The 60948-nt window shown below is 38.5% G+C and overlaps 4 protein-coding genes across 4 annotated transcripts in view; 2 read left to right on the forward strand and 2 right to left on the reverse strand.

The window, feature by feature from the left end:
* LOC139719484 (putative ATP-dependent RNA helicase DHX57) overlaps positions 1-3879 on the reverse strand; it is a 20161-nt gene extending 16282 nt beyond the window's left edge. Inside the window, exons 1-4 of the mRNA XM_071630901.1 lie at positions 3700-3879; positions 2063-2407; positions 1505-1681; positions 888-1076 (exon numbers count right to left, since the gene is read on the reverse strand). Of these exons, the coding sequence (XP_071487002.1) occupies positions 888-1076; positions 1505-1681; positions 2063-2388 (692 nt within the window). The 5' untranslated portion in view covers positions 2389-2407; positions 3700-3879. The remainder of the gene's footprint in view (positions 1-887; positions 1077-1504; positions 1682-2062; positions 2408-3699) is intronic.
* A 5213-nt stretch (positions 3880-9092) lies between these two features.
* LOC139719521 (kelch domain-containing protein 2-like) lies at positions 9093-18548 on the forward strand. The gene is made up of 12 exons (XM_071630937.1): positions 9093-9360; positions 10472-10630; positions 11187-11493; positions 12210-12453; positions 13116-13238; positions 13851-14038; positions 14622-14760; positions 15385-15442; positions 15885-15976; positions 16871-16925; positions 17522-17619; positions 18331-18548. The coding sequence occupies exons 1-12, from the start codon at positions 9305-9307 to the stop codon at positions 18546-18548; spliced, it is 1737 nt and encodes a 578-aa protein (XP_071487038.1). The 5' UTR covers positions 9093-9304.
* A 5488-nt stretch (positions 18549-24036) lies between these two features.
* On the forward strand, positions 24037-30704 carry LOC139719485 (exosome complex component RRP46-like). Its single transcript, XM_071630903.1, has 6 exons — positions 24037-24152; positions 26642-26755; positions 27285-27406; positions 28571-28711; positions 29672-29761; positions 30519-30704. The coding sequence occupies exons 1-6, from the start codon at positions 24047-24049 to the stop codon at positions 30621-30623; spliced, it is 678 nt and encodes a 225-aa protein (XP_071487004.1). The 5' UTR covers positions 24037-24046; the 3' UTR covers positions 30624-30704.
* A 4329-nt stretch (positions 30705-35033) lies between these two features.
* LOC139719522 (lactase/phlorizin hydrolase-like) lies at positions 35034-60727 on the reverse strand. Its single transcript, XM_071630938.1, has 15 exons — positions 60131-60727; positions 59540-59829; positions 58709-58937; positions 57442-57664; positions 56701-56933; positions 52709-53311; positions 48262-48551; positions 46730-46958; positions 46185-46407; positions 44914-45096; positions 39664-40163; positions 38751-39040; positions 38323-38551; positions 37457-37679; positions 35034-35296 (listed from the first exon to the last, which is right to left on the reverse strand). The coding sequence occupies exons 1-15, from the start codon at positions 60725-60727 to the stop codon at positions 35034-35036; spliced, it is 4605 nt and encodes a 1534-aa protein (XP_071487039.1).
* Positions 60728-60948: the final 221 nt, after the last annotated feature.

A 60948-nucleotide genomic window follows, 5' to 3' on the forward strand; every position in this document is an offset into this window, starting at 1 on the left:
ATATCACTAATCATAATCAAAGTTTGCAATCAAAGATATCCTTTTATGAAAGAAAATAGACACTTCTGTGAGTTTTACAGCAAAAGCACACTCTTACATAGAAAAGGTAATATGCAAAACTACACACAATTCTGACACAGAAAGAGAACAGATATTGACAGCAGAAACTCTGAACTTTCTAGTCAAGTAGTTTTTCACCTCAGTAATACTCAAAAACAAGAATTTAGGCCACAAAGGCAGACACAATAGTGTTCATTTTGGGCACCTGATATACAAGGTGCCTGTCTATAAAATTGATGCTACCATCTGGTTTTGTTATGGCATGCAACAATTTATTTCCTGTTTGCAATGCTACCAAACTATGTTCACTGTACAGTGTATGTCTCTTTTCCTTAGTCAAATAATGTGAAAAATCACATTTTTATTTCAATTCCCACTACCTACTTCCTATTTGTTTCATTTTAGTTAATGCAGACACTTGCACTTGTAGTTTTACTAGTACACATCTTCAATGATCTGTCAACTCAGACCTCTTTGAAATGAACACATAGTCTACATACTACCGTAAAACGAGGAATCTTCGCGTGCACTTTAATTTCGCGAATTTCGCGAGTGCCAAGATTCGCAAAATTAAAATGCACGCGAAAGTTCTTGTTTACACTATATGCATTGAACGCCAGTGGCACTTCGCGAAAATTTCATGTCACAAAAAAGGCTGTCAGCTCCAATTCGTGAAAATTTCATGCCGCGAATATATCATGTTTTACAGTATATCCCACTCTACTCTATCCTCAGTCCAATATAAATTGGACATGGGCTATGAGCTGTAGCATGTCTTGTTTTGTTCTGTTCTTGGTTCGTCATGATGAGACGTGGAGCACACGTACCTGATCAGCTTCTCAACCGCATACTTGCTGAACTGCTGTTTGTCTTTCTTGGCATTGCCATCACTTCCCTCTGCCTGCCAAGCAACCAGTGGATTGAAAACAGATCCTGCTGCTTCTACTACTAGCGAGTTATCATCTGTCCAAAAATGCCTAGCAGTGTCATAGTCCAGCTCCTCATAATCCTCCTCACTGAAACAAGCACAGGAAAAAAGAAACAAATGATCAATCATAAAACCATTGTACCTGACATCTCAGTTTAAGATCGCCCCCTCAGTGTATCCTAAATAATCACATCCATTTATTGTCAATTGTTCAATTCAACAACACTTTTATATTTACTGACATCAGTCATCTAGCAGACTAAGTACAAACAACAGGACTTTAGTTGATACACCTTCCTGTTTTGTCAGAGTTGGGTTTGCATCACATAAAATTCAAAATTTCCATGATTTTGCTTACAGGTTTGCTGCATATGACATAAGACTATAAAAAAGATCTTTGTTGCAATCTAAATGCAGTATTCAAAGTATTCTAATTTATCTGCTTGCTGAGAATGAATTCTGAAGAGAGGAGGAAGATGAGGAAAGAGCAGTAATCTTGACAATGTCATAACTCACTCAATGTCAAAGTCCATTTCAGTTCCATGCAATTCTCTGAGGACATCCTTGACAAGTTCCTGATTCTCATCACTCATGTGGAGGGACTGCATCTTGACCTTGCTGGAAGGATGGGCTCGTCTTCTGCCTTGATGAGACTGGTTGTAGCCTTGATGAGACTGGTTGTAGCTCCTTCCACTATCACAGAAATGGAATTACACATAATAGATGGTCTTATCATCTGACAGTGTACAATGCTTGACCGATATCCTTGCAACGACCTTTCCATGTGATAGTTATAAATTCATTGATCTTACTACAGTGAGACTGATCCACAGTATTCTCTGGTGAAGGGCAAAGGAAAAAGTGTACCAAATTTGTATCAATCTTCATATCTTCACCCTCTTTGGAACACTTCACAAGGCTAAAAAAAACCACAACACACAAATCAACTGTCTGTAGTATTGAGACTTGCAGCACATTTTAAAAAAACCAAATAAGCACAGTCAAACACAATTTCTTTCTCCTGTATTGTACATTGTTTGACATTGCTGATAAAATAAACAGATATTTAATTACCTTGACGAGCTACCTGAAGAGCTTGTTTTCTCTTGCCGAGGCATCAACACAAAGTCATCATCGTCATACATCATGTCAACGCCTTTGCCTTTCCTCGCACCAGTCTCTGCTCGTGGTCCCTGGGGCCTTGCCCCTCCCTGCTGCCTCTGCTGCTGACCCCCCTGACTGCCAGGGCCACCTCCCCTTCCTCTGCCTCCTCCTCTGCCTCTTTGTGACCCTCTTCCAGCCCCTCTTCCTCCTCCACCTCGACCCCTTGGCTGATTGAAGCGCCCACCACCTCGATTGGGTCTACCCCCTCTCTTCTTCACACCTGTTGGCTGACTCATGATTCTGTCCTCCCTTTCACTGATAGACACCAAAGAGGTTCAAATGAAACAGGAAAATGTGATATGAAATGTAGGTATTTTCAACTATGTCAGAATGTTGGCACGTTTGACACTCTATGAAGTACTATTAGTACTATTAGTAAAATGACATTACTTCCACGATGACATTTTGCAAATAGAATATCATTTGGAAAATGTCACATGAAAGCAATTCTGAAATTGTGTGCAGCTTTGTACCATCACTTTGAGCTGTCACCTGTGAAATGTAACAATTTTTAACCAAGTATTTGTAACATCACAGAGCAATTCTGGCATCGTGCACTGTGTTGTACCATCAATCTGTAAAATGTAGCAATTTCAAGCAAAGCAACTGTCATGTCAAAAACAATTTTGATATTGCGCAATGCTTCATACATTCAATACGAGAAATGTAACAATTTCTAACAAAACAATTGTGATGTCACAAGGCAAGTCTGACATTGCGCATTATTGCTCGTACCGTCACTCTGTGAAACGTACCATTTTCGAACAAAACAATTGTAATATCACAACTAGCAATTCTGACATCGTGTGCTGCTTCTATCTTAGGGTAAGTGTAGGGCTCCCTCACAACATCGCATCACCGATATGACTTCTTGCCTCACATATTTTTCTATTTTCCCCTTCTTTTGTTTACATTTTTTATCCAAAATACACACAAAAAAATATAGATCTTGACAGTCTAGCTATGCCTTATTTGCTTAATTTTGAGTTTCTGGTTAGAACTCTTGTCTATGTAAAGGCCTCTGAGCCAGTAGTTTAACCAGAAACTGTCACGCCCACGGTCACGGCAAAGTATTTGTATGTAGGCCCCTTCTCCACTATTAACCGTTTTGGAACTTTAAACCCCTAAGTTCTAACGTGTTACTGTTTATACTACACCGGTATAGTACCGGCGGCACTTGTACTGATTTTTGTGCCTAGAAATTCTAGTAGAAAGAGAGGGAGAGAGAGGAGAAGTATTAATTGGAAGCGTGGGGAAGAATAAAAGTTTTCAATGAGGTTTATGCTTGAATAATGCTTACAAAAACTACATTAGATGATGAGGAGGTAAAAGCTATGCCAGAAAGTATACCTCTATCATAGACATAGTCTATGTCGATAAACTCTCGCAACGTTGCAGTGCTAGTAGCTAGTGCTAGGGCGAGCGAGTGATAGTGAGCGAGCCGCGCTAGGCTTCGCCTGTCTGCCACGACAGCCCCCGCATGTGCACTAGTTTCTACTCCCTAATCATCCACAGCACAGCATCCATACAAGTCCTAAGTTACAAACCTTTAGATATCTACTAGAAGTCAGTCCGTGTCACTATGCGAACGGTTCTGAAGATATATAGGTGCTAATACATTTCGGGCTTCTTTAGACTCTACTTCGAAAGCTGATGAACACAGCGTGCCAGGCCGGGTAGATAAAAGTGGCTGGTGTCTTCCTGACTGCAGCTAGCGCTGTGCACACTTTCCGTCCATAGCATACATGTACAATGTACGAAGTGTAGATTCCAGTACAATGCAAAAACTATTTTTCTGAGATGTCAAGACGTTGCGCAACATCATGAATGATCATGTTGCATGTTGATTACCTTGTAGGTTAGACGGCAGCGGCAGTGCAGGGGGCTTGTACAACTCATAAATTGGACGCCATGTCGTTACCCAGCGTACAGTGCGCTTATGATTTTAGCGTGTGCGCTTATGGTTTTAGCGTGTGCGCTTGGAGGGTTAAGTGTGTACGCGCAGGCGTCCCAAAGGCACGGTGTTGCTTGACTTTTCTTTCTCTTAGAGAGAGAGAGAGAGAGAGAGAGGGGGGTGGGGGAGAGAAAGGGGGTAGGTTGAGGGAGGGACATTCTTTCATTCCATCCATGTTGAACAAAGCCAACAATCAATCATTTTTACACATTCAAATAGACACAAGCACACAGGTATACCGTATAAATGATAGGTAAGCTGTCTGAAGGACATAATTCCTGAATATATGATGAATTATTACCTATACGAGGTAGTTTGCGAGGCAATTACAGTTGTTATTTTGCAGGGTCGGAAGTTCAGCGGGCGATATTAGAGCATATTACGAGCATCCGGGGTTTTACATATACAGTGGGCTCCCGTTATAACGAAATCCTCGGGACCGGCAGTTATTCTTTCGTCATATCGGAATTTTGTTATAACCGAACAAATAAACGATAGAAATACATAGAGTGGATGACATTGCAGCCCAAATTTTTACTTCGTTATAACCAGAATTTTGTTGTAACCGCGTGTTCGTTATAACGGGAGTGCACTGTAAAACAGGGAGGTGGGAAGAGAGATTCCACTCCTTCTCTTCCCACCTCATGTAAACATTCCGATCGACCACGAAGAGAAAACATTCAAGGACGTCGCTGCGTGTTGCGTGTCGATTACACGCACAGCAGAAGAACGCCGATAAATCAACTCATACAAGGTCGACCACTTCCACTAGTTCCAGCAGCACGACGCGTCAAACAATGACTAACTGCACCAGTGACCATCAGTTATTACAACTCTCCAAATTGAAACAGAAGCAAAAATAAAGTGTAAAAGCGTTCAGATGTTTGAAGTTCGCCTGTTACAACTACATATGTATCTTTGAAGTTGGAGTTGAATGATATACATTGATGAACAATTTTTCAATTATTCGACATGTTGGTGATGATCTACAGGTAGTCAAATGTGGCTTGATCTATATCATAGTGTATTGCTGTATTCACACATTTTCTTAATTTACCTAGGGGATAGGTAATAATTATGATATTGACTGGCCTTGAGGGAGATACCAGATAAATATTGCCCGCACTGAAAGAATATTGCCCTCGTCTTCGACTCGGGCAATATTCTTTCAGTTTGGGCAATATTTTCTGGTATCTCCCTCGAGGCCAGTCAATATTATATAATTATTGCCGTGAAAATAAAAGAAGAATTCACAGTAAGTCGTATCGTCAACTTTCACTAGACTGTATGCTATTTATATTGTATCTAGCAAGTTGCCCAGGGAACAAGAATATTGTATAACAACATTTTTTATATAAATTTACAATTCTAGCTGTGCAGAGGATAGACGAATTCCACAGTTATTACTGTTTCGCACGTAAATACATTGTAATCATCAATTACCATCCTATTTAGTCCCATATATGTATGAAACTGACATGAAGGCCGATTAGTATGTAATTCAAAAGGAATACACCTATGTACAATGTACAACATGAAAAAGTGACGTCACCGATATTAAGGTATGTAAAATGATCTAAAATTGTTTAAAAGTAATATTTTAAAAAGACATGTTGAGCGAAAGCGCAAGTACTTTACCTGGATAACATAAGGAGGGATATCCTCAGTGACATCTGTACCAAATAATAATAATAAAACAAAAAACACAAATAAAGATGTCCTAATGGCGACCGGTATTCCTCCGCCATATTACATTGTTCTCTTAGCAGGTGTAGAGTACGTCTTGACAATGTTACACGACAGTTTCACAAAATTGGCAGACAAAATGGCAAATTTGTCACTAAATTTAATGCGTCGAATATTTACTTTCCTTGAACTAGGTATGAATGGATGTCTTTTATTGTTTAAGAGAGCAAGTATTAAGGAATTTGAGCATTTTTACTTTTGCTTACTTCTTCTCACTACTTTTTACTTACTACTATTTTCATGGCAATACTTTCAACGGTTATTTTAAAAATGTATAGAAAATTCTGTCATTTCAGTATTTTCACCTACCTTTGACCATCATGGCCAAAATCTTTCCCTATCTCGCGTCATTGTGTAGTAATGATGGCATGCAAATACGTGTACCATATTTGGTTTTAAGTTTGTGAATTGGGTAATTTCCAAGGTATTTAGGAACTGCATGGGTAATAGTATTTCAACAATAGAGAGTAGAATTTTAGCATTACATTTTACCTGACATTGATCCTTGACCCTTACCCCCCTCCCATACCCCCGCCCCCCCCCCCCAAAAAAAAAAAAAAAAATTGAAATAAATAAATAAATAAAATCACGAGAAAATCACGGTCAGGCAGTAAGTTTCGTTTGGAAATACCTGTACTTATACCTCCAGATATTGCATATAGATATGGGGGAAATAGTGATATTTTAAGAATTTAACCATTATAAACATGATTTTGACCTTTCACTTCGAGCGTGTTTACACAAAAGTTTAGGCCCTATAAGCTAAAAACAAAACTCACACAAGCATACCCGTCATGTCAAGTTTCATTACCTCAAACGGTGTCCACAATATTGATTGCGATATGAAGGACAGACGGAAGGACGGACGGACGACCAAAACAAATGCCTCAGGCGACACTTTCGTATGTTATGGCGGAGACATACAAATGTGAATCAAAACTTGGATAGTCTGAAAGACACCGCGAGGAATCCAAAGAAAACAAATCAGATATATATTTTCCCGTCGCACTCTGATTTCCCGCTTTTTCCTTTGTTTTGGATCTGTCGGAAAGCGGTGCATCATTACACTAAGAGCGAGGTCGGTTCGCGCAACGCCATGCTGCGCAGGAAGGCATGACGAATCTTCAGTTTATGGCAATAAGATATCAAAATATCTTTCGTGTTGTACCTTCTACTTCAATAAAGTTTACAACCTTACGGCAATGACATATCCCCACTGCACCATGACTGATATTAAGGGGAAGTCCCCAAGGCAAGCAATATTAGCGCGTAGCTGCGCGTAATGAACAATGGGCACTGCGTATGAGCTCTGCTCGCGCCCGCGTGATTGACTTTGGTAACGACATGGCGCCTGTAGGTCACGGGACCAGCTTTTGACCAATCACAGGCTTCAAAACACCTAAGCCGAAAACCGAGTTGGCCAGACTCTCTTAATATACGGCACTGCTTGTACAGTTGCAATTACTGTATTGATCATGCACGCACACGCACACGCGCACGACAGAAACTTACAGGATCAAAGAGATTAGATATAAAATCTCTTTGCACAGGATCCTGACCTCGAGGATCACTTGAAAGTTAGAGTTGAACGTTTATATTATTACTCAACAACCCATATTCTGGGTATTTGAGTCCAATGTAAAATCATAAAGATTTCACGCTATAAATTCGATAATATAGAGTTGCAAATTACTTTAACAATATAAAATACAAAATAACTATATAGTGTATAATAAAGTAAACAAGAGTGAAATTGATGAACAGAAAAAAAAATTACAGAAATAAGATATACACGATATAGTGATCCGAACAAAAAACAAAGGAAGAAACATTTATGACGAGAGGGAGAGAGGGAGAGGGAGGGGGGAGAGCGAGGGGGGGGGGGGGAGGGGGAGAGGAGAGTGGAGGGGAAGTAGGAAGAGTGAAGGATGCACCAAAACTGATTACAAAGTACTTATAAAAATTAACAATAACAAAAGAGACACACGTGACATAATTGAAAAAAAAGAAAAGAAAAGAAAAATGCAAAGATGTATAGAAATAAAAAAGTGAACAAAGAATGTAGGAAATATGGAGAAGAAAACAAGAGGAGATCAGAAATGGAGAGGAAGCGGGGAGATCGAGCTAGAAAAACGAGTTACAAACTGGAAAAACGAGTTACAAATTGATTATAGAGATGAAGATCCCAGGCACAGCCTGTAAATATAGCTTAGGTAGTAACTAAGAAAAGGATGAAATAGATAATCTAAACATGTGTCATATATGTATTTCACAACTCCATCTTCATATATAGTTTCAGGTTTATGTCTTTTTAATTCCAGTATTTGTTTTTGTTGTTCATTAAAGAGGCTGCACTGATATAGGTAATGAAATTCATCATCAATTTCATCTTCATTGCAATGGGTACAAAATCTTTCATTTCTACCAGGAATGTGATTATATCTTCCAGATACAATTGGCAATATGTGATTACCACAGCGGAATAGGCCTATGCATAAAAATTTCACTTGCAAATCAAGTGTTGAAAGTATTTCTCAAAATGAAGCTCCCGCTTGAAAATTTGATAGTTCAAACATTGGGAATTTTGTTTTACAACACTATGCCACTCTTATTTATAAATGCCATGTAATATATTGGTGCTAACTACTAAACTTTTGAAGCCAGCTGTTTTGGATGAAATCTAACTATTTGGAGGGTCTTGCACTGGGGTCTAGAGACGAGTCTAGCTAGTCGTATGGCCAATTTCATGTACTGATTTTATGATAGGTATTATTGTTAATAAATGTATTATAATAAAGTATCAGTATAAAAAAAATATTTTTATACATATAGCATTTATGTATTCTAAGTGGTTTTTAGATATTCTATTATAGCCTATAAATACTTGAAATGAGAGATTTTGTAATAGGATGGTCATCGTCAGTAAACGCGCGACATGTGAAACTGTCGCTGCTAGCTAGCCCGTGAACAACAAGCGGAAAACCATACCCAAGCAGCTGATTGACACCGGTATCGCGCCTTGCCTCCGCTCCGCTCCTCCGCCGGCCTGCCCGGTACTTACAGCTAGCCACCGACGATCGACCGTGCCGTGCAGCCGTGAACACAGGATGAACTGACCAAGCTGACTGTTATGTTGCCTGCCTTTCCTGCCGAGAGCTCTGCCTCTAGAACGCGTTCTAGTTCCCTAAAGAGCAACATTAGTACCCTAGCTACGGCAATAAATAGATATTGACCGCAGTTAAGACCTGACGCGAGGATATTTTCGATAGTGCTCAGACTCAGGTCAGAGACGAGACGAGAGTAGGCCTACGACTAGATCTGTGAAGCAAAATCCTGAAGAGCTGATGCCGAGCTGATCGACACGTTTGTAAAGTAAAACTTTACTTTGCAATAGCAACGAGTATCGAGTTATACAGTGCAGTGTACTCATAGTCGTACCATTGACATGTGACATGGAGTACTACGTCATATTCTCTCCATCTTCCAAGCCCACTGGCATTACTCCTGGGTAAGTTCAGTTCATTTCTTTCCGGACAAAATCATTCATTGACATTGTGTTGATTATGTTTGTATGTCTCCAGAGGAAAGCTATAACGTCAACAAATAAGACTTATCCAGACAGATGGATCTTTCTGTCTATGGTTATGTTTGACCAAAACGAAAGATCAGTCTGTATCTTATGATCTGGTCATCGCCATCGGGGATATGTTCCGCGGAGACTGCGTCTGGCTTCATGGGATCGTCTCTGGAGGAGAGCAATAATGTCAACAAAATAAGCATTAAAAGACTCCTCTGGACAGGCAGATCTTTCTGTCTATGATTAAATGTATGCCATTGCATTGGGTCATCTCATCATCATTGACTAAGTGATTGCTGTTAGCAATTTATTCTAAAACTTTTTATGATAATATGAGTTAATTGGATTCCTAGTTTCGCTTACTGAAATTGCATTAATAATCAATGTGCATTTTTGCTATTGCATCATAGATCATGCCATACCATTGCCTTGGCCCTTGAGAGTTTGTTGAGTTGCAGTTCAGAGTTGAATTGTTGGAAAGACTTTACGAGTTTTCTTTTGACCCCCCCCCCCCCCCCCCCCCCCCCAATTGATAACTCCAAGTCAGTTGGGCCCCCAACCTATGGCAACGTCACTACTATGGACATACGGTACACGGCACTGTTGCTTTGCGACAGTGCTGTCACTGCTGTGTGCTGTGCACAGTGTTTGGTCAGGTTAGACCCAACCATATGTATATTTTATCACCAAATACAATACTTACCTAACCCTAGTCTAGGACTATCTGTCTCTGGACCTTGTTACAGTGAATATAAAGCACAACTATTATGGATGCAGTAAAATCATGCACAAAATACTCTCATTTATGAAATTATGATAAAAAACAAGCTTTGCTGAAATTGGACAGGGAGGTGGGACAGAAGTTTTCACTTGTAGTACTACCGCAATATCATGACATTGATATGTCTCATAGAGTCTTTTTTAGCTGGATTGTGATATGATTGTACAATGTACATGTATGTACGGTTCCTTTGATCTCATATATTATGGTGTAGGGCTAGATCTAAATCTATGCATTTCATGTAAATCTCAACCTCCACAGGCAGAGCTATGTTCTTCCTCGCTCATTTCCTGACATGGTAGTGGTGTTTGCCGTGACATCAAAGCCATGGAAGAGAGACCTCAGGCTGCAGGTTGTCCTTGTGAATCTGAAGAAGAGGTCAGATCATCTGAACATAGGAACCATGCATCAAAGTGAAAGGTCAGTTATTATATGGGGGGAAAACTCATATATTGCAACAAAAATGGCAATAGTGTTTTTATTGTTTACTACAACTACTTAATCACAGTCCAAACAGATAAATCACAGCGGCTTGCTAAACACATCTTCAACTGTCAAAGGCCAAACATTTTATTAGCGTGGTAACACGCACTAAGAGAAAAGATAAAGATTGGTAACTACTATAGTAATATACGGCAATAGACAAAATTGAAATTGTGATCTACATGTATCTAGTGCAATGACAAATTACTATTTTTTGCCAGACTTGGTTTTCTGGAAACCTGTATTTAATGCCTATCTAGGAGGAATTATAGCTGTAAGGATATTGATTTGAGTCAAGTTAAAAGCAAGATAGTCAACAACAAGTTTGAACAATATTAGAGAATTTGGGAGATGAATTACCTGCACTCTACTAATGATGATTGTGAGTCACAAGAGATCAGGGCTACCTTTCAGGTTGTAAGCATTTTTTACCTACCACAAACTCTTTTATGTTTTGTTTTGTTTTGTGTGGCTTGGTTTGTTTTTGTTTCAGAGCAATTTCTTGGCAACCTTGTTATAGCAAAGGTTTTAAAGTCCCAAAAGGAACACACAACTACCACCTTTATATTGGGACTGATGCAGAACTGAAGAAGTTTCTTGAGACTCCAGAGAAAGCTGGGTACCAGTTATCATCTGTGACAAAGAATCAAGAAGAAACAGTCGAAAGTTTACAGACGGAATCTCAGGAACTCATGATGGGTGATTGCCTTCCTGAGGCTGACAGGCTTCTCATGACGTCCACAGCAAGCCCCAGCTCCAAGACACAGGGCAAGGCAGGCATTGATGAGATAACACCACAGGTATATACTATCCTGCATAGTGTACATGACATAGTTGTTTGAAACCATCTTTGCTTATGGAGCAAATAACCATTATAATCATTAGATGGTAGGATTTTGACAGTTAAGAATTCTATCACTTTACACAATGTACTTCAAGAATGTTTGTCCTCTGGTTTGTCATGTAACCTGATGATGCATTAATATCCTTACCAGATGCAGCATGAAAACCTCCATGATTATGTTTCATTTGCTTCTATGTCTTAAAAAAAAAGTTGTGTGCAGTATAGAAGGATTGTTATTACTTTATCAGCTATAGTGCTGATAGGACATTTTGTATGAATCATTCTAACATTGTTACTTTGTTGCTAATCTCAGGGTGGTATAAACGTTGAAGTCAGGAGTATTTTGTTCATGTATACAAAGTTTTTGACTGAGGCAGGCCTCAAAGCCTCACATCAAATATCCTCTGCTTTCAAACTCCAATCTCAAGTATTGCTTGGTCCAGGTCCTCTTGTAGAAAGCATGTTTGCCTATTTGTCCCTGCAACTGCTCTCTTAACCCAATAGGAGTTTCGGTATTTATGCTGCAGCTTTTATGTTTGCAGTACCAGTACGTGTTCTACAATAATGTAAAACTGTATGTAATTGCATGTTTAATTAGTGTTATGGTGGGCTCATAGTTGAGGGACAAACACTTGCCATACCATGTTGACATCATTTTATGTGCTCCTTTAGCTGCAGATACAGACAACGCTCAGTACACCACCACACCTTTCACACTCGGCCAGCAAGAAACGGAAAGCCAGCCTGGGAGAAGGCAACACCTCAACACCTCCCTCCAGAAAGCGGCAGTCGATCAGACAGAAGTCCTCTGTTTCATCGCCCCTGTCTTCAAAGACTGAAAACAGTAGAGGGCAGCAGATTCAGGCCACTGCTGCCCGGCAGGCATCCTCTGCAAAGAGGGACAGTAGTGACTCAGGTAAACTCAAACAAGTACATGGGTACCTACTCGGCAAAGGCAGCCTTTAGTATGGTTAGAGCGATCTTGACCTAGCGGTCAAGATGTACCACTTTCAGGAGAGGAGGTGGTGCATATTACCCAGAGGGCCCACCATCCATCTAGTAGTTAGATATCCAAGTTTGATGTCAGCTTGATAGCATGCCAGGAGCTTACTTTAACAAAAACATATCCATCATCTATTGTAGAACAGAAAATGGCAGCTTCATAAGAAGTCTTTACTGACATTTTGATATTGGCATAGCATGCATCAAATATGATGCAATAACAGTAGCTCAATATACACAATTTGTTATCAAGTGACTATGTTGTTAGTTTGCTGATGGAGTCTTTGCTCAAATAGACCACATCAAGATGGCAGACTACATTGTAATAGGCTGTGTATTTTGACAATTACCTTAGCAGTGTTTTGTTTTCCCTTCCATTTTTTGTTTTGTTTAGTTCTGCTACCTGTGCAGATTATCCTTTGCTGTGATGAATAGCATTTGAAAGAAAGAACTATGAGCTTATAATGATGATAGTAAGTAACTTTTATATAGTGTTTAACACAAAAGTTTCTAAGCACTTAGGAGCCAAGGACTATGGCTTGCAAGCTTCTAATTCATCAGTGCCTGTTTTGACAGGACCTAGTGCCCGCTGGGGTCACACCCTTTGTTCCATTGGAAGCAGCAAGAAGAGTCTCTTGATTGGTGGACAAGGCCATGGGCAGGTCATTAGCAGAGATACCATCTGGATGCTGGACACAGGTATGTACCTCTGCTCTGTTTGCACATTGATATATTTGAAGTAAACTAACTGAGTGTAGATTGATTGGTAGTGAGATTCTCAAAAGCAATTTATTGTTTTCTGGTTACACAGTTGGGTCAAAAGAGCAATGCTAACAATGTTTTCATTCTCCGCTATCAAAGCTTGATTGCCCTCGTAGCTATTGTATCAGCTGCTAGATTCAAATGAAATCTTGTATATAGCCAGTGTGTGTGACTTGACAAATACGTTTTACAAGTGTATTTTCTTCATCCACTAAGATGACTTTTTTTGTTTAATAGCTGCTGTACAGTAGACATATCCATCAACTTTGTGATCGTCAAATGTTACAATGCCTGTAGCGTTTTCTTTGTTAGATTTATGTGTGTTTTGGCTTTTTTGTTTGCTTGTATCATTGATGAAGAGGAGCTGGTCTTAGCTATATCTCCACTGCTTGTTTGGCAACAAAGATCACTGCATACACATTGTTTTGTTGTATGTATCTATAGCAGCATTCCAAACCAAACAGGTGAGTAAACAACACTTGGTATATGCTCCTCAGATGTTTAATGCCTTCATTCCACCAGACTACACTTACTTTTTTTTGTTCGCAGAGAACGGTGACTGGAGCAGTCCACCTACAATGGAGGGGTCTGCCAAATTACCACCACGGATGGGTCACACCGCAACCTTTGACGCACAGGCTAAGCGTGTGTATGTCTATGGAGGTTCCAAGAATCTCCGCTGGTTTAGTGACATGCATGTTCTGGACCTTGAAACTTGGAACTGGTCACATGTGGAGGTAAGCATGTTTAAAGCTTGGAGGTAAGCATGTTTAAAGCTTAGAGTCAATGCTTACCCCACTCCCATCTTCATTCCTACTATTCATTTTATCTCACAGTTTGACTCATATAAAGTCAAACCTGCCTGTAGTGGCCACCCAAGGGAGGCCACCCAAGTGGTCATTATAGACAGGTGGTTGCTATGACAGGGTTTTTGTAACATAGCTTTTTTTCTAGGGGAGATTTTTTTTTTTTTTTTTTTTTTTTTTTTTTGGGGGGGGGGGGGGTGTCATTTATGGCAGAGTCTTTAATATGGCTTTTCTCAGCTGGGGGGGGGGGGGGGGGATTTTCTTTCCTTGCAGTATATAGCAGATGGCCGCTATAGACAAATGGCTGCTAAGGCAGGTTTTGATGAGATATGTTTTGTTGCTTAGAACTTATCATTGTTACTGTAATGAAAATGAAGGTCATTTTATTGTATGCTGCCTCTTATCTGCATCTGTTATATCTTTTAAACATAATACTTACATTCAAAAGCAAATACAGAGAATGTCATTTGTAGCCAGAAGAGTCAACTTACCCTCTGTCTTCTCTTGTCTAAAGGCCTCTGGAATTGCACCAACCCGGGCGTATCACTCGAGTAACATCTTCCGCAATGAGCTGTACATATTTGGTGGTGTCTATCCTAATCCAGACCCCCAGCCAGATGGATGCAGCAATGATGTCATCATTTACAGTCCAGGTAGACTGTCCAGGCTGTAGGGCAACAAACTTACTGTAGTCCAGTTTGACCCAACAAACCTTGGATACCATACTTTGGCACTTTTATGCTGCATGTGTGTTTTTTTAGATATGATTTTTACTATTGTTCCTAGGTATTTTTTGGGGATAAGTAAACAAAAACAAAAAGGAAGAATTATTTATTTGAGCTTCTTTCATCATATATTATGATCGTTTGTTTCTATTGCAGAATTTTCAAGACCTCATAATCACCAATATGATTTAATAACTTATATTATCATTATTATTATTATCATTGTTATTATTGTTATTATTATTACTATTATTCATAACTCATTCTCAAATTGGCAACATGATTTGGCAGATTAAAGTTCCTATTTTTCTCTTGAAATTGCCACATTTTTGTTCATGTCTTTCTCACTTTGTGCCAATTTAATGATGGCAAGATGATAAATCTTTCGGCCAAATCCCCAAGTACTTCAAGGATTCATGGAGTTGTGATTTATCACTGACTGTATCTATTGTATGTACTTGTTCTCTGAAACTTTTGTTGTTATTGTATTAATTCATGTTCTATCTTGCAGTGAAACATTCTAATACAAAACCACTTTGGTCCATTTCACAGATTCTGAAAGTTGGTATCAACCTGTGACCATGGGGATGAAGCCAAAGCCTAGATCTGGGTATGATTTACAAGTAACTTTTTTCCCTTTTTATTAGTGAAACAGCTGATGTCATGAAACTCTAGGAAAAATATATCTGGAATCATGTGTTATCAAAATGCATCATACATATAAGCATAGTAAATTGCTGTATAAGGTTCTAAAAAGTGAAATGTTTATCATTGGCTATCTTTCTGAATTTCCCATTCTTGATATCAAGTTCAGAGTTCAAAGTGTGGGCAATTGACATCTGAAACAAGGAGAAGGCAATTCGTGATGCTCCTGGTGTAACTTAGATTGCATGTGACAGAAAAAATATGTAAGCAAGCAGACTATACTTGAAACCGCTGAATTATGTGTATATTTTGTGGTTGAGTAAAAGGGTAGCTACTCTAGGAGGCATAATAATGTTTTCTGAGCACTCATCTTCCTTTGGTTGAATTCTTTATGGTTGCTATTTCAGGCACTCGGCAACACTGCTTGGAGATAAACTGGTCATTTTTGGTGGCTGGGACGCACCATTCTGCTTTCATGATCTACATATCCTGGATCTGTGTAAGTATGGATATTTCTTGTGAGGCTATTCGTTGATTAACAATAAGCTACCATAAACAGTGAATACTGCAAAGCAGTCAGAGCCATATTCTCAAGTGACCAAAACTGATAAAAGCTGAAGATTTTTGGATTGACCCATGACATTTGTGATGTGTTTGTTCTAGTACAAAAGAGTGTAATGAAGGATAAAATTACAAGGAGTCTACCAACTTATACCCCATTTATACTGAGCAAAAAGGGGGTTCTGAAGCCTCCTATAGCAGCCTCAGCAGCCTTTCAGCTCAGTATAAACAGACAAAAGTAGATCAGATCAGATCAGGTCAGGTTCTGAAACCACCTACAGGGGGTGGTTTCAGAGCCTGCTATAGCAGCCTTTCCTGCAAACGCCAGGGGATTCGAGAAGCTGCTTTTCAGCCGACCTGGAAGTTATCGCTGAAGGTTATTGCCGGCTTACATAAACAACCCAGCCGTCTCAACCAATCCCCACTGAAGAAAGTCTTTCAACTTGCACACTTTTGTGCAAAAGCCCGTGACATGTATCAGAGGGGAGGAGCCGCTTGGGCCTGCTAGGGCCTGCTTTTGGCGAGCAGTATAAACAGACGAGAGGCTGCTTTTTCAGAGTGGGCTTTCGAACCTCCTCGAGGAGGCTCTGAAACCCACTCGCAGTATAAACAGGGTAATAGAAGGCAAGTATATTTCTATGTGCAGTGAACATGCAGGTGCAGTAGGCATTGAAATATGTATTCAGGTATGATCATCATAATATTCAATTCAAGGTGTTTGTTGAATGTGAAACACCAAGCCAACTTTTTAACAGTGTAGTTGAAAGGAATCAATTGTTATAGAAATGAGTTTATTGACATGATTGTTTTATCATTTTCTTTCTTGTATCAGGCCTGATGGAGTTTACTGCTCCCAAAGTAACAGGTACCCCACCATCACCCAGAAGGTAATACAGCAATTTTATGACCCCATGATTTGTTGCAATATTCAACAATGTTTGGACCCACCTGTTTGGACTTAAATTGTGCAGTAGTTTTCATCAATCAAAACAAAATATCTTATGTTTACTGGTATGCAATAACTGACATCAAAGTGTAACTACATGTCATCCTCACATTGGTACTTAGATTGGTACTGAACCAATGAACCAACTTTCACTATTTTAATATTGTGTGATCATTTCTTTTTTATCGCATTGATATTATTACTTCATTATCATTATCGTCAGTGTTATGACTGCTGCAGGTACATGTACTATTATTGTCATTATCATACTATAAATAGCAGTATTAATAATGATATCGACCAGTGGTATATATCATCTATAGATAACGATAAAACATGATTCATGTGAAAAGATGATGTGAAATTAACTCAGTAGAAATGTGTTGAAAAGTTAACTTTGAGCACTCCAATATGATTTAAAAATGCTATCGTGTGTGCATATATATATACATATATGTATATGATTACATGTATCATTAATGCAAGTTTTTTTATTTGGAATAATGTAGTGGCATTCTTTATTCATTTGCTGTGTAGTTGGCATGCATCCATGGCTCTTCCTGGTAACCGAGTTTTGATCCATGGTGGTTACAATGGTAATGATGCTCTTGCAGATGCTTTCATCTTCCATCTTGGTGAGTAAACTTTTGTTGGCATGACCCTTCAGCTTTGGATATGAAATGAGCAGGAATCTCAAAGTACAAATGTATTTAAAATGTGTACCCCAAATTTTACCATTAGATACCAGTATGACTCAGACTCTATCCTGATTTAAGTTTTACTGATTACTTGCATTCCCCCCAAGTTCTTATGTGATTATGTAAAGTATATACACTCATTCCTTCAACTAATTCCTGACAAAATGTTAAGGGTAATGTTACTTTCCCTGTCGTCTGGAAGAGATACAAAGTCAAGTGCACTTTCGTTATGCTAGAAAAATTAAGATATGCTGAATTCTCTTCATCATAACATCATAAACTGTTGTAGTCTTCTTATCCAGCTATGACTGCACATGGATTCAACAAACCTTACAAGTTTTGTATGCATTGTTAATTTTTTTTTCCTTGAATGTCATTGATGTGCAATATTTACTAATATTTCTGTGTTCGCTGAATCCATGGTCTTCTTGTTTGCATGAAGATGGGACATTGATCAAAATACTTTTTCACATTTACAGTAGTAACCTCTAACATTGCTGTTTAAGGATTTGAGAAAATCAAGCTAAGGTCAGATGTGCAAATTGAAGGTAAAACTTTGAAAAGTATACTTACATCAATAACTTAACTGATATTCATCTGTTTTCTACAACATGTCTTCTATCTCTTCTTTTATTTTGTTAACTCAAGACACGTACACCTGGACTCCAGCTGAACTGCACTCAGACACTCCCATAGGCATCAGAGCTGGTCACACTATCATCAGTATCCATGGCAACCGGCAAGTAAAGGACGGAAAGGAAAATACCAGCCATAGCACCACAATGGCAATTTTTGGAGGAGGCGATAACGAGGGCAATTTTTTCCCCGACCTCATTCCTTTCAGGATGGTATCGCATGATGCATGAAACTCTTGTAACAGTCATGAACTAAAGAAGTGCTCTCCAGTAAGAAACTCTACAGCCACAACATTCCAACAACTTTTCACTGATCAGCATTGCTTACTATATTAAAGCCATCCTCTGGCACTTGCATCTGCTGCAGGAGAACTGAAATGAACCCCAATTCAGGAAATAGGACATGGTTTGTCTCACTGCGGGAATTCTGCTTTTCCATTATCTATAGGGATAAAGAGTTCATCCCTTTGAAACTTTAATGAGATGAGTGTCTGATGGGTTAAGGTGTACAGCAGACTCAACTGGATGTGTTCACTTGACATAACCTTTGCATTTACAATGTACCTGTCTTTCTTGAAAATGAATGTGCAGTGATATCATGCATTCCATTAACCACTTAAATTACCACAATTACTACTATTACAACATACGTGACCACAAAATCCCTTCAATGTGTAAGTGGTTTTCAAAACCACAATGTATATGATTTGATTCTTGCGTTTTTCCATGAATAAGGAATCTTGTATTTGATTGTACTTGTACTGTATCAAATCTGCAGCACATTGATCTTCTATCTTGTCTACCTCTTTAAACATTCCATCAAGCCATTTTTCTTTTCTTCATTTTTTTTTTAACATTTTAAACTTTTTTCCTAATTCCTGTGTAGGGCTAATAGTGACAGTCTAATCTATAATTCTTTGTTGCTTTGTACATGTAGCAAGGTTCGCTAAAATCTTTAATTTGCAGCATATGTAAATTTTGTTCAAATATTTTGTTGAAAATATGTGGTACAGTATAAATATAGTTATGTTTACATTTGACAATGTTGGTTGATTTGTATATGAATACCAGTAAGCAGTGAATGACACAGTAGAACCAGAGATGTCAAATATAACAACACCCTCTTGTACATTGTATATGACAATGTGATTATGCATGTCCTAACTCTTTACTTAAAAAAAAAAAAATGTTTTGTACCCCGATATAATGAGAAACCTAATATAAAAAGGTAATTGTCATGGTTTTTAGGTCCTTGTTATAACAACATTCCTTTGTAATTGATAGACTATATCTCATTTTATGTCTATGTTCCTTTTTGCTGGAGTAGTGATTATAAGTTGTTTCAACAGGTAAGGGTCAATGGCTATCCACATTCAAAACACTTACAGTGCACTCCCATTATAATGAACATGGCTCTAACAAATTCTCTTTACAACGAAGTAAAAATTCAGGTCCCAAAATTATATCTTTCTATACTTTGCTGTTTGGTTATAATGAAATTTTGATACATGTGTAACGAAAAAAAGCCGCTGGTCCCGCCAACTTCATTATAACTGGAGTGCACTGTATGTATACATGTAATTGATTTAGATTTAGTTATAGTTCATGTATACAGTAGTACCACATGTGTGACTCAAAACAACTGTAGCTAGCTGCTTCAGCACATGAAATGAATATCAGCCCTAACCTAAAAGTGATTTTTGCACGTAGGAAATACAGTTTGTCATTAATTCGTACATTGGCTGCAGTTTCTTAGAAAGTGATTGGTCGATATGCTTCATTTTAATGTTTGAAAACCTTTGATCTCATTCTTTTTTTTTTAAAGAAAGAAAAATAATAATAAATATAACATAGCAAAATTGCATACACTTTATTTTTGTGGTTTTTTTTTTCAGTCTCAATGCCATATAATGTATGATTCTCTGACTCTACCTAACTTGTCTCAAGCTGGTTGATATCCATCCAGCGCAAGAGAAAACATTTGAACACTTTTTCAGTGAAATTACTACACATAAGGAATATTATGTGATGTTTTGTACTGATAATTTGTTTGTGATTTGCCTTTTGTATTCTTTTGAATGCAAAAACATGTAAAGATTTAAAGACGTGAAATTGAAAATCAAAAACATTCAGTCAGGGAAAATAATAGTACATGAAGTACAGTATGCACAATTTTTGTATGAATATGATAGAAATTGCAGTAAATTTGTAAATACTGTTTGCACTGTCTTGTAAAATACAAGGTGTGCATGTAGCTGGCTTCCTTTTATACATTTGTACATGTATTCATGGTGTGAAGTTAGAGCGAAGTTGGCAATTTCTTGATTAAGAGCTTGCCATCAGAAGTTACCCCTATATTTTTCTTCTTTCCTGATATTCCAAAGGGGAAGATTTCTTTTTCTTTTTTTTTCATAAAACGTGCCCAAAGTAATACAAATTAATCTGAAGTGTATACATGTTTGATGTGGGTTGAATTCACTGTCGGGAATGCCATGTAAAGTAAGTATGATTACCGGTACATTATAATGGAACAAATAAGACTGGATGCATTCATGCAGGACCTTTATTTCTTCCCCTTTTAGCTTTCTTGACTGAATTCTCACATTTTGACTTCTTTGCTATATGTACTGTACTTGTACTTTCTCTTTTTTATTGTGCTACATACATAATGTTTGTTTGTTTGTCTGTCTCCACCTGTATGAACAACTAACTAGTGAACAACTATTACGTGCATGCTTGTTGGTGAATGTGTGTGTGTGTTTATGTGTGTGTGTGCGCAGTGAAACCCCATTGTGATGAGTTTGATGTTATCTCTTTCTTACCCATTCCTTAGAATTTTACACATGAAAAACAAAGAAGGCATAACCACAAAGTCATATACAATGTACCAATTAATCAAACTGATGAACAGTTGTTACACAGGTAAATGGATCAGTTTTACTGAGAAAGAATAAAAAGAACCATTTATGAATTGATAATGATGCGACAAAGAGAAAAAGATGATCTTGGAAATCTCTTTGCATGTTGTATGTATACAGTATAGGAAAACCTTATATGTGTACAAGATGTACATGTACATAATTATAAGACATATGTATATACAATATACATGTACAAGGAAACAGGCAGACATTAAAGTTCATGAGGATTTAGGCCTAGCTTTTCATATTCCATCCAAGGGTGAAATGTGCTAAACTGTGGATGCCATAACTTTACAAAGAAACTTCACATCATGCTCAAATTGACTTGGATTATAAAAGTGATGATTTGAAAGTGGTCTATAAATATTGACTGCTAGTATTGCTGATATATATGTGTGTGTGTGTATATATACATATATATATGTATGTATATATATATATATTCATATATATATGTATGTATATATACACTCAGCGTAAAAAAAAAATTCAAGTTCATATTTCTCATAGAAAATTTGGCTAAACATTAATGTTTTATATACCATGTTAAAAGTGGTTTGATTGGCTATCAACATGGCAGGTCAATAAAAAGGCAAACTTTATGCATGAGTGAACACATTCATCTTTCTCTTCCAAAACACAAAAGTAAAAATTGCAAAAATAGACAAGTTGTCATTCATGCGTATGTGTTCTTCCATGTAACAATGACAAGAAGAGACAATTCAAAACAACAAAAAATACAAATTAGGTTAAAAAAATCATCCTATGTTATCTATGATGACTTTGTAGCCCACAAAGATAAAGAAAGGCAAAAAAGATAATATAGGAAATTAAGAATCTTCTGTCCAATCCAAATTCAAATGGCATGAAAGAGGCAATATTAACAAAAATGGTAGAAATTTCAAATGTTTATTTGAAAATGATATTTGGTTCTTGACTTTGTCTCATGAATTCTTAAATGCCTAAATCAAAAGAATGAAGTAAAGAAAGTCTGTCCATTTTATCACCCTTGCGACTTACTCTGTGTCATTTGAAATTAGATTCAACAGAAAATTCTCATTTTACCCTTTAGTTTCCATACTTTGTTTGCATTGGAGAACATAAAGAGATACAAGGGGATGAAAACTTATTTTCGCTATTTCATTCATGTCTCTCATTGTATCAAATTAGTCTTTTGTTATCATTGCTATCTTAAAGGGCGTTTGCAAATGAATGACAAAATGTCAATTTTTGCAATTTTCACTTTTGTGCGTTAAAGGACAAAAATAAAATTTCCCTTGATATTATAACCTACCAGGTTGGTAGGTATATGACACAATGATTTTGATCAAAATCTTCTATGAAAAATATGTGCTGGAAAAAGTGTTTACATTCTTTTTCTTTTTTTTTTCCTTTTTTTTTGTGCTAAGTATATATATATATATATATATATATATATATATATGTGTGTGTGTGTGTGTGTGTGTGTGTGTGTGTTTGTGTGTGTGTGTGTGTGTATGTCGCAATATTTTGAATTTTTCTATCAAAAACGTGAGAAAACTAAATAAATATTTGGGGAAATACAAAATGGCTACATCGCAGTATCTTTGCACGTCTGCGTCAACTAAGTCTCCCGGCTAAGTCTATGGAGGTGGGGGGGGGGGATGGGGACGCCTAATAGCTCTCCCAGACGACGGAGCTTTTGCATTTTTGGATTTCAAAGAAAACAATCTAATGCACATGCAGTTTTGTGGAATATTCAGAAATTTGTCATTTACTTTAGTGTACTAAATCCGTGGAGGGGTCATACCGGACTGAGCAAGGAGGGTGTGTGTGTTTGTGGAGGGGGGGGGGGGGTTGTATCCCCTTCTGGGACTTTTGCATTTTTAGAATTTAGATTCAACGATCTTTTTGGTGGAATATATGGAAATTCGTCAGTCAGAAAAGTCTCTGGAGAGAGACCAGGGGAAAGATGTGCGAGGAGAACCCTCTTATAACTTCTGTGAAGAGGGGGAGGGAATTGATTGGAAGGGGAGATTAGTGGGTAGTGCATTTTCAGAATTGAAATTCAGCGATCTGGTGCACAGTTTTGTTTGGTGGAATATATGAAAATTTGTCAATTAGAAAAGTCTGTGGAGGGAGACCAGGGGAAAGTTGTGCGAGGAGAACCCCCTTATTTCTGTGAAGGAGGAGAGGGAATAGATTGGAAGGGGAGATTTTGCATTTTCAGAATTGAAATTCAGCGATCTGGTGCACAGTTTTGGTGAAATACAATGTATTTGCTTTTGCTTTTGCACTTTTAGAATGAAAAAGAGATGATGTCTTATAAATCTTAAATATATATATATATATATATATATATATATATATATATATATATATATATATTCTTCTCGGGATTGAAGGGTAACGGGTGGGGGAGTTAAATGGAAGAGGACATAAGGGAAACTAAAGCATTTTTATTAATATTATCATGACTGAAATGACAGATGTGTGGCACATATTGAATTTTGATGAAATAGGCCTATAGTCGAGAATTTGTCCAACTCCCAAATGCACTAAATCCATGGAAAGAACAGAGAAGGGGAGGGGCGGTATCCCCCTCCCACGTGGGGGAGATTTTGCACACTTTAGGAGAAATATTCATTTCATTTTCGTTGCATGTCTCCCACCCCCACCCCCTTTCAGCCGGGCAGCACGGAGGGGGGGGGGGGGGGGGCGTTGCGTGCACGGCACCGCACGCGCACGTGGACGCGGTATGATACGAGAAACTCTAGCTCTCTCGTGTCATATCGAATCGAGGACTGAGCATGCAAGAAGACAGTGATTATGGCATCCACCGGTGGTGATAATTTATCTGCTGTTGAAATACGTTCTTTGGGATCTTCACAAAGCTGTTTGTCTAGACCAGATGGCTCTGCTGTGTTTACCCAGGGTAAGGCAATTTACAAGTTCCGATTAGTTGTGGTAACGGAGTGGACAATGGAATATACCGAACGATTTGTCGCGCCCGTTTTCCTGTCAAACGCCTGTCGCTCGTAGATTCAGCCCCCTAGGTGTGGGGCTGATCTGTGCAAGCACCCGCTGCTAGCAGCTAGTGCTGGCTTTATCGTTGAAACATACTCATGGCCATGGCGTGGCGTGGTCGGCATGCATAAATAACTCAGTTACCCGGTATCGTTTGCATTCAAGCTACAGTAAGCAAGATCCCACAGTAGGCCTATGCATAAGGAAATGTGCATAATATTATAAGACTGACCACGCACGACCGTCGAGCATTACATTGACCATTGTTCGTTCTTGCTTTTGACAACATACTAACGTAAATATGAGTATGTGGGAAAGCATGTTATAAGTGAAATACTTTCGACTTGAGCAGACTCCAACCTGGCTAAGCACCTTCTCCAGAGCTACCAAGTCTCACGCATTCTGCGTGAGACTCAAGCATTTAGAGGCCATCTCACGATCTCACGCATGACGCCATTTTTCTCACGCATCGGGCGAAGTCTGCAACTTGGGCCTAAAATAATGAGCATAGCTCAAAAGATTAAAGTGATAGTTGCAATTGAAGGTATATTTCCCTTTTGTCTTTTAAAATAAGTAAAAAATAGTCACTTAAGTACGCACCTGAATGCACCATTAAGAGCTAAAAATTGAAAAAGCTCCCTACCGTGGGAGGCCACAGGGGGGAAAAACCCCTCCCACATCCTCGCTCGTGCGCACATTCTCATGCCGAGATGCCGAGTCATGAAAATCTCACTCATAATTTTTTTTTGAACTTGGCATCCCTGCTTCTGATCTGGAGATTCTCCCGCCTGAAACCCCTATGCCCTAGCAAACGGGAGACCCCAACTTGATGTGCACGATGATGCGCGAAGTTCCTTGTGGCCGGTGTCCTGGGGGGCATTTCATGAAAGGTCTTGTCGGATAAAATATCTGACAAGTCAGTTATATCCGACAAGTTCAGAGAAATCAGCCAATCAGACTAAAGAATTTCTCAAAACTTGTCGGATATAATTGACTTGTCAGATATTTTATCCGACAAGTTCATGAAATGCCCCCCAGGGGGGCATTTCATGAAGCATTTTGTCCGACAAGTTGTCGGACAAATTGGGCTCTCAGCCAATCAGATGCAAGGATTTCAATAGCTTGTAACAGTTTGTCAGAAAAATATCCGACCAAAATACTTCATGAAATGCCCCCCAGGTCTAGGGTTTTAGATGTTATCTCATGCTATCTAAGCCTAAAGGCTTAATTTTCAACATACAATGACACTAAGTAAGAAATCATTTCAAGAGGGAGAACAGGAGATTTTGCAAAAATGGGCTGTCGGCGGGAGATCTCCCGTTGAAAGCGGGAGAGTTGGAGTCTCTGCTTGAGCTAAGTAAAAACGAAGAATTTCTATTTGTGCCCCCCCCCCCTTAAAATTGGTGATTGTCAGCTTGTAAGCCCTATTGTGTTGTTTGGACTATTTGTAACTGCTTTGAAGCAGCTGTTTTGTAGTTTCATCAGACGAGTGCCCTGAAAAAAAACAAAAAAACTTCTAACGTTAGGGTCTATAGATCTACTCGGTATGTTGCAGTCAATGTAGAAATGGAATTTGTAATTTGACTTATTGAGTTTGGACTCTCCTTTGACTTGTTGTATAATGGTAACCGACGGCGACAAGCACAGCTGTATTAAAGGAGAAGTCCAAGGAAAGAGTTCCTTGTTCAATCAAAGTCAGATTGGGTTTCCAGTGGAGTGTGATTTGACATCTCTTGTCCGTTGGGCTGTGGTCACCTGATATTTGTTTCTATTTTTTTTTTTCAATGAATGTTACTGTTGTTAGGCAATTCATTTTACATAATTTGTGAAAGGAACATTTGACATCTTCATGATTTTGCTGAAGTATAGCAACTTCTCAAAGAGTGTTATGAAAAATTTTATAAGATATGAATACATGTGTGTACCACAGACACTTAATATACACAATACATACTATTATTCACTCACCTCAGCTTAATGAGACCAGTAATAACAGCAGTATGATACAGCCCTGAAGGTAGTGTAAATTTTAAAGGGAACTACAAGTGAGCAATGATTAGAGCTCACATAAATTGTATTATGAGTATCTATAATTGGTGATCAACCATTGATATAATTGGATTCAGCATGGAGCACATTTAGATGACAGTCTGGCTGATGTAAGAGCTAGGAATATGCTGGTTTAATATTACGCAGTGATCAGGGGAACATGATTTGTTTTAACCAAGGTGATGTTCTGGAAAGGTGCCTCATTTTTAAGTATTCTTGTGTCACTAGCATTAAAAGAATAAAAAAAAATAAAAAACGGATCATAAGTAATATAACTGTGCTCCATGATCCACTTGAAATTGTATAATTATCATCTTAGTATTTCTAACTCTTTCTTATTCTTCAAAGGCGATACTTCAGTAATGGCAGCTGTGTATGGTCCTGGGGACGTGAGACCAAGCAAGGCCTTAATGGACAAGGCAACAGTCTCCGTCGTCTACAAGCCTAAAGTTGGACTTGCAGGTAATGTTTTGTGGAGCAGTTCATCATCTATACATATGCTGATATAAAAAAGTTAACTATTACAGTAGAGAAAAGAAGACATTCATGTTGATGTAATTCATTTCTGTCATGGAAAGTTTCATTATCAAATTGCTTTTTACTTTTCAATGTCTTTCATATATCACGTGATATCATAATTTGCACTTGGTTCATTAGATATTTGATATTAAGTAGGCCTACATGCTTTTACAGTATTTAAAGAGAGTAAATAAAACATCAAAATAAGGAGTAATTAATACAATATATGATTGCATGGTCAGCCAATCATGCTAGATGAGTGACTAATTCTCTTCAATGATTTGATAGATTGTAACATTTTTTTAATGCAATAGTTTTTGTTTTATTGTATATTACAAATTAAATGAAGACCTGAAGTATGATGTGCTATGTATATTCAGTATGTCAAAATAAGTGATGATACAGAGTTGTACCAATATCAACAATTATCAGTTATTCTTTTATTGCATCTGGATGATTGTTCTTTCTTCAGGCGTGAGAGAAAAGGCCCTTGAGAGAATGATAAGAAACTCTTGTGAAACCGTGATTTTGACCACCCTCTTTCCTCGATCATCCGTGGACATTATTGTACAAGAGGTGCAAGATGCTGGAGCTGTATCCTTTGAACCAATGCCTTCACTGCAGATTATTGAACTGAAGAAATATTAGGAAGGAATGGATGCATTTCCTCTAACAGTCTCAATCTAATATTTTATTTATTCATTTATTTTTATTTTTTAAGGGAAAAGAGTATTGATGTGATTCTGAGTAACATCATAAAATCTGAATGTTCAGTATCATGCTCTCTGTAAAGATTGAGTGAGCTATTGTCATGAGCTGCCTTTGCTGTGCTATTTTTATCTTTGGGAGACGAAATAATTATTGCGAAACTTGGAAGGGAGGGAAATTTGGTGGCACAGCAATGTGTCACACATCTGACATCAAACAAATCACCACCACCATGACATCGGACTTAAGTAACAAGAAAACTTTATTCTTCCCTCGCCTCAAGTGCCATTGTCCCAGTCTTGCTCCATCCTCTTTCCCAACTTGGGCCGAACAGGCCACACCCACTTTGCACAAATGCATATTCATGACATGATGCAGTAGATTAAAGAATACAAAATTATGATGTTGTTACTTATAGTAATGGCCAAGCAATTAGAAATATGAGCTCTGAATCGTATTTTCTATTATAAGGCCTTCCCTGTCTTTTTCTCAATGTATCAAACTTTATAGCAAGAGACACATTAATGTACCTGGATGGTTGTGTCAGTTGTAATTCTATCTAAATCCAGACTTTTTTCTATGGAGAAAAGTAAGACGATATATAGAAATTAATTTGTATCATATCATACCCAGCGATACAAAGTTATTCCACTTTGTCTACCAGCATCTTATGGTTCAATGTATTTGTTGTTGTTATTATTCTCTTAGAAAGAAAGCTACCAAATACAGTAAACTTCACATAAGTCATCATCCCATAAGTCAGCAAATTGCATAAATTGACCAATGAACAAGACCTAACTTTTCTGTCATTTTCTAATGTTATTCTTATTACATCAACAAAAGACAATCCACTTACATTGTACATGGGGTTTACTGCATCTTTTTTGTTACAGACAATAGTGAATACTGATACATGTATTTATTGGTTTTGTTGAACGGTCCTTCTCCCGGACTGCAAGAAACAGTGATATGATGTTGTGTTGTTTGTGTGCACTCACTCACAAAGTAACAATATCAGAGTGGCCTTTCCTTCACTCTGCCAATCCCCAGCTACTTGCATGTAGCATCAATGCAGCATGTCTAGCCATGATCAATGCAGGCATCCCGATGAAGTGTACTGTGGCTGCATCCTGTTGCATGATGGGTAAAGATGGAGACTTCTTGGCTGACCCCACGAAGCAGCAACTCAAGGTAGCCCATAAGTATCATAATGTTTTCCCCAGTAGGGGAAAATGAATACTGTATTTAACTGATACTACAAATGTATTTGTTCTCTCACTCACTCTTTCCCTTTAGTTTTGTTTTGCTTTGTTTTGCTTTGCTTTTTGGTTCATTTGCTTATTTGTTTGGTCTTTGGTCCAACTTGTTGCTATTCATGTCGTTTCAATCATGTGGTAGAACAGAATGATATTGATTAGAGATTGGGAAATTAAAGTGAAAATAAAGATATCAATTGCCAACCCTGTTATACATCAGTGGTGTTCAGGGTGGTGTTATGTTGCATTTTAAGGTGAAGCTCATATTCAGGTGTCGGTTTATTTTTACTCTCTGAATTATTCTCTTGAAGAGTAACATGGATACTTCATTTTTAAGCAAAAGAGAGAGATACACCTGCAAAGAGAATGTCTACTTCGTTTTGGGCATGCAGATTCCATCATACAGAGCACCACGCATCTTCGCATTAATATGCCCACCCTTTTATTTTCTTTGTGATGTTATAATTATTTAATGAGTGAGATTTATGTCAGAATAGGAAGCATCAGATTTCAGGGCAGTTTATATCACAATAAGTCTGTGTTCGTTAGCACTCTTCATTGAGGTAAATTTGCAAATTGTCAATGATGGCTTCTTTCTTCAGATATCTGTATGGAATGAAATGGTCACAAATCTTCTTAAATTGAGAGGGAAACAATACAGATATTCATTTACCATAAGTGGGAATTCTGCATTCAGATTTTCTAATTTCCTTGCTGTCAATTTTTTTTTTTTCATCTTGCCAAGTGCCAGAGCTGCAAAGCATTTATGACAAAGTTATAAAACTGCAACACCAAGACGAGAAATTGCTTTATATGCTTTGGAAAAAAAATGATAGAATTCTAGAATTAGATGTATTTTTGTAAGATAACTGTCATCACTGTCCTGTTCTTCCAGGATGCCGAATGTGTGCTGACGGCTGCAGTAGATAGTGGGGCTCACAACCTTGTTGCATCTACAATGCAGGGCAGCTGCAGTGTAGAACAGGTAAGTCTTGTTCATCTTATCCTGTCAAGCTTTGAAACGTTTGTTGAGGAAATTTTCATGTTCTTGAAATCCATACCATCTTAATAGAACGCAGAATGTATTGACAGGGACTCTCATTTTCAAGTTCTCACTTCACACATGAATTATGTTTATTTTAGATTTTAGATTTTGATGTGTAGTAAACTTAATGGACCTTCATGTACTTTAATGCTTCAAAAATTAGCAGTGCAGGGAGCAATATATTTGAGGTGTCCATCCACTTGGGTTTGCATGATTATTTGTTTTTTTTAGATGTGCATTTCAGATGTGCATTTTGATGTATAGTAAACTTAATGGATCTTAATGTCCTTTAATGCTTCAAAAATTAGCAGTTCAGGGAGCAACATATTTGAGGCGTCCATCCACTTGTGTTTGCATGATTATTTGTTTTTACGGTAAGCTTGAATTTTTGATGAGATGATCCCAGAAGCAGCTCTTTCCAAATCTGAACTAGGATGAGATGTGCTGTGACAGTAGGTGATGGTGCAGTCAACATTTTGATATTTTTATTTATAATAAATTAGTGATGTGTAAATTTTAAAAAGATACCCTTAAAAGTTTACAGCAACCAGAAGCTTCAAAATGTCAAAGCTTTGAAGCTTCCAACAACCAAAATAATAATAAATATGTACCAAAACTCGTAACTTGTAGTTCTCATCTGACAAAGTGAAATTCTGTGTGGATCACGCAGTTTTTGTCTTGACTCTTGTTTGCTCAGTATCACAAGCTGGTGGGAATGGTGCAGAAGGCCTGTGAGAAGGTGTTTGATTTCTACCGCGAAGCTATGGAGAGGACTTTGTCTAAATCAGGAACAAATAGGTAATGTCATCTCCCTTTTGGACTCTGCTGGAAGAACTTTTGAATGTGAACATTAAAAGGTCCTTGGAGAGGAAAATGGAAAGAGGAGAGGGAAATATTCAAGAGAGCAAGACGCAATCACCTTTGCCTTTTGAGGCAATCAAAGTCATTCCACGGAAAGAGAAGGTGAAAACCATGAGATATGTGTAAAGGCAATGATTAATATTTCTTTTCCTATGTGATTCCATCGACACAACTTCAGACAGGAATGTGTTGCAGGTAGACCAAACCTTCAAGGGATTGCAAGAGAGATATGTCAATATATGGTGGCAAAGGTGAAAGGTCAGACTTCAAGTTGAGTGGTCAATAACCATCGGCTAGATATGCCATCTTTACATTAAGTCAAAGTCGTAAGTGAATGTTGATACTGTGGTTTTGAAGAAGTGCATCATATATATTTGAAAAAAAGAAGATAGTATGTAAAAGTAGGAGGGTCATTGTCAATTACAATCGTTATTGCATTTTGTCTGGAAGTATCATTTCCTTTGAAAAGCGTGCAAGATGAGGTGACCTGAAGTAAGGATAAAGAGACTAGAAGATAACTACCATTGATAGATCAAAGGTTATGAAGTTGTGTGGCTCCAATTTCTTCTCTTTTGAACACTTTAATGATAATGGTGTTACAGGCAGTATTTGCATTCTACAGTAAACCTTGCTGAAGTCACAGTGCACAGTCTGTATTAAGGGTTTGACAAGAAATCGAGAACATCCAATCCATGTCAGTAGACTTTCATGGCAGCCACATTTTTCTTGTTCCAGTGCTGTCGCTCAGCAAATTACAGTAATGTTTAGAATTATAGATGTGTTTTTGTTTTGTTATACCCCCGCCAAACGAAGTTTGAAGGGGGTATATAGGAATCAGCGGACGGTCGGTCGGGCGGTCGGTCGGGCGGTCGGTCCGTTGCAAATCTTGCGTCGCGAACTACTTCCTCAGTTTTCAACCGATTCCCATAAAACTTGGCACAGATGTGTACCTTGGGTTGTAGATGTGCAAGACATATTTTTTGACAGTACCCAAAAGTACGTTGCCATGGTAACGGCATATTATGGGCAAAAATGGGTACAAATCTTGCGTCGCGAACTCCTTCTACAGTTTTTGATCAATTTTTATGAAATTAGGTACAGATGTTCATCTGAATATCTTAATGTGCAAGACACATATTTCCGCAGTGGCAAAAAGTGCGTTGCCATGGTAACGGCATGTTATTGGTAAAATATAGGGCAAAATGCTTCATGGCAAAACTGCTTCATCAGTGGTCTTCCAATTCTCATGGAATTCATATTGAATGTTTGTCTTAGGATATAGGTCAGCATGACACATTTCTTGACAGTGACAAAAAGTATGTTGCCATGGTAACAGCTCACATATTATGAGCCAAAATGATGGAAAATTTTGTGTTACAAACTGCTTCCTCAGTTTTTGCCCAATTTCCATGAAACTTGGCACAGATGTGTGCCTTTGGTTGTAGATGTGCAAGACGCATTTTTTGACAGTACCCGAAAGTACGTTGCCATAGTAACGGCATATTAATGGCAGAAGATTAAGGAAAGATCTTGCGGATTTAACTACTTCCTCAGTTTTTTGACCAAAGCTTATGAAATGTGGCACACACCTTGATCTTGGTGGGAAGATGTGGAAGACATATTTTTCGGACGTGTCGGAAGCTGCGTTGCCATGGTAATGGCATATAAATGGCAGAAGATCAAGGAAAGATCTTGCGGATTGAACTACTTCCTCTGTATTCGACTGAAGCTCATGAAATGTGGCACACACATTGGTCTTGGTGGGAAGATGTGCAAGACATATTTTTTGGATGTGTCGGAAGCTGCGTTGCCATGGTAACGGCATATTAATGGTGGAAGATCAAGGAAAGATCTTGTGGATTGAACTACTTCCTCAGTTTTTGACAAAAGCTTATGAAATGTGGCACACACAATAGTCTTGGTGGGAAGATGTGCAAGACATATTTTTCGGACGTGTCGGAAGCTGCGTTGCCATGGTAACGGCATTTAAATGGCAGAAGATCAAGGAAAGATCATTCCTTGGGTAAGACTGTCGTCACGGGGCGGGGGTATTAATCACCTTAAGTGATATTTCTAGTTTTGTTGTGTTTTGTGTTTTACATTGATACAAAATAGACACATTTCATATATTACTGAAAGGAACATAGTTTCAGTAGACTTTGCTTAGAGGCAAATTTTTCTTCCAAAAAAGCTTCTTCCCCATTCTTGCAAGCTTTTGAACTTATTCAAAACTTAAACAATACATCGGTTTTACTGACAACTTGTCAATGTAGAATTATGCTCCTTTAGAAAAAAAAAATGAGAGAAAAAAAACCCCACAAATATTTGAATGCCTGTCATGAAGTAAATGTGGACCAGCAATCATCCTTGTACAGCGTGTAGCTACCAGAAGTATAGGATATACAATGTACTTATGAAAATGAAGGAGATTGAAACAAGGATGTTACTTTTCTCAGTGCTCATTGTTTGTGTAGTATTTTTGTGATTGTTAAACTATGAGTGTTCAGCATAATGTATTGACATTGATTAGGACACCAGAAATCATTGCATGGGCAAGGACTACATAATTATGTTATTGACGCCATTTATGCGGATATATAGATTCAAAGTCAAAGTACTGTACATTACCTGCAAAGTGTAATTTATACTCGAGTCATGACACTATTTCAAAAGAAGGGAAAGACAAAAAAATAGAGTGGATGCCCTAAAACTTACTCAATAATCCACGGTGATACACTTCAAAGTACTTCAGGTTAGACTGACACTGACCAAGAATTGTGCCATTTCTACTTTATTGAATGTAGCATTATTAAGAGCTGTTGCTTGCTAGTAAATGAAAAAAAAAATTAATTTAACATTTGGTCAGTTATAAATTTAGAATGCAGCCAAACCAGAATGAAGAATGGCGAGAGAAAACACAAACAAATAAACAAAGAGGTACTAGGTGAGACTCGTGTACTATGCGTAGTAATGTGACACTTTTAGACATTCTTCAGACAATAAACTTTGTACTTGAAGTACATGCACACCAATTGATGACTACCTGCCCATATTCATATTTTCTTGTATGCATGGTGAACATGCTGGCACTGTACAGTACAATGCACTCCCATTATTACGAAGTCCTCGGGTCCAGCAGTTTTCTTTCGTTATATCAAAGCTTTGTTACAGTCAAACACTCAAGTATGCAGAGATACACAGATCATAATTTTGAGACCTGAATTTTCACTTCATTGTAACAAGAATTTCATTAACCATGTTCATTATAGAACGGTGTGTAGTAGTATGAGAAATTTGAGCAGCTGTTTCTAGTAGTACATGTCTGCAGGAAGAATAATAGAAAAATGGACGCACAAATTCATCCATAATCAAAGCATCCTTGATCAAAGCATCCTTGATAGACAAATCAGTCGATTTTGCTGTAGGGTGACAGAGCTGTACTCAGTTGTTGGAGATTCAGAAGAGTGACCAAATTAGTGAAAAGACTCAGTTTCATATGCAAGTAGGCTTGGAAAACAAAGATGATATTCTCTTAAACCTGCTTCGTGAATACCATGAAATGTCATACATGTATAGAACAATGGGAATGCACATCTTAATTTCAAATGCTCTCATTGCAAATACAATTGTTTTCATACAATATGGCAGCTTGTTACAGATAGTTACAGAAGGATGATTTACTAAGTACATATACAGTCCAACCTCTGTTATTTGGCCATGTCCAGATAAGCGATATGGACAGATATGGGAGAAACAATGTTTAATCATATATTAACGTGCAAGTAGGCTGTCTACCCAGTGGTAGCTCTGTAGGTAGTGTACACCAGAACAGTAGTTGCAATTTATGCTAGCCTACTTAAAATCAGTCATGAAAATGAAACATTTTAATATGAAATTCATAACATGTTTCTGTAGGAAATATACATATGTAAATTGCGTGAGTTTTGTGGGAGTTCTAATTGTGTTTGAAATCACATTTTGTGTGCCATGTGTGTGTGTGTGTGTGTGTGTGTGTGTTTTCTTTTTCTTTTTCTTCTTCACTGCTGGGAGGCATCTGGATAAGAAAGAAATATACAAAGATATATATATATATATATATATGTATGTATATATGTATATATATGTATGTATATATATATATATATATTTATACACATATATTTATATAATATATATATATATATTTATTTATTTATATATATATATATATATATATATATATATATGATATATATATGTAATTATGTATGATAATTTCGGACCCGAATTTTTACTTTGATATTTGTAGAATTTCGTTATAACCGTGATGGTTATAATTGGAGCGTACTGTATGATAATTGCATCAGTTGGTTTATGCAACCAGCTTATAAATCAACGCAAACAGACACACGGCAAACCATGAGCCATGGGTTCGAGTAGCGTGTGAAAAACCGTTGTCGGCCACGAGGCGAGTCAGCCAGTCTGCCGATTCTTTGCGAGTCCGTGGTCGGTCAGGATCCTCGAAGTCGACGTAGTGTAGTCCGAAGCGCATGGTGTAGCCGGATGCCCACTCAAAGTTATCCAGTAATGTCCAGGCGAAATACCCGACAACGTTCACACCATCATGTTTATAAGCTTTGTATTAAAGGAAGAGCAGAGAAGTTAATAAAACGGAATGAAACGTCTCAAATACAACAACTTATATTTATAATAAAAACATAAAAATGAGCATAATATACTAGTTAAAGGGGGATTCCGGACCAGACAAACTTAGTCAGAAAAGAAAGATTGAAATTTTGCAAGCACATTAGTGAAAATTTGATCAAATCGGATAAAACTCACGAGAGTAATGAAATTGTGAAATATCGCTAATTCTCACTAAACTGATCTTGAACAGTCAATACGCAAACAGTGAATTAATGTCATCGCCTCACGGTTTGCCGTTTAGTTTGACCGTTAACCGTTAATATACACAAGATCTTGAAATATCGTTTTTTATTATTTTTTTTTTTGTTTTGTTTTAGTGTGGTGTGGTTTGGTCTGGTTTAGATTGGTTCTGACAAAATTCCCAAGTCTCAATTGCCATGTTCAACTGATCACTATTTGAGAGTTTTTACCCTTTTATAGCAGAAGAATTAAATTTCTTTAAAATAATTCAAATTTCTTATTTTTTTTCTGTACACGATCATTGGAGAATTGTGAAAATGATGACCCCAGCTCACTAATTTGCATATACATATCAGCTGTTCGAGAACTGTATGCAAAAAATGTATCAATTCAATTTTAATACGATTTTAATCAAATTTTCACTGCTGCGCTGTTGAAGTTTTCTCTTCATTTCCAGACTAACTTTCAATTTGTCCGGATTTCTCCTGTAAAGTTCCTTAACTTTTGCTTTCTTCGTTACTCTCGAAAAATTATTTTTTAGAGCGCAATTGAATCGAGTGATGAAACTATTTATCAAGAGTGAAATCGATACTGCTTTGAATAGGATCATTAGAAGGCTTTGATAAACGATAATTTTTAAAATCATTCAGGTAAAAATGTACTTTTCCCAGTTTAGAACAGCGTTCTACTTTTACTGTTAGGCCATTCGTTGTACCACCTTGCAGCATACTTATTTTCGTTTTGATATACCATTCTCTCATTACATGTACAATAGCACTCCCTTGGCCTGTTTCAAAAACTTTTACTTCACTCGATATTTATATTGATGGTCTCTGTGTGTTATTATAAGGGGAAATCCAGTCCAAATATAAGTTAGTCTGATAAGAAAGAGTAAGATATTAAGAGTTCAACGGTATAAATTTGATCGAAATCTGAGGGAAAATAAGGAAGTGATGACATTTTGACTTTCGGTATTTTGGAAGGAAGCAGTTTTTGAACATTATTAATATGCAAATGGCAAAGTGAGCATGTCATTCCCTCACAACTTACCATACAGTTTGTACATAAAATTTTGAAATTCCCTGTTTTTCATTCAAACGCAATTATGCCCGAGGCTAAACTCCTCATATATCTAACTGATCACTAATATGAATTTATTCAACCAGGAATAACATCATGTTTCAGACTTCAATGACAGAAACATTGAATTTTCGTCATTTTTTTTTTTGTACACGATCAATGGAATATTGTGAGGGTATGACATCGTAAGCTCACTCATTTGCATATTCATACCCACTGTACAAGAACTGTTTTGGAGAAATTATCAAAACTTCAAAATTTCATAACTTCCTCATTTTTCATCCGATTTCAGTCAATTTTTACCGTTGAACTTTTAAAAAAAATTACACTTTTTTATCAGACTAACTTATATTTGGACTGGATTTCCTCTTTAAATGACAATAACCGTCAAATAATGCAAAGGTAGATTTTATTTTCTTTTTCTGTGATGATCTGTTGAACCACGAAAGAAAAATCTGCCGTAACTTATTTTGAAATGGAGAGGAATGCTGAAAACGGCCCCTGTGGATTACATTCCGCAGTTGAAGTAGTACGCTACAAAGCGATAAATCTTTAAACAAACATTATACATGTACAGTGTGACTGAAGAAACGATAAAGCAGACATGAACTCACGCACAGAATAGGATATAAACGAATGGACAACACAATAAAACAAAACGAGGGTAGACAAAATGGTACACACGTAATTATAAGCAGTTCTGTGACCATACTTAATTGTGTAGCGTATATTTATCATGGAATGCTAGGTGATCATGGCAATCCACTGTTCTTCGTTCAGAATGTTGGAAAAAGGAAAGCATACAGTGTAGTTTCCTAATTCATTCACCTTTCAAAACCTCGTTGATGTAGGCGTTGTAGTAGGTGATTCTGCTCTCATCATTGAGATTGTACTCATCTGGAGTAGAGACGCCGTTCTCGGTGATGTAGATGGGTATGTCGTCGTACTCTTCTTTGATCCAGTTGAGGACGTTCCTCAAACCCCAGGGTGCTGGGCGGAGCCATTCTGACCCCGACGTTGGCCAGTTGTCTGGTTGGTATCGGTAAACGTCCTGTAACGGACATAGTTAACATGCAACTTTAAACACCGATTTATCTTTGGCGTACCCCACACAGAATAACGTTGATTTAGCCCAAGGACAATCCAAATCGTTGGGTAAATTGTAGTTTTCTTCCAAATGTTCAAAATGACACATCCTGTGAAGCGGAAGTTATTTCTATCATGAAACCTCGCCCATTGTCATGAAGAGCTAAAGAACTGGGCAACCGGAGAAGAAGAAACCGTTTCGAGAAACCGTATCAAGAACTGAAACAGAGAAAGACGAAGACCCTTAGACGTGCAGAAGGATCTGCCTTGGATAGGGGCCGACCAGAGAAGGGCAAGAAAAGGAAAAAGCATAAGTAGGATGAAGAAGGGCGTGTTGTGTAGCAATCAAGTTAATAAGCACAAGAAAAAGTACAAAAGCAGATGGTAAACACCATGACAGACAATGTCATTATTATTTACCTTCAAAAGGCAAAAACCCTTGATACGAGGTAAACCCGTCTGGTAGTGGCAGTGTTGTTAATATCTCTGACAGACTGTCCATATAGCCTAACGGAATAAAATGATCCTCTCATAAATCCCAACCACTGTTACCCTTTGCTTTCTCAATTCCTGTCCGTCTTGACTGGTAAGAATGTTGTTGCACTCACTTGATCTTCCTCGAAATTCGGTTCTCCAGTATTGATCTGCTCCTTGCACAGACCAGCAGAATACGAGTTGAGACCGAAGAAGTCACCAGTTCCCCTGTTGAACTCCTTCTCTTCCTCGGTGAACTCCGGCAGACGAGACTCGTTAAGGCCCTGAGCCAAACTTTTGTTACCAATCTGCCACTTCATCACATCCGGGTAGTCACCGTTCTTGTAAATCACGTGAGCGAACCTGCGGCAAGTATGGCAGTGTCCACAAAAATCGAAAGTAAGAAATTACTAATAGATTTGATCTTTGTTTGAGATAGTTAGTAGCTACGATCATTGTGGACCTGAACAGGATCTGTCGACATACCGACATACGCCAAAACCGTGTCTGCCCATTGGTGGATTGTTTTTCTTTACTTTATCCTAACTCCATTCAAACTTACCACCCTGTGGAAAACTGCATGTATCTGTTGGCGGCGGCTACGTCGGACGGGTTGTTCCGGTCTTCCGGCTCTCCCCAGTCTGAGCTGAGAGTGATGGACACCTTGCCCCCGTACCTAGGGTAGTAGTTGTCCCGATACGTGTGGTAAGCTTTAGCGTGAGCTTTTAGGATTACGTGAGCCGCTCTGTAGGGAGCGAATCCGGGATCGTTGATACCTGGGGCCAGAATCGTAGTGCCATATCCAAGGCATGCCATCATGTAGGGTTCGTTGATCGTAATCCAAAGCTTGACCTTTATGTGTAAAAATGTACTCCTATGTATGTTAACAGTTGATGAAATTTAAATTTCGTCTCTCTTCCGACCTGGTCTTTGTAACTGTTGAAGTGATTATGATGCAAAGGTAACAAACACTACGAACAATAATTTGGTTTGGTGTAAATGTTTTGAGAAATCTACATGCCACTATGAAATAATCTTTTAAGTTTTCCATAATTATAGTGTAAAATCTCACAGTCTTGGATATGCTATTCAAAAATCTACGAAATGATTGCGGCTGGTCAGTTCGTCATTGTTGTGTTTATTTTTCTTTTATCAAGAGAGATGTAAGGACAGACCTGTTTCATCAATTGTGCTCAGTTTGGAGGTTTTTTTTTTATAACTTATCACAGAATAGAGTAGACAAATATCACAGTAATTTGTGAAAATGGTTCTTTGTCGTAACATCATCGACAACAATATCCCCCATGTTTTGTTTTGGTCAGGTATGATTTTGCCATCTTGACGGGAGACCTCTTAGCGATAACTACAAGTATGCCTATATGTAACATAAAACTAACTACGGAATCTTGCTACTAGTATTTCAACAATGAAGTGGACAACTGTGCCCCCGCTTTAAACTTTGTCTTTTCTTTTACCCGTGATCCATACGTCTGAAAACAGAGATCAGCGTAGTCGTTGAAGAGATCAACCATCGTTTCATTCTCCCAGCCACCATAGTCTTGTAGAGCTTGAGGCAAGTCCCAGTGATACAGCGTCACTACCGGTTGGATGTCGTTGTCTATCAGCTCGTCGATCAGGTCTGAGTAGTAATCAAGACCGGCCTGGTTGATGTTGGAGATCGTCCCGTCGGGAAGAATACGCGGCCAGGAGATGGAGAAGCGGTAGTGCGACAGACCGATGGCTTTGACGAGCTGGACATCCTCTGCATATTTGTGGTAACTGTCGCAGGCCACGTCTCCAGTATCTTCGTTGATGATATTACCAGGGGTGTGGACAAACGTGTCCCAAATACTCTCTCCTTTACCGTCCTCGTCCCATCCACCTTCTATCTGGTAGGCAGAGGTAGAAGAACCCCAGGCAAAATCCGAAGGAAATGTACCGGTGATTAGGGTGTCACGCTCAGGGTCGTTGAAGACTGAGGGGTAGGAATATTGACCACTTGCTGAGTGCAGGTATAGGGCAAGGAGGACAGGAAAATGTTGGATCGAGAGCTTGCCGAGAGCAGCCATACTTCAGGGTGAAGGGGAGAGAGTGAGACTTATCTTGCAATTGCTGTGTGATATCCCTTTCAAAACTGGTCGACAGTGATTTAGGAGGGAGCATTATCGTGAAATGTCAAGGTGCTTGTGTTGGTTAAGCTGCTGATGTTTGTGGTGTCAAGAAAGTTAGCTTCGTAAAAATTCTGTGCAAAATGAACTTTACAGTGGGTGTGTCTATGTCAAACAATACCAGCCTTCATGGTAGACAAAGATAACCCCTAATAATTAACTTGCTGGTAATTGTGGTGGGATTTTTTTTTCACTGTTATTCTCTTTCGAGGACCTCGCCTGGTACCACCAAGACTCCTGAGAGCAAAGTTCAATGTTCATATTGTCAAGAGGCCGAGCAAGCAAAGACCATGATTGCTATCTTGTAACATGATCATGTTTTTGGCTCATGAATGAGAATTTATGTAATGATGCGGTCCAGGCGAGTGGATGTGATGGGAATCCTCTCAACGCTTGATGGGCACCACTTCAAAGTTAGCAGCCCATAAAAATTTTGCGAGACCGTCAGTTTAGACTGAGAAAGAGAACGTATTGAGGAACTTTGTGTGACGTAATAAACAAAAGAAGAAAAAATGGCTTTGCAAACGTTGCCGTACAATCTGTGTAACCTGTCCACATTGAGCTCACACGGCTATGAGCTACTTTCACTATTTTTTTAATGCAAAGACCACCATAAATACGGGCAACCCAAATTTACTGACAGCAAAAATAAGTAAGTTAATACAATTGTATCGTAATAATCATTTCCCCCTTCTACTAAGGTACAAATTATTTGAATTTGTGCGGCATGCATTTGACGTGGAGTAAATCCACTTCTTCATTATACCAGGCGCACGAGTGTTAATGATAATGCCATTAGCTGCTATTGTCCCAGGTTCTTAGTTTCTTTAGGTCCGATTTTAATACCACGTTCACCAGTCTGCTCGTTTCATTTCATAGTACTCTGCTCAAGTAAACGAACACGAATAATGAAACAGTGTACATGTGACCAATAGCTGGCGGTTTCGTTCCCTTCAGTAGCTTTTCGTTCAGAGAACGGTTGTTTATTACCTGAAACATAGTCCTTGCTAATGTCCCCCGCAGATCGCATAACATATGCCGATACTTTATTTACCCAGCAGCAGAAAAGTACATCTAAGGTTATTTCTATTCCCATCACCTTTTACTTAAAAAAAAAAAGAAATAATAACTAAACGTGCCATTAGGATGACGTGATATAGGAAGAAGAAGAAAAAAAAAATACTCTTATTCTTCTCTCAAAGTACCGTTTCTAGCTTGGTCGCCTCGGTCCCTCGGGGCTGATCGCAGGGCCTGCGGTGCGTTTTTAAAAGTGCAGGTGTATGTGTGTGGGAGGGGTGGGGGGCAGTTTAGATTTTTGGTGCCATTTCCGGGGTATAAAAAAAGAAAAAAGTGGGGCCAAGAGGTTGGATCATATTTCTGTGTATAATGAAAAAAAAGAGCGCCCCCCCCCCCCCCCCCCAGTTGCGTCGCCCCTGCGACTAGATGTACAATCCACAATTTTTCATGTGAAGATGGACAAATGTTGTGGGCTTTTTTTTCATAATTCTTTCTTATCTCCAGCTCCGATGCACTTTGTGCTTGGTTTTAGGTCCAATGGTCCATCTGATAGTGCAAAATAATTGTTCCATATCACCCCACAACACTTTGTAGACCACCTCGATCAGTTAAGACAGGTTCTCTATGTACACATGTTTAATATCACATTTACACATTATTTCCTCGCAATGATTAGAAACTTGTATCAACCTGTATTTTTCCCTTACCCTGAAATCACTTACCACAGATGAAACAGTCGAAACAGCGTGTAAAGCATTCGACAAAATACGATTTAAAGCAACATATGTAATTCCACAATTGTATACTTTGTCCTCATAATACAGAGCATGAACGTTCACGATCCATGTATCTTTTCAGCTTCGTTCTGATTACCTTTACATTATGGTGTAGTCATTCATCTTGTTATGATATCAACGTATCAAACAGCATATCACAAATCGATCCCACTTTTGAAATGATGAAGTCGACTGTAAATTTTCAGATGAAGATTGTTTGTTTTATTCCGTCCTTAGTTTATCGTTATTTTCCTGAGACTCTATCATCGATGATTAAAAAAAAATTATCATTACAATAATGTTACTTAAAATCAAAAAAGAAAAATAAGCAGATTGATCTACGGTTGATGTCTTTCTCAGTGTTCTCTGTGTCTGCGGTATGTTCATGAATAGATTATGTTATTTTGATTAGTTGAATGTGACTCATAATTGAACATATTCTTGAATATTGGTATTGAATTTATGAGAAAAGTTTAAATGACATGCATAATAGAGAGTGATTCAAGTATTGACAATATGATTTATGAACCATTGCATAGAATTGAAAATGATTTGTTCATTTTGTATTTTGATACACATGTCATAATACACTACCACACACATTGTATCATTGTACTCATGCCTCTACTTTATTACACAGCTTTTAAAGTTCAATAACATGGACACGTGAATAAGTATATAGCGAAACAAATAAACGCAATCATAATTGTACCAATTATGCTTTGTTGAATGTGGTATATGTTATAAAAACTATTGTTCACTAGTAAGTGATAGATGAAAGTTTAAAACTTGTAGTGATTTCCATATGCTTGTATGAACGCAGCCAACGCAATATCTATATAATAATGGCAAATGTCAAACAAGATACAACGAGAGAAAGACACGGAGAGAGTAATAAAATGGATTTGAGTAGCTATCTATAGAATTTAGAGAGAACAACGCGTAAAAAGAGAGTAAGAGTAAAGTAAAATGGATTTAAGGAGTCAGATTCTAGAGAGAATGCGACATATTGAGGTATAGCACATTGTATTCTTGTCGATACAATAAACTATGTGTCATTTACTATACTAAAAGTCTGAACATTAATACATCGTATCATAGACAGTGGTATTTACAATGATCTTAGAAAAGGGAGGAATTGTTTCATGCCATTGAATTTTAGTAATTATATATATGAAATCTGTATTAGGTCACAAAAGATCTCATATCAGGATGATTCAACTGATTTTGATCTGCAGTAAAGAGAGGGATGAAAAATCTCATTCCCAGCAAGATAATGAAATTCAGCCGAGACTTCAGTACACTTCAGGGATCTTAAGTGATTTCCCTGAAATCCCTTCATGAGTAGTAATGCACTCCAATAAGAATCAATGCACTCAGTGGAAAATACAAAAATGTCGCTTGAAATCACAGTTGTTATATAGATTAAAGTATATGAAATACAGTGCATGCGTTTTTGCTAACTTGAGTAATTGGTGGAGACAAAGACCTTCTACCCCTGCAGCAGGAGCCGACAAACAAAGCAGTACATCAAAACGTTTCTCAAAAGAAAAAGATAACTGCTTGACTGGGTTGAGAGGAAATATGAAATCATTATAGGACAGACATTTACAGAAGAAACTACTGAATAAAAACATCATGGAGTGTTGTTACTCTATAAAGACTTAGTAAGCTCAGGTAGGGCAATGTCTTCAGCTTGACTGTATAATTTGATATTTCAAACCGACAGACGGCAAGCCATAAGACTACACGAAACGAAAACAGTGCAATTACATCGATCATTTACATCTCATTTCAATCAGCGAAATACCAAAACCACAATATTAAACGAGACCCTTCATAAATACCTTCAACAGTCGAAACAGCGTGTAAAGCATGCAACAAAATACGATTTAAAGCAACATACAGTATGTAATTCCACGTTTGTCTTTTTTTGTCCTCATAATTCAAAACATGAACGTTCACGATTCATGGATCTTTTCAGCTTCATTCTGATTACCTTTACATATAATGTTGTCGGTGGTCACGATATCAAATCTCAAACGGCATATCACAAATCAATCCCACTTTTGAAGTGATGAAGTCGACTGTATATTGTCAGATTAAGATTGTTCGCTTTGTTCCGTCCTTAGTTTGTCTTTTTTTTTCTTTCCTCTGACTCCATCATTGATAAGTTGAAAATCATCATTATGATTACTTGAAATTGAAAAGAAAAAATAAGCAGATTGATGTACGGTTAATTTCTTCTTTTTTTTTCAGTGTCCTTTGTGTTTGCGGTATTTTCATGAATAGAATAGTTATTTCAATTAGCTGAGCATGACTTTTTGATGGAATTCGCAGGAGAATATTTATACAACTACTGTATATATTAAAACATCATGGAGTGTTGTTAGTTTATACAGACCTTATCTGTCCAAGTAGGGTAATCTCAGCTTGACTGTATTATTATTTGAAACCGACAGACGGCAAGCCAAAAGACAACACAAAACGAAAACGGTGCAATTACATTAATCATTTGCATGTCATTGAATGAGGTAATACCAGAAAAGGTCTCATACGTATGAGTGTCGAACATGGAGACAGACTGACATGTAAACTGTAGCAGAAGAATGTGTATTCTTATGACAATAAAACTCAAATAAAGAGTATTGATACCATAATTATGTACCCATTTTAATTCTTTATGCTACCAACTTGTATATCAGCGCAAACAGACACACGGCAAGCCATGTGCCATGGGTTCTAGTAGCGTGTGATGTAAAACCGTTGTCGGCCACGAGGCGAGTCAGCCAGTCTGCCGACTCTTTGCGAGTCCGTGGTCGGTCAGGATCCTCGAAGTCGACGTAATGTAGTCCGAAGCGTTGGGTGTAGCCGGATGCCCACTCAAAGTTATCCATCAGGGACCAGGCGAAATAACCGACCACATCCACGTCATCATACATATATGCTTTGACAAGAAAAATTGAGAAGTTGATCATGAGGAAAGATTCAGCTGATAGAAGATAACTTGGTTATACACTTTTAGCGAAGTACCAAAACCACAATGTTACACGAGACCCTCCATAACCTTCAACTTTAGAAAAGACATAAGACCGTACTTGATGCTGCGCATTCTTTCATCTATACAAAGTTTCAATATTGTCAATACCCTTTTGAATGAACACGTTAAGGAGCCTTCGAGCTGTTCTTAAGAAACATATATATTCATGAAATCCGAAGATCAGATTAGAGTAAAAAATGATGTGTTGCATATTCATCATAATTTCTTCTCTCTTTTTTTCCCCTTCATTTTGGCACATTCACTTCGTGACTATCTTGTCATATCTATTCTATAATGTCAATTTGTTAATTAGTCTCTCATTTCTTCGGCCTTTAACCAAAATAAATGCATGATTTATGTGCATTATGTTTTGAATTATGACAGAAAAATTATATTGGGGCCTACAACCAATCTTAAGTGATGTATTACAATGAGGATATACAGTACAGTGATATTTCATACCCCTTTCGAAACTGATCGATGAGGACTAGAGCTATATTAACTTGAAAGAATATGGCAAGGAACTCTAAAAACAATGTCCATACTGTGTTAATCTCTTAAATGGCACAGAGTAAAGAACAATAATGTTAAATATGATTTATATGATATATATGTATATATATATATATATATATATAATTATTCACACAGACATATATATATATATATATATATATATATGAAGAGCTTGCTTCCAAAAGGCCCTAAATCCATTGAAAATGATGGATTTAGCGCCTTTTGGGAGCAAGCTCTCCATGATAGCCTGATAACTCCAACAGTTTGTTGAATAAAGACAAAAGCAGTCGGTATCCCCAGATAGAAGAGACAGCTGAAAAGATTAAATCATGCGTGGGCAGAAATGAGCAGTTCTACGGGCACTGTTTGTTTTCGAATAGCACCCGTATCTACTGACTGTTTGTCAATACAATCTCAGTTTAGTTTGTCAGATTTAAAAAAAAAAAAAGAGCACGAATAGACCTAGTGCTTTTACTCACCTTTCAAAACCTCATTGATGTAGGCTTTATAGAAGGTGACTCTCCCCTGGTCATCGAGATTGTATTCATCAGGTGTTGAGAAGCCATTCTCGGTGATGTAGATGGGAAGATCGCCATACTCATCTTTGACCCAGTTGAGAAGATTCCTTAGACCCCAGGGTACAGGACGGAGCCATTCTGAACCCGACGTCGGCCAGTTATCTGGTTGGTATCTGGACACGTCCTGGAATGAGGGGAAATTTTTGTTTTGACAAACTTCGTGTTAACTCAGGCAAATATGTTCTGGAGGGGGTGGTGGAGGTGTTTTGTAATATAACCCCAAGGCAGATAGATTTTGTTTAAATGGCTGAAGTCGGTTGTCAGATTAACGGTGGTTGATAGACTTTAAATCGTTTGTTTCTTTTCTGTAGTGTTTGTCAGCTGGCCGAAGTGACAACACTCTATCTTATAACGGAGCAAGTGGAACTGATGGTCCCTTAACAAATCTTTAGCACAAATGCCCTGCATGTCTTTCCCTTCCTGGCGGATAGCGCTGTTGTATTTACCTGATCTCCCTCGTAATTTGGGTCTCCGTTGTTAATCTCGTGCCTGCACACGGTGGTAGTGTAAGCGTTGAGACCGAAGAAGTCACCAGTTCCCCTGTTGAGCTCCTTCTCCTCCTCGGTGAACTCGGGCAGACGAGACTCGTTAAGGCCCTGAGCCAGACTTTTGTTACCGACCTGCCATTTCATCACATCCGGGTAGTCACCGTTCTTGAAGATGGGGTGAGCGTACCTGTGAGGTGTAGGTACAGAAGTCACCGTTACTTCAGGGAGGCAGAAGGGGAACTCCGCCTTCTTGCATGGCTACTGTAAAAAAGTCATGTCTTGTGCTCATCTCGCGCTTATGGGGTTATTTCATTGTATTGTATTTCAAACCGCTTTTCACCTTGACTTTCACTCTTATTGCTGTACGATTCAATTCTTCACTAGTAAAATATTGTCAGGGTTGTCACTGCACGACATGGGGTTGCATGTGATGTTTTCGTTGCATAGGGGTTAATTCGGTCATCTAGCGGGTTGCTTGCCTTGACATTCCGGTCCCTTCACTTAAATATAATGTATTATAATATGATATAAGTTTGATTATACACAACGTGTGCTATCTTAAACAGATTCTCTTTAATGTTTTGATATAAGTTTGTTTATTAAAATAATTGATATACATTTATGATTAGATTATGAGTGATGACAGAGTCTCAGAGAGTAATAGCTTATCTTGGCTATCTCGTAATGATCTTGAACTTCGGATACGGCTCATTCAATGCACACCCACACCCACACCCACACACACACACACACACACGCACTTGCTTGAAAATATGATATACAATGTACTAGTACTTCAAATTACAGAAGACACCAATAATTATGTTTGAAAAGAACACGGTCAAGCGCCGCTGATTAAATGGGTAGCTTATAGGCTTATAGGCCTAATATACCGTATAGAGAGATCGTACTTTCAGACAAGCTTAGTATGCATAAGCATGCACAAGGTTTTCAGGACAAACAATGATTACAAGGAACAGTGAAATTTCACTAAGCAGTTGTAGATCATTATCAGAAGATCCTACAAGTTAAGGCAGTATGGATTTGCTGCGAAGGGTATATCTTCAAGCCAAACATAAAATTCTTATCAGTTTTGTCTGTATGCCATAGATGACAATAATAATGTAAACTTCGATAATTAATTTTGGTTTTGCCATTGCTGTGAACGTCATTTCTCTAAATGACTTTCATTATAATTTGTAATCACTGCAATCTCCTTCGCGACATAGCCGAAGTGAAGAAAGTCACACTGGAATACAACAGGCCTTTGTACTTTAATTAAGTTGATCTGTAGAAACGCGATTCCCTCTGCTATTAACAGAGAGCATAAGAATTCCGTTTCATTTGCTTATTGTCCTTCACCTCTTCCACCACCCCTACTGTATTTGAGACGATTTACTATTCTTTACCTTACAGAATAAAGAATTGCCCATCTATGTGGACATTGAGCAGTGTATGCCTCTCGTTTTAATGTCATCTTATCTACTGACCATCCTGCAGTAAACTGCATGTATCTGCTGGCAGCGGCCTGGTCTTGGGGGTCGTCAGGGTCATCCGGCTCTCCCCAGTCTGTGCTAAGAGTGATGGACACCTTGCCCCCTTGCAAAGGATAGTATTTGTCCCGATACGTGTGGTAAGCTTTGGCATGAGCTTTGATGATAGTGTGAGCCGCTCTGTAAGGGGCGTATCCAGGATCGTTGATACCGGGGGCGAAAACTGCGACGCCGTATCCAAGCCACGTCACAACGTACGGTTCGTTGAACGTTATCCAAAGGTTGACCTTAAACATGGCACATATTTTGGAATAAAAATCATGCAGCAACAAGTTGAAGTCGTCGTTTTGTTTGTTTGTTTTTTGTTCGTTTGTTGCTGTTGTTGTTGGGTTTTTTAAGGGAGGAGTATCAAGACAGATGATTATGCATCTCTATTTGTCTCATCATTGTGTACCACGAACTTACTGCGGGCACCAAAGTTAATGCCTAAATGCTATACTGCGTGTCCCAGAAAAAACGAAACCGAGTTTCAATGCAATTCTTTGCGATCATAATCATATATTTGCTTAATGAGATGTGCATGAATGGAAAGGTATACATCTCTTCTTTCATTTGATGCACAACTCATTGTTCATAATTCATGCATGACTGAGTTAGAACACTATAGACAGTAATACTACTAAATTTTCATTTGCACGAGCAAGTGGCAACTTTGAATGAGTTTTTCAGGCTGTTTCGGCAATCTTTTGCAAAAAAAAAAAAAGATAAAATCATAGCCTTAGTATCCATTCTTTTTCCTTTCATATGACATCTCATGTGTAAAAAATGATCTACGCCTGCTCGAGAAAACTTCATTTGAAAATATGCTTCCATTTTACCCAGAAAGATGGATCATATAGGAGCCAGTTAGCTTTCCCAGCACCTGCCCGACTTGGCAGATAACAATGGCCTTCATGCTTCAATGAATTTACACAAACATGAAGGGTGGGGGTAAAAGGGAATGTTACAGACAGTTTGGAATAGGGTCGTAAATTAGCACATGATCGTGAGCTTGCCTGACCATAAAACAAACCACAGAGCAAAGGGTGTTCATCAGCGGAATGTTGAAGGGGAGGGGAATAACCGACCGAAAAATCCTTCCGAGCCCCCCCCCCCCCTCCCCAAAAAACAAACAAAAAAACAAACAAACCAACAACAACAACAACAACCCAGAAGACGACTTTGTGCCCTGCACTTGTACCTTTGAAATGTTAGAAGCGCAAGTTCAGTGATAGATAAAGTGACCTACCTCTCTTTCTGCTTCACCTCCCCTTTCAAAAACTTAAAAACCCTGTCAGTGAAGAAGGATGAACCACGAGTGAGGAAAATGTAGAGAGGAATGAAAACAGTGAGATAAGATTGATGTATGCACATCATCGAAAGGTGCGTTTATCAACTCCTTTTCTCGGCAGGAACAGGTTTTCCAAACAGCTTTCCAGGAATTTTTACGAGTTGATAAACGCACAGCTGTTTTGAAAGCCCTTTCGGAAAGCCTTTTCGAAAGCCGCAAATTTGTGGCTTTCCAAACAGGTTTCCCAAACAGGTTTTCAGAAACCTGTTTGTAAAAGCCTTTTGAAGTTGATAAACGCAAAGCTGTTTTGAAACGGCTTTGTAGTATTGTACTGCAGTTACGAACAATGCACGCCTTATATGACCAGTCCTCTTCTCCTCGGGTCAAATTGCGCAATTCAGCTGTTCAGCGACAGGCCAGTTATTGTGTTCGCGAAGAGAGTTGATAAACGCAACTATATTTTGGAAGCCGTTTCTACAGGGCTTTGGAAAGGGCTTTGGAAAGGGCTTTGGAAAGGGCTTTTGAAAGCCGTTTAAACAGGGGAAAGTTGATAAACGCAGCCAAAGTCTCATGCCGCCACTCAGAAATATTTGAAGTATGTGCTAAACTGGAGCTGCCTCACAAATAGGAAGACAATTGATTCATGTGGCATTGCATCATGACTCGTCACTCTCAAAGGAAGATATGTCTTTATGATGGTAATTGCTTTTCGCCGTCCCTTCTTAGAAAACAAGCGGCACATTAATATTACAGGGCTTTGGAAAGGGCTTTGGAAAGGACTTTAATTGGAAAGGGCTTTGGAAAGGGCTTTGGAAAGGGCTTTCGAAAGCCGTTTAAACAGGGGAAAGTTGATAAACGCAGCTTATGAAAACAAGCGGCACATTAATAGTAGGTCCTACAGGGCTTTGGAAAGGGCTTTGGAAAGGGCTATGGAAAGGGCTTTGGAAAGGGCTTTGGAAAGGGCTTTGGAAAGGGCTTTGGAAAGCCGTTTAAACAGGGGAAAGTTGATAAACGCAGCCAAAATGTGTACAGTACCATTGTTGTAACGTTGATTTCCCATAGCCAATGGACTGCATGCAGCGTGAGAATACACACGATATTAGTCTTCAATTATTGCTTAAGTCTCATAGCTTATTCTAAATAAATGACAACAAAGGGCTTTCCGTCTCATACAGCATTCTCTGTAAATACCTCCCCCTCCCCCGAACAACATTCACTGTAGCACTGCCATTGTTTTCAATTGCGCTGGTGAGCCCATTGTCTAATGATATATCGGGAGAGCTGAATGCTTGTTTTTCGACTATCCGTAGAATCGGTAGAAATGAAGCATGTTTTCATGCCCATTTTTCTCAAGCATGCTTTATTCATATTTGACGCATAAGGTCTTATTAGACTGAAGAAAACATGGATATTTTGGTTATGAACTTTGTTTTTCGAAAACGTAACGTTAAAAGTCCGAAAAATTCACTTAAAGTCACCATTTGCGCGTGCAAATGAAATTTTAATAGCACCACTGTTCGTTGTTCTCACTCAGTCATGCATGAACGATGAACATTAAGATGTACATCAAATGAAAGAAGAAAAGTTCATCTTTCCATTGATGTATATCTCAAAAGAAAATTTACGATTTCGATAGTAAAAAATTGCAAGGAAACTCGGTTTCGTTTTTTTTTCTGGGACACGCTGTATAGCACACCGTGATTTGTTACCTGCTGTGTGTTACAAGTTGATTGAGCGTATGATATTAAATTCAGTACTTATCAAATTAATGTTTCGCGTAATCCTAGGAGCATTTTTACAAAAAGAGGTCATAATATCTTTACAAAATACAAACATGGCAGCAAATCATGAATGAAACGTGTTTGCTACAAAGTAATTGCTCTTATTGTCGATAACATTTTGATGATAACCCAGTTCATGATGTTGATTCTTGTTCCTCTTCTGTAGCCCGAGAAGACAGCTTACAGAATCAATATTTTAGAGAACTCACACCTTTTTCTAGCGCCTCGTGGTGGTTGCTATAAACAGCCAACAAGCGTGATAAGGAATACAAAGTGTAATAAACGATTTTATATCATCTTTCCAGAAATCTCAAAATTCCCCCATCTTTACTCAACGAAGTAAGAAGTTTTTTTTTTTGTTTTTTTTTTTTAAATTCAAGTTCCATATTCCACATTCCATATTCAGGCTTCATATTCCATTTGATTTCGGAGTAAAATATGTATAACACAACATTCAATTTTAGACATAATTTCACAAATGTATAAGGACATGTGATAAAATGATGTGTAAATATGAGGAACCTACTAAAAAGCAATGCTTGTAGAATGTAGGTTCCAAAGAAACAATATAAGCGTTTAGTACAACATGCTAATTACGAAAGATGACGAAACACAAGCGAAAATCGGTATGTCGAGATAATAATAAACTCTACAGAATGTACGAAATAGTTTATGATGGTCAAGGTAAAACTCAGGGATTCAATGCTCCATAAAATTGCACTATTAGTCAAAGAAATGTGATCAAATGAAGTCAAATAAAGACACCCGAGCGAGACATCATTGAGAATAAGAACAGATATATCAAAATGGTCACAGCAAGTAACTATACATAAGATTTTAAAAAATTGGCTTTTAGATTTTGCTTAAAGGAACTTAGAGAACTTGATTGCAGCCGAACAGAATCTAACTCATATTAATATCAAAATCAATATCAAGTTAATATCAAAATGGAAACGATTCGTCATTCCATGGGAATACTTTTCTTTGTTCGTGTTTCTGTTCATTTTCTCACGCGTTTGCTAACAATATTGTGTCTACGAACTTTAATGATGAACGAGATTGGAGGGGAATCATTTATTACGGCTGATACAAGCACAATGTTTGAAAATGATACCAAAGAAAAGGAAATGTCGTCATTTCTTTTAGATTGGTATTCACTCCTCACATTAAATTATTTTATTCGATTTACAGGCAATCTGCCATCCCTGATGCAGAGGCCATCATAGTCTTTCATCTCGACCCAGTTATTATGTCATATATTGTTCTATTCACTATATTGTAAGTGCCAATCTTTGAGTTAATGCTGGAACGTGACTTTATAGATAATGTTTACCCGAGAACCATAGGTCTCAAAGCAGAGATCGGCGTAGTCGTTGAAGAGATCAGCCAGCGTATCATTCTCCCAGCCACCGTATTCTTGTAGAGCTTGAGGCAAATCCCAGTGATACAGCGTCACTACCGGTTGGATGCCGTTGTCTAGCAGCTCGTCGATCAGGTCTGAGTAGTAATCAAGACCGGCCTGGTTGATGTTTGAGATCGTCCCGTCGGGAAGAATACGCGGCCAGGAGATGGAGAAGCGGTAGTGCGACAGACCGATGGCTTTGACGAGCTGGACATCCTCGGCATATTTGTGGTAACTGTCGCAGGCCACGTCTCCAGTTTGGTCATTGGCGATTTTACCAGGAGTATGGGCAAACGTGTCCCAAATACTCTCTCCTTTACCGTCCTCGTTCCATCCACCTTCTATCTGGTAGGCAGAGGTAGCGGAACCCCAGGCAAAATCCGAAGGAAATGTACCGGTGATTAGGGTGTCACGATCAGGGTCGTTGAAGACTGAAGGATAGGAATACTGACCACACGCCAAGTGCAAGCTTACAGCAGCTAGAAGAATGAAGGGATACTGAAATGATAGTTTACCCATGTCCCTGGATAAAGTATAAGAGTTTTAGAATTTTCTGTGTGATTTCTCTGTGAGATTCCTCTCCCAAACTAATGGTCGACAGTTGCTTAGGTGGAAGATTTTTCGTAAATAATGTCGAGGGGCGCGAATGGGTCGGGTTATGCCATGACGTTTGTGGTGACAAGACAAGAGCGCCGCTTCCAAGCAAACTGAACTTTAAGTGGGTGTATCAAAGTCAAACAATACCAATCAGATTGATAGGGGAGGGTGATTTGCACAAGCCCCATATAACTCAAATGCATGCAATTGATGGAGGCTACTTCGAGAGGGCAGTCCATTACAGGTACCACCTATAGACATGATAGAACCCCCGATAAGTAAAGTTCAAGGTATAGTGCCGAAGGCGTGTAAACAGAAGCGACAATAGATTGTGATATTATGATCAAATTTGTCTTCGCTAATTCACGAGTGTTTGTAAAATGAAATGAGTTTGCAAGATGACAATCATCCTTCCATTTGTCTCCAGCTACTGAAAAGGAAGAAGCCCGTCAATATTTGTCGGACTGATTTGTTAGGCATGGAACATATTTTGAAATGCGATGTATATATCTGTAAAAAAACATCTTAAATAACTGAAAGAAATTCTTCCTAACTGATTTACTTGGTGAACTTTAACATCCAACAAGTAGCCGCAGTTAACATCTTGTAAATACGTTTATAGAGGATGTAAACTTACTGATTATTTTATAGAGTGGGCAAGATGATAATGACAATAAAGCGGTCTCATTTAGCTAGGTAAATCTCGATCGTATCAGCTCTCTCCCATACAGAGGTTGTTGTTATTACTGTGGCACCTGCGCTACACATCCAGTGTTGGTCAAGAGAGCGTTGTAAGAGTGCACATGGATGTAACATCTTGTCCGTAAGGGTGCTCTAATAATATACATGGGCAGGGTTCTCATCCTTGAGTACAGATAGATTGAAACCCTTTGTGGGCTACTTCTTTGACTCTTGATATCCAAAATGCTGTTTCGGACAGCCTTGTCTTACTTTAAACGAAAAACTCCCTCACACTTTTAATCTATAGTGTTTTATAGCTGTTCTGTACTTTTCACGCATTCTTTTGGTTTCTGTCTCCCTCTCTGTCTTTCTCCCTCTCTATTCTCTGTTGTGCAAGCTCTATACGTATCCAAGTGAAAACATGTTTCTGTCTTTTGATTTCTGTCTCTCGACGTGTCTCATTTCAATTTCTTTCCTATTGCTCTCGGGTCGCTTCTTAGCCATTTATTTTGTCAAAGCCTCTTGGTTTAGATATTATGACATCTGGTTCTTCGGTGCGACTCTACCCATGTTTAACGAGGAGGCCGATACTGCTGGACAAGGGCCCGCAATGTTAACACAGCTAAGATTAATGATTCACACGATAGGTAGCTTCCTTGCCTTGCAGGCACATGTTGTCATTTCTTACAATTTGGCCACTACTCGTTCCAAAGTAGGATGTGACAACACTCAGTTTAAAGGAGGATACCTCCTTTTCACTTATCCAGCCTCCTCCCGGAACAACGTCGCTCTTTTTTGTAGCTGTTTAAGACCAGTATTTAATTGTTTTTAGATATGAGTATAAAGTTCGATGATCATAATCATGGAGAGAAATCAAACAATGTCGTATTATGTACCCTTTTCCCTCTCTAGCCTAGTCATTTCGCGCCTCTAAGGCGATGCAGTGATGTAATCTTTTTTTTTTAAAGAACTGTATACAGCGTGCTATTTTCAGTACCTCCTCCATGCACAAAGTTTACTCGCTCGTTGTAATTATACATGTACATGCTCAACATGAACTTTGACAAGAGTATTTATGTCTTACGTGAACACAACTTCCCTTGTTTAGTTTTTCTCCATGAAACCATTTGTTATAGATTATAATTTCCTATAGGCCTACATAAACAAAGTGTTATTATTCCCTCTTTTAGAAGACCGTCAGAAATGTTTGATCTGCTGACGAAGTTTGTCAAAATTCTAATGGTAGCTCAACAATAGGTTAACATCCATGCGTGATATTATATAGGTGTTCCTTTCCGATACTGATACTGATACTTCACTATGTTTAAACTTCTCGCAATGACCTGCAGACACACCCACTACCACAAACCTAAACGCTGATATACACATACATATACGCACAGACACACTCACACATTCAAACTATCGAACAAAGGGGGAACTTATTTCACCGGAGACAAAATACACCACGTGACTAATTACACTTCTCTCTCACGCATCACTAGAAATCCGAGTGTAAACCAAGTAACAAAGTGATTGGAAGTCATATGTCACAATTTATAACAAAATTCTACAATAAAGAACTCGACACTGTTCTTACGAATATGTTACACTGCACTCCAAGGAAATGTATCAAAGAAACGTAAAGGGATTCTGCGAGAAATTATATGCTTGAGAGTTTTAACATTTTAGGCCTAATTGTCCTCTGTCTGCGCAGACTTGTGTTCTGGCCTGGAACACACTTGCACATGTTTGTCCCTCTCACTTTCAAAATTTATGAGATGCTTGTACATGAACCAACAAGATGATCAACAAAAATCAAATCGAAATTCTTCTTGCAATCCCTCATTGCATTGAATCCCATGCTCTCTGTTTTGATCGAACAATGCATATAAAATCTTTATTTGAACACCAAAAAAAAAAAATGCAAAAAATGCATACAAGTAGTTGTATAAGTATGGAAGTAAGTTCGTCAAATAGAGTTCTCTATTGAAATCGACATTGTACTTTAAGGCAGCAAATATGATAAGCACACAGCTACAAGAATTGATATTTGTCATCACTATTTCCCAGGGAGCTTGTTTAAATCAAACATTTAAATTTGCTTTTTAGATTTTGGTATGCGTCTTCAATTAATCACATTCAGTCAGCGATACGAACTCACGCATGAGATCTACTTGATATACGCAAACATGATTGATGGCATTTAAGACATAAATAAAAGGACATGATCCTTCATAAGTTTTTAATAGAAATATGACAAGGTGAATGGACGTTTTTCTTTAAATTTTGTTTTAAATTGAAATTAGAAATTGGACGGTTCATGAAAACGAAATGAAAAAGAATTGGGTGTCGTGTAAAAACGTCACGAAAGTTATACGAAAGTTATTGCTGTCAAGAAAACACGAGATAAAGTAGTTAAGAGACATACATGACATGCGTATTCAAAATGCATGCGCGTTAGAGGAATTCCGAATTACAGACTTTGATCCATCACAACATGTCCTCTTTGAGCATAACAACCCCATCATTTGGAAAGCACATGCACATGGCAGCAGCGTTTCACTCAGTTCATAATCAGTCATCTGTAGTACCATGGAAGTGGTCTATGCCACGAAGGCGTAGATTGCAGCAAGAAGCCAAACGACGATCAAGGAGCCTTGCATCCGGGAAGCGAACGAGCCCGTGTTGAAACCATTCTCAGCGACGACACCGGTCAACCACTTTGCCGAGTCCTTCTGTGTTCGCGGACGCTCTGGATCGTTAAAGTCGACGTAGTGAAGCCCGAAGCGCTGGGTATAGCCAGAAGTCCACTCGAAGTTGTCCATTAGTGACCAGGCAAAATAACCGGCTACATTCACGTCGTCCTCTTTGTAAGCTAGGGTAGAAAACAATGACAACAACAAAATGATGTTTAATGCATTGTCATTAAGCAAATCGGGGTGTGATTGACGATGGTCATCCTTTTTTTTCCACCATGTCAACGTTAGCTTCCTTATACCCTGCGTGACCCTCCATTCTCTGGTCTTTACAAAAAAATATGAATGCAGGTGAGCACCATCCATTTACTGCACAACGTCAACACTATTGTTGGCCAATATTGGTGAATGTATAATAGCATATTATGTCTCTTTTAAAAGTGGGTACCTCTATTTTTTCGCAGAATATACAAGTTTGAATATTATTATGCCTCTTCTTGTACTGACTGCATATATGAACATGAAGTTATTCTTTGATTCCTGTGTATCATTCCATTAAATGCATGTCAAATTTCACATATTCCTTTGTGCATTCTGTCAAAAAAAAGTGAAAGTTCAAATCTAATTTAATGTACGGTATTTTGCATGGACTATCAATATGCACGCCGTAACTCTTTTTCATCGTACCTTTCAACACCTCATTGATGTAGGCGTTGTAGTAGGTGATTCTCCCATCGTCATTGAGATTGTATTCATCAGGCGTGGAGAAGCCATTTTCAGTGATGTAGATGGGGATATTGTCATATTCGTCCTTGATCCAGTTGAGAAGATTCCTCAGACCCCAGGGTACCGGGCGGAGCCAGTCTGACCCCGACCTTGGCCAGCTGTCCGGTTGGTATCTGGAAACGTCCTGGAATTCATAGTTGAGTCAAAAAGAATTAAAAGGTTTCAGTGGCATATACAGCTGGGTTCCATGACATTTGCTCCTACGACAATAACACTGATCAACGAAATATCTGCAAGCTAAGCCAAACATAATTCAACCCACTGAAACACAATCCTACCTTATAAATCCTAATCCTCACGTGAAACTATAATAATATCATCAAATCACAACCTTAACCCTATAACCCTTACTCCTTGGAGAAAATAATACCGGAGTAAAGGCCCCGTCACACTACAGCGAATGCCCAACGAATGCCCAACGAATGTCCAATAAATTTGAAAATTCGAAGATAATGTTCACATCCGTTGGTAATACTGGAATAGTTCGTAACATGCTTGGCGTTCTTTGTATTCATTAGCTATTCGTAGGGATTCGCAGAGATACGCTGGAGCCGATTCTTTTTTTAAAACATGTCCAAAATCTCCAGCGTATCTCTGTGAATCCCTACGAATAGCTAATTAATTCAAATAACGTCAGATATGCAAACTGTCTTCACATTTTCGAATAAAAAAGTTATTCGTTGGGGTTTCGCTTGGCATTCGTTGGGCATTCGCTGTAGTGTGACGGGGCCCTAATTGTCGCTGGAGCAAATGTCGTGTCACCATATAGCTGATTGTGCAATAAATACGTTATAGATGCAAACCAATAACCAATATTAGTGATTTGTAGCTTTTCCAAGTCACATCCAATTGATAGTAAAAGTCCATGGAGCACATAATTTATGAGTAGGGCCTAACTGTTTAATCAACATAAATATCGGTAGAGAGGTGAGTAGATTCCTTCTATCAGCAAAATATTGATCAGATGATAATGATTTCTCCATTTTGCCATACCTGCTGCTAGACAATGGCCATGACATCTTATTCTTCTGATTAAAATGTGCATTTGAACTGCCTTTTTCAGTGAACGAATTTTCCTTTTAAAACTATCTAATTTTATCAACGATTCAAATTCATTGGGTCTACATACTCATGCAGACATACTGACAAATATACGAAGGATGTCTACCTGATCTCCCTCGTAATTTGGGCCATCAGTATTAATCTGCTCGCTGCACACAGTGCTGGTGTACGCATTGAGACCGAAGAAGTCGCCAGTTCCCCTGTTGAACGCCTTCTCTTCCTCGGTGAACTCCGGCAGACGAGACTGGCTTAGGCCCTGAGCCAGACTTTTGTTACCAACCTGCCACTTCATCACATCCGGGTAGTCACCGTTCTTCAGGATTGCGTGGGAGAACCTGTAACGCAAAGTGTGTTACATCGTTACTAGTGAGGATGTTACTTCATAACATGTGACCAAGTGCAAATAGGCCATCAACCATAATCTGGACAATGTTTTCAATTTGGTCAAAAGAACCAAAAACTTGTCACACACTTGCGCTAGCTGCCAGAAATATGGCTGTATACAAGCGATGGTTGTCATGATTTTATTATGGTTGCATCATTAAATTTTCTTCAGCTGATGTTGTCGTAATCATGAGGTCTCAGACTTGGACTACCTCCGTAAGTTGCTACAGTTAGCTTTGAGATGACTGTCAATTTTTTTGTTTAAATTGCATGATTTTCGAGCTGGAGTGGATTGATGTTTCCTATAATATCTGTCATCAGTGATCCTTTCGTAACATTTAGTTACACATGAACTGTGATCATACCTGTCATACCTTTTTACCTAAGTGTTTGATCTAACAACATGTTTTTAGAACATTAGTAATACGTGCACCCTTAAGTAGTCAGGATATGCAAACTCACACCTATGAAAATAATGGTGCCAAATGGCTGCCGAGCAAGTAACCGTCTACAGTGCGTTTTGCAACTTTGTCTTATGTCAAGGTAGACTCACCATCCTGCAGTGAACTGCATGTATCTGTTGGCGGCGGCTACGTCGGATGGGTTGTTCCGGTCCTCCGGTTCTCCCCAGTCTGTGCTAAGAGTGATGGATACCTTGCCGCCATACGAAGGGTAGTAGTTGTCCCGATACGTGTGGTAAGCTTTAGCATGAGCTTTGATGATAGTGTGAGCCGCTCTGTAAGGGGCGTATCCAGGATCGTAGACACCGGGGGCGAAAACACCAATACCATATCCAAGCCATGTTACAACATATGGTTCGTTGAATGTAATCCAAAGCTTGACCTAAAAAGCACACAATACAACGCAATTTAGGGAAATGAAACTGAGTGGGGGGAAAAGGCATCGCAAAAATTCATGGCGAAAATACTCCCATTCTTATTCTATTTCTTTTCCCTTTTTTTATTTGTTGGTTTATAAATGTTTGGTGTAGAAGTCTACATTTATTGTTGTGCATTACACTTTAACACCTATTTTGAACAATTCATATAGTTATGTTATAACTTACGAAACTGCGGTATTTTTATTGAGGTTTGATTTGACAGAAATATGAAATAATGATCGACGAGATGATGATATTGTTTACCCGTGATCCATAAGTCTGAAAGCAGAGATCGGCGTAGTCGTTGAAGAGATCAGCCAACGTTTCATTCTCCCAGCCACCGTAGATGTCTTGCAAAACTTGAGGCAAGTCCCAGTGATACAGCGTCACTACCGGTTCGATGCCGTTCGCTAGCAGCTCGTCGATCAGGTCTGAGTAGTAATCAAGACCGGCCTGGTTGATGTTGGAGATCGTCCCGTCGGGAAGAACACGCGGCCAGGAGATGGAGAAGCGGTAGTGCGACAGACCGATGGCTTTGACGAGCTGGACATCCTCGGCATACTTGTGGTAGCTGTCACAGGCTACATCGCCAGTCTGCCCGTACGCAATCCTGTTGTCGTGAGAGAAGGTATCCCAGATACTCTCTCCCTTACCGTCTTCATTCCAACCACCTTCGACCTGGTAAGCCGAGGTGGCGGAACCCCAGGCAAATCCCTCGGGAAAAGAACCATTTATTAAAGTATCCCGATCAGGATCGTTGAAGATTGATGGGTAGGAGTATTGACTGTCTGCAAGATGTGAACATAATACAGTCAGAATGATGAAGAAAGGGTTACGGGCGAGTCTCCCGAAAGCAGCCATTTTCAAATAGTAATAAACGTATAATTATTTGCAATATAAGATAGGAATTATCCAGTGATGACTGAAGGGTGTATGACACTCCGGTCTTCACTGTGACGAAAGACTGGAAGATGTGAGATTCCACGAGTTTTATACACTCTATATATGTAATTCTCTTACGTAATCCATGACGATATCAACTTCACAGAAAAACACAGGTCGGACCGTGTAACCAACGACAC

The sequence above is a fragment of the Diadema antillarum genome, unplaced genomic scaffold (genome assembly GCF_040938485.1).
Source record: "Diadema antillarum isolate AM-2024a unplaced genomic scaffold, OU_Dant_1.0 scf00000111, whole genome shotgun sequence".
NCBI lineage: Eukaryota > Metazoa > Echinodermata > Echinoidea > Diadematoida > Diadematidae > Diadema > Diadema antillarum.

Bases quoted from the DNA above. Each gene is read 5' to 3' on its own strand.
- LOC139719521 (XM_071630937.1), top strand. From the start codon at position 9,305: ATGGAGTACTACGTCATATTCTCTCCATCTTCCAAGCCCACTGGCATT. The intron at 12,454-13,115 runs GTAAACTCAAAC...CTGTTTTGACAG, and splicing joins GAGGGACAGTAGTGACTCAG to GACCTAGTGCCCGCTGGGGT. The intron at 14,039-14,621 runs GTAAGCATGTTT...TCTTGTCTAAAG, and splicing joins GGAACTGGTCACATGTGGAG to GCCTCTGGAATTGCACCAAC.
- LOC139719485 (XM_071630903.1), top strand. From the start codon at position 24,047: ATGGCATCCACCGGTGGTGATAATTTATCTGCTGTTGAAATACGTTCT. The intron at 26,756-27,284 runs GTAATGTTTTGT...TTCTTTCTTCAG, and splicing joins GCCTAAAGTTGGACTTGCAG to GCGTGAGAGAAAAGGCCCTT. The intron at 29,762-30,518 runs GTAAGTCTTGTT...TTGTTTGCTCAG, and splicing joins GCAGCTGCAGTGTAGAACAG to TATCACAAGCTGGTGGGAAT.
- LOC139719522 (XM_071630938.1), bottom strand. From the start codon at position 60,727: ATGGCTGCTTTCGGGAGACTCGCCCGTAACCCTTTCTTCATCATTCTG. The intron at 46,408-46,729 runs GTAAATACAACA...CCCTCATTCCAG, and splicing joins CAAATTACGAGGGAGATCAG to GACGTGTCCAGATACCAACC. The intron at 39,041-39,663 runs GTAAAAGAAAAG...TTACACATAAAG, and splicing joins TTCAGACGTATGGATCACGG to GTCAAGCTTTGGATTACGAT.